Source organism: Podarcis cretensis (assembly GCF_951804945.1).
Source record: "Podarcis cretensis genome assembly, chromosome: 13".
Classification (NCBI taxonomy): Eukaryota; Metazoa; Chordata; class Lepidosauria; order Squamata; family Lacertidae; genus Podarcis; species Podarcis cretensis.
The window spans coordinates 32,100,163-32,155,784 of NC_137182.1; the positions used below are offsets into that span (position 1 = coordinate 32,100,163).

Below are 55,622 nucleotides of genomic sequence, written 5' to 3' on the forward strand. Positions count from 1 at the left end.
ATAGGGCTGTGGAATCATATAAACAAAAAGCAGCTCCTTGGCAGGTTCAAGTATGGGTGACCCAAGTTTTACATTACAACACTAGGTAGTATGATTGTTTTGTTTCAGTTAGCCCTCTGTGAAGTAATCTACCCTACAAACAGTAGGGTGGATTACTTCATCTACACATCTACAAGCAGTCCCCTTGAAATCACCACTGTCCAGACTAACACATTTTGGTGCCTGAGCCTGAAATCTGAAATAGTGAAAATAATATAATAAGGAAGGTAATGAAATACAGAATTAAGTAACTGACAATTTGCTGTCTGTTAACATTGCCCTCTCTCTATCACCTAAGCCAGAAGCCACAGTCTGCTGAGACATAGAAGAACTAATGGTGCATTATTCCATGCCTTTTGATTATGGCCACAACCTTGGAGATTCTTTGAGTAATGACCAACATTCAACTCTGGAACCTATTTTCAACATAAAGGGTTTGGGAACATGAAGCTTTTATGTCAGAGGCAATACGCTTCACAATACCAGTTGCTGAAAACCATATCTCACTTTGAACTAAAATAATACTTAAAAGATGTTGAAATCAATCCTATCTACTGGATCCCCCTAAAACCAAAACTACAGGATGATCATCTTTACATGTTTCTCAGATACCAGATGAATGATCTGAGCATACACAAACCTTGTAACTATGGCAGATATCTGACGGTGCATTTAATTCCTTTCAAGACCAGAAAATACTGCATACAAAGAAAAATAGAAGCTGAACTCAATAAATTGCTAAATATTGTTAAGCATAAAATGAAAACAACTATTTCCCACTTGAAGAAAGGTGGAAGGAGTATAAATAGTCTAAAGTGCATCAGCATTGTTTGGCAATCTACTTAAAGCACTCTTTAAAAATGAATAAGGTGATTGTTTTATGATGTCCTTACTTTGTAGATGGTGTTTTCCTACTGGAATGCATGTTGTGCTTTCTCCCAGTAGTATTTTTTAAAAAAAAAAAAAAAATCTCTATATTTCCATGCAGAGCCACAATTGGCTCATGGGAGCCAATTTATGAAACATCCACCCATTGTGATTCACATAATGGATTTTTCTTTGTCTCTCTTGGCTTGTTATTCTTGTTATTAAGGAAATACTGAGAACCCTAATTCTGTCCAATTTCAGTGCCCAATCATAGTTCTATCCCAACCCATTTTGCTTGGGTATTTTTGAAAGAATGTACAAAAAGTATGTATTTAAATTGTACTCATTTTTCTGAACCTTATACACTCTTTCTGAAGGAAATCAGCCCTGAGTGCTCACTGGAAGGACAGATCCCGAAGCTGAGGTGCCAATACTTTTGCCACTTCATGAGAAGAGAAGACTCCCTTGAAAAGACCCTGTTGTTGGGAAAGACTGAGGGCACAAGGAGTAGGGGACGACAGAGGATGAGATGGTTTGAGAGTGTTCTCAAAGCTACGAACATGAGTTTGAACAAACTGCAGGAGGCAGTGGAAGACAGGAGTGCCTGACATGCTCTGGTCCATGGGGTCACAAAGAGTTGGATACAACTAAACGACTAAACAACAACAACAACACTCTTTTTACATAGAATGCAATTTTCCCCACTGCATTTTGGATTTCACTAAGTTGTGTACTTTGCCTGGTTGATGTAGCTATAATATCAATATAATGTTGATTTATTTTAGCTTACATAAATGAAGTATTCTTTTATTGTGATTCATTATTTCTAGAATCTAGAAATGTCTCATGTTCTTTTGGTGGAATTAGCACACTTTGTTAAAACAAAAGAAGGATTCCCGGGATGGAATAAAATGGTTATGTTTTATTCATTCTTGTAAAATAATAAAATATATTCAAATAAACAACATAATTTTTCAACAATCTATATCATATATATATTTATATGATATTCAAGTATTTAGTTGGTTGCAATAAGAAATGACGGTGTCAGAGCTGCCCAAGGTCCCAGCTCACAAAGGACCAATGCCAGTCCGTTGTTATATACAAAAGTCTTTATTGAAGTGCAGTTTCGATTTGACAGCCGCGGCGCGCAGCTCTACGTCTTAAACTCTAGACCGCTGAAGCTCCGTCTGAATCTCCTCCCCCCAGACACCAGTTTAAGACTCTAGCCTTGCTCCACCTCTTCCTTTGCTCTTTCCTCCTCTGGGTCCGCCTGTCCGCTGGGGTCTTGCCCTTTCTAGACTCTTCTGACGCTGAGTCCCCTGAGTCTTCCCCCTCCCTCCGGCGGGCTTTAGGACCTGGTTCCCAATCCGGGTTTCCTGCTATGCCGTGCGCCTGTACATTTGAACTTGGCGTGCGCGCCTAGCCGGCAACCTTCCTCCTGACCGTTACACTGCTCCTGTCACTGCTTCCCCCTTCGGGGAGGCTAGCTGGACCTGACTTCCCCTCCGTTCCCTCACTCTGCGATGGAGGCGTGGCCAGCCCTGATTCATCTTCTCTCCCTGCTGGAGGAGAAGCTGGTCCTGATACATGGGACTCTCCCCCCCCACTACGCTCTGGTGGAGGAGCTGGTCCTGATCTCTCGCTGCTGCTTTGGGAGTCCCCGCTGACCCCTTGCTTCTGGTGTGTCCCCCCTGGGACCCCCCTTGCCCTGGCCATCGGCGCCCCCCTCTGGGAATCTTCTGATTCGCTGGAGAAGCTCATGGAATCTCTCGGGCCACTTTCATACTCCCCTACGCTGCCCTCAGATTCTTCCCCTTCACTCTCCATTTCCTCTCTCCCCTGTGCCTCTGCTCCTGAGCCCCTGACAGATGGCATTTCAGTAACACATAGTATCTGTATTAGAATTTGTATTTCTGGCATTAAATATAGAAGTTTTTAAAAATTGAGCATACCTTAATAGAATATTCTCTTCTTTACTATTATGCTTTTAAATGCTTCATGGACCTGAGTATTCCTCAAGGTGTAGATGAAAGGGTTCAGAAATGGTGTCACCACACAATAGAAGACAGACACTACTTTGTCTGTATTATGGATATCCCTTGCTGAAGGCCTCACATACATATAGATGACTGAGCCATAATATATTAATACTACACTAAGATGGGCAGTGCAAGTGGAGAAGGCTTTACGCCTCCCCCCACTGGATGGCATCCGCAGTACAGTCACAATGATGTTGATATAAGACACCGTAATCAAGCAAAAGCAACCCAAAACCATTGAAGAAATGGACATGAAAAAGAAAAATTCAATGAATGATTTCCCCCTACACGGAAGAGTCAGCACTGGGGCGAGATCACAGAAGAAATGGTTGATTATATTGGGCCCACAGAAATTCAGCCTGGCAAGAACAATGGTTGGGGGCAAGGGAGCAAGGAAAGCTCCCACCCAACACCCAAGAATCAGAGATTTACAGACTCTATTGTTCATGACTGTGGTATAGTTCATAGGGTTACAGATGGCTAAGAAGCGGTCATAAGCCATAAGCACCAGCAGGAAGTTCTCTGTCAGGCCCAGGAAGAGGTTGAAGTAAAGCTGTGTGAAGCAACCAACCAGGCTGATCACTTTCCTGTCTTTTAAGAAGTCGAACAACATTTTGGGGATAGTGTTTGTCATGTGTCCAATTTCTATCAAAGACAAATGACTTAGGCATAAATACATGGGAGTTTGGAGCTTCTGATGTAACTGAACAATGGTGATAATTGTGATGTTCCCACATATGGTCAAGATGTATGCCAATAGGAAGAGTGCCAGAAGAAAAGTCTGAAGCCTTTGAGGATTAGAGAAACCAAGGAGGATGAATTCATTCACAGAAGTTTGGTTTTCTGAGACCATATTGTATCTGTCAATGACCTTCAAAATAAAAGTAATATAATATACTCTTAATAACAAGTAGCAAAAACCTAGCTTCAGACAGATATTAATAATACATGTTATGGCGTTTACACTCACAGGGCAGCTGTGGATTACATTTGTAATGTAACAGTAAGTTCTTTTTCATCTATTCAGGTTACCATTCTTGTGTCACACCTTAGAGCAGGGGTAGCAAATATATTTCAGGCCAAGGGCTGCACTTCCACTTGGGCAACATTCACACAAAGAGTGTGAACATAGCATGAAAACATAAGAAGAACCTGCTGGATCAAGCCAGTCGTCCAACCGCTTCAGCTTCCTATTCTCACAGTGGCTACACAGATACCCGTGGGAAACCTGCAAGCAGGGTTCAAGCACAAATGTACTCTACCTTTCTGAGCTTGCCAGGAACTAGTATCCAGGAGCATACTGCCTCCTACTTGTAGAGGCGGAGCATAGCCATCACGGTTAGTAGCTATTGATAGCCTTATCCGCATTGAAATTGTCCAATCCTCTTTTAAATCCGTCCAAGTTGGTAGACATCACTGCCTCCCATGGGAACGAGTTCCATAGTTTGGATATGTGTTGCATGAAGAAGTGCTTCCTTTTATCTGTCATGAATCTTCCAACATTCATCTTCACTGGATTTCCATAAATTACAGCCTTATGATAAAGGGAGAAAAATGTCTCTACCCACTTTCTCCATGGCATCCATAATTTTGTAAACTTTTATGTTGTTGGGTCTTTTCTCTAAATTACCTTTTCTCTAAATTAAAAACTCCCAAATGCTGTAACCTTTTCTCATGGTTTAGTCACTCCATCACCTTATTTTATTTGGTTTCCATTTCCAGAACCTATCCCTACTATACTGTATCATTTAGAGGTGATGACCAGAACCTTACACGTTGTTCCAATGCAATCAAACCATATATTTGTAGAGCAGCAGTTTTATTTTCATTTTTAAAAATAATGATCCCTAGCTTGGAATTTGACTTTTTTATATCTTCCACACACTGGGTTGTCAACTTCATTAAGTTATTCAGTTTCACTACAAGGTCTCATTCCTGGTGAGTCACTGCCATTTCAGGCCCCATGAATGCATAAGTGAAATTAAAATTCCTCCCTTCCCTGACATATATCACTTTACTCTTCTTTATGGTGAATTGCATTTGCCATCTTACTGTGTATTTACTCAGTTTGGATAAGTTAGAGCTCTTTGCAGTCCCTTTTTGTTTTAACCATCCTGAAAAATAAAATCTTCATACCCCAGACATAAAGATCCCAGACAAGTCTTCCCTCTTATTTAATTCTAATTAGGTTTGATGTGAATGTCAGTACTTCTTGATATGTAATTGGACTGTAGGTCCATTAGTACTGATTTTAATTGATATGGGCTGCACTCCTGCTCCTTTCATGCCTAGTAAGCAAAATGCAGAAGGACCACAGCTCACCATAGAATACAGAAAAAGCTGCTGATTTACAGCACAATACTATGCACATCTTTGCAGAAATAAGTTCCATTGAGTTCACTGGGGCCTCCTCCCAATTAAATGTGTATAGGATTGCAGTCTCAGTGGGGAAACCTGTTTTTAGGAAAACAAATGAATGACTGAGAGCTGTTTTCTGATGATGCTCAAAGTTATTAACACGCTACCAAATTTATTCCCCATTCCAACTCTTGCTACATCATACTTTTTACCTGGTGTCTTCTGCATGCAAAACATGGGCTCTGGGACTGGGCTATGATTCAGACCTCTCCTTATCAGTTTTTTACTTGAGCAAAACACCAAGAGGCTTTCAAAAAGACATTTCAAGTGACCATTTCAAAACAGAATTCAACTGGAAACAACAAGCAGTGTTTAAATGCCCATGTGCTGAAGACTATGAGAATGTGACCTTTTTATATTCTTCTATTGAAGCAGAAAGATTTGCAAGTACTCTATTCCAGTGTGGACCATTTACACTCCATAGCTTTTGCACACATCTGTTTTGAGATAATCTATTAAGGGTCCTTAGGGTAATGGGCAAGATGGCCCATCGCTATATGCTTCCCCCCCCCCAAAAAAAAATAATAATCTTACCTTTTTTGTCAGTGTGCCAAAGGGATTTTCTTGCCCAAGTTAGTCATTGTCTCCCTCTCAATATGATTTTTTTTAAAACAAATACCCAGAACAATTCTTCCTGCCTTAATTTCTAAAAGAACCATGGGAGGTTCACCTTCCTCAGCTGCCTCCTAGATAATCTGAATGCACACACACCTCATAAGCACTGCAGATATATGAAGGTGCATTTAATTTCTCTCAAGAATAGAAAACTTAGCATGGAAGACAAGTAAGAAGTTTTATTCCAAAAATGATTACACCATGTACCACTGTGAAGCATCAAAAATACAACTATTCTCAATCTAAAGAAAGATGGCAGAAATCCAGGTTGTCTATAGTTAGATCATCCATTAGTATTGCTTGGTGATCTTCTTGAATTCTAAAGCAACATTGTGAGGTAACTATTTATACACTGATTCTAATGCAACAGGGTGAACAACACCATTGATGTTGTTTTCCTATTAATGTATGGCCTGTTATTTCTCAGTAGGACTGGTTAATGTTTTCACTTCCCATAGAGATTCCCCTTTGGCCCATGGGACCCAATTTATGAGATACCAATCTCATAATGATTTCCTTTCCTTAAAATTGTTGTTATAAGAGCTTGGTGCTGGTACATTGGAAATAACTTATTTCAATTATCCCCTCACAATTGACATGCCTCACATCAGAAATGACAGCATATCATTCTCAGTGTTTAGTGACAGTGAGATAGAATAAATAAACATGATCAAGTATCTGGAAATAACATGAAGACTGGAGAAATGTTGATGAACCTCATGACTTTTGGGGTCAGAGTAAAGACCAGAATAAATGGGTGATAGATTGACGTATGTACAATTTAGTTGCCATGTTTATCAGTTTTGACTGATTCATGTTGATGTGTATGCATGGGAGGGGAAAGTGAGTAACTTCACTGTATTTTCCTTCCTTATTTTCAAAATATATTTTCAAATTAACACAAACCTAATCTGAAAACATATAAATACATTTCTAGAACTTGCCTTTTTCATGATACCCTCCCCCCATTTTTGCTTTATGCTTTATTCTGGAAGATGAGCAGATATGCTTTATTCTGGAAGATGAGTTTAGGGTCAAAACAGAGGTTGATTTCTGATGAGAAAATGAAGAAGATGCCACAAAGATGATACTAGTCGGATTTCCTTATGAGATGCCCTTTAGTGTTAAGACTAGGTTTCAAAATGACAATATAACATTTTGGAAAAAAGATACAGCCAAGTAAACCTGCAGCAGAGGCTAAGATGGAGAAGATCTCCACAGCTACCATGTATTTCCCTTTGGCGCTGAGGTAAGTTGGAACAAAGCAGACCCAAACACTGCAAAACACCAACATGCTGAAAGTGATAAATTTAGCTTCATTAAAACTATCTGGTAGGTTCCTTGCAAGGAAAGCTACCAGAAAACTGATAATGGCTAAAAGGCCCATGTAGCTGAGGACACAATAAAACATAGTGACTGATCCTTCATCACACTGAACTATGATCTGTCCACTTTCAGAGTGCATGTCTAAGCTCGGGAAGGGAGGGTTTGCTCCTAACCATACAGTGCAGATTACAAATTGGCCAAGGAAACAGAACAGGACAATGGAGTTGGCTACTCTTTTCCTCAGCCATTTCCTCATATTGCTTCCTGGCTGTGTGGCTTTGAAAGCCAGGACCACAGTGATGGTTTTGGCCAGCAAAGAAGAAACAGCAGCAGAGAAGATGAGCCCAAATGCTGTTTGTCGGAGAAGGCAGGTCACTTTTCTTGGCCTACCAATAAAGAGCAAGGGGCAGAGGAAACAAAACAGGAGAGAGACAAGCAGAATGTAGGTGATATCTCGGTTGTTGGCTTTGACAATTGGAGTGTCTTGATGCTTAATGAATATTTGAAGTATCAGAGCAGTGACTAAAGACAACATGAGGGAACAGGTAGCTGAAGCCATTCCCAAAGGTTCTTCATATGAGAGGAAGTGAATTACTTTTGGAATGCATTGATTCCGTTCTTCGTTGGAGCGTTGCTCATTTAGACATCTGTCACAATGATCTGCATCTTTTAAAAGAGTAGAAACTGTCAGTGATGTAAGATACCAGGTGAAATCAAAGTAGAATCAGGGAACAAGGATTTTGTGGGCAAAGCCCATCAGAAATGTATGTAGAGCAGGGGTAGCCAATATTCTAGATATTGTTAGAATACAGTTCCTGTCATTCCCAGCCAGCATGACCAATGGTCAGGGATGATGGGAGCTGGAGTTCAAGTATATCTTAACTACACCACCTTAAGTAGCCCTGATACAAAGTTTTTAATATTTAGTTGTTTTTAATATTTAGTTGTTTTCTTTTTGTGGGGAGGGGCTTTCAGCTTCACTGCTGCTAGGCTTGCTGAATTTTAACTTTGTTGCTTACCCGGAGGAATTAGTTGGCATTCATGCTCTTCCCTTCTTCAGGCTATAACTTATGGTAGTTTGTATGAAGATTTCTCTTTTTAAAGTCAGATTTACAGTGCTGGGAATGGCAATACATCATCATGCAGTCTCATTCTCAGGGGCATCCCAACCAAATGTTACAGACCCTGGACATTTTCTTTCCATCACTCTAACTCTTGCCCACTTGTTCACACACCTTCGCTTCATGCAAATTGGGTTGCGAAGTGGAGAAAGAAATTTCACCCAGCCCCATACTTAGTACTGAAAGTACTATGGGACTCCAGGACTTTCCTACCTGTCTGGTTAGAAATCATCCCTTCTGGGCATGGAGTGCAATCATAGCAGCAGACTTGTTTACCCTCCTGAACTCTCTGGCTGTATCCAGGATGGCAGCTTTCAGAACACACAGAATGGGGCAGGGCCTAAATAGAAAAATAAGGTGATTAAAGTATTGCTGGTGGAGGATGCTAATCCTTCAGTTGGGGTAGAGAGGTGTAATCCTGTGAATAGTGACATAGGGAACAGCAGAGACTATTGCACTAGTTGTACTACATTCTTACCCCTGACTCAAATAAAGGTCACACTATTTACTGGCATATGACTAAGGAATGACACATCACAATTCTGTTGGGGGCAAATTTATCCATGCTATCCTTCCTTCCTTCTATTATTTTCATATTTAAGTAAGAAAAGGAAGGGGGGAAATCACTGAAAGTGAAGAACGAAAGAAAAATTTTAAAATACTAATAAAAAGACAACAACAACAAAACACTATAGTAACCATCAGACATAGTAACCATCAGAACATGCATCTTAAGTTAAAATTATGAATTCATATAAACCCTCTAGATGTCAAAGTACGTATTGAAGTGAAATTGATGTCTATAGAAAATATGCTCAAATGTGGAAACCAGAGGCTTTCCTCTTGGGCATGGTGGGCCAAGTGGTGCCAAGGAAGGATAGGATTTTCTTTATGTATGCCACTACAGCAGCAAGAATTCTACTGGCAAAGTATTGGAAGACGCAAGAACTACCTACTCTGGAAGAATGGCAAACAAAGGTGATTGACTTTATGGGACTGGCCGAGATGACGGGCAGAATCCGGGACCAGGGGAAAGAGACAGTGGAAGAGGACTGGAAGAAATTCAAAATATATCTTAAAAATAATTGCAAAATTGAGGAATGCTAAGATGTCAGGGGGTAAGAAGTAAAGAATTGCAGCAGTAAACAAAAAAACTTAAGAAATTTTTATGAAAGGGAATTAAGACAATGGACCTAAGGGTTGCTAAAGAATTATTAAACAAGGATGCAGGGATGGGGAGGTATGGGGCAGTCAAAGAAAGAAGGGTATGAACTGATGAGCTTGAAGTTATACTGTTCTATACTGTTCTTATTATCTGTTTGGAAAATTAATAAAAATTATTATAAAAAAAAGAAAAAAGAAAATATGCTCAAATGTGATTCCCTCACACCATTGTATAATAGATGGTGGGCATTCAAGGGCACATTCAAGTGAGGCAAAAACTCTAAAGGAGGGTACAAAGCAGAGGAAATAGGAGTGTGGCTTAGTGAGAGTCCCAAGTGCCAGTTGCAGGGGGTTAGAGGCTCCCCAACGTTTCTAGATATCTGGGGGAACTTCTTACATTGCTGATGTCTCCTCTTGCATGTGGGTGGTGCAGAACTTATGGCTTATGAAGCATGACACAATGACTTTGTTATTTGTGCATACAGTATAATATTAATGACTAAAATAACCCACCTTGTTGAACCAACTGTTCCATGTTATTGCATTATCTTTAATGATAAACTTCTTGTGTACTGATGTATGGGCGTCCATTATTCCAATTTTAGCTCGAATGAGGGATCCATTAGAGAACACATAGCAATTCACAATATCATATCCAGTTGTAGACTCCTGGTGCTCATTAAAAAATATCTCTTCCCCAGCACTATTGTTAAACCTGATGTTTCTTAACATATGGTGTAGCTTTTTAAAAACAAAACAATACAATCACATCATATGGTAGGGATTGTTGGAGAAATCTTAGAGCCTGTAGAATGATCAAGGATGATGGGATTTTCAGTTCAAATTAGGGAGGGCATCAAGTTGGGCAAATTGACTTTGGTCACATCATCACCATCAGGATCAGTATCATCTATCAATAAAAGAATAATAAATATTGAAACATGTTACCTGCTGCTGCACATTCCTCAGTCCGAATCTGCTTCTTTTCCCCAACTTTATGTGCTTGGAGGTGGATAAGTGCATTTCATGTAAAACATGTGCTATGACATGAACAGCATTGTAGGCACTATAGCTGTGACCAGACATGCTCATTTCAAACACAGCTCCTGACAGAGACTCCAGGTGTTCCTCTGTTGAGCATCTTATCTCACTGGTCCTATCAGAGTAGATAACTCCACAGTGAAATACTTTCTTGTAGAATTCTTTCATGAACACGTCTTTTGGATGATATTGCTGAGGATTAAAGGCCTTAAGAAAATCTTGGAAACCTGGCACAACCGTTGTGTGAATTGTGAAAGCCAGAGCACCATGGAAATGTTTTAGAGACCAGTAACTCTGAGAGTCCACTGCAGTAAAGTCCCACTGGGCATTCATGATCCAAACTTTCCCTACAAGAGCCATTTGAGCACTTTGATAATTCACATCTATCCAGAAAGTAAATAGGATTAGGGATTGGGAATCCCCACATACAACAACCACATTGGCTTTGGTTTGAGAGAATGTGTGATACATTTTTGCCTCTTCCTTTTCTATATCTGTGTCACTGGCAGAGGTTATTGCCAAGATACTATGAGTGAAAGCCACGCAAAGATTATGCTGAGTGAGCAATCCCTTCAGAGTCTGAACAAAGGTTTCTCCACTGTGATCATCCGGGGCAATGAGACCAACCCATTTCCATGAGAAATGCAGGAGTAACTGGATTACCCCTTTAATCTACATGACTTCATTTAGTACCATCCGATAGAAGAAAGGGAATCGGGTTTTATCACTTAGCGCTGGATCAAATGAACCATAACTGAGCTGGAGGAGAACACAGGCCACATGTAAGGTGTTGATTTAAAATTCTTTATCTGCAGTCCTTCCATAAACAGTATTTCCCATTCAAATAACTGTAAGGCAAAACTGGATGAGGTGCTCAAGATCTGTATTAGCAGAATGAGGGTTTAAAAGTTGCTGTTAGCATTTATGAAAATATATAGGTTTTCTATTGTGTGTGAAGAGCATCTTTAAGAGTAAGGCGGGAGAGGGCATTAAAAAAGTAGAAGCAGGAAAGGTGCAGTAACTGGGAAGCGCCCAGAAAGACATGTCCTGTGATCTGAATATTTGTCTTGTGCTTTACCATAGTAGAATGGGCTTTAGGACATGTATCCGAGTCTACCATGTGCTCATGGCTTTTTTTTGGGGGGGGGGGCTCTTGCAAAATTAAATGTGATTTCCTTTCAGTTAGATAGAAGCCAACTGATTATTGGTAATGTTAATGACTCACAGAAGCAATCCATAGATGTCCCTGAAGTGCTTTGAGAGTAAGGTAGGCATTAGAAAAGTAGAAGCAGGAAAAGTGCAGTAACTGGGAAGGTGAAACAGCAATTATTTAGGAACCAGTTGATTCATTTTGCCTAGCTCATTTCTGACTTCATTATTGGCTAAAACCCTAAGAGGTAGGAGCAGCCTGGCTGCCTCACAAAAATTGTCTAGAGGGATACTAGAACATTTTGCTTTCAAGGAGGACTAGATACTTACTTCTCCCAGCAAATGGAAGCTCAGAGATCGCTTCTTTGCCACTCGGCCTAATTTTATTTTATACACAAATGCAGTGGCTCAGAAGCATGGGGTACTACAGGTCTATGTAAATGTCAGCATTGGCTACAGTTCAAGATTACTTTTTATATTCTTTTTTGAAATGATAATAATAATAAAATGTTTTCACTTAGACCATGGAACCCTTTGTAATTATGGGCCACACATTCTTTGCCACTCGGTATGATTAGTTATTGACTCAGTAGATCACATAGCTGCATTATATGACAATTGTGTCAGCTAATCTTTTTGAAACCTTTTTTTATTTCACTTATTCCTTTTATATCTGCCTGTCATTATTAAAACCCAACAAAAGTGTTTGAAAAGAAAGAAAGAAAGAAAGAGGCTCAAGGGCATCCATGGGTTGGTGATCCCTGTATTAGACATTACTAGTGAATACCCATAGATGAAGCATACTACATTGGTAGCTTTGGAGGTACTATAGGTTTGTCCACAAGCACTCACTAGTAAAGCCTTACCTGTAACAACAAACAGAGAAAGTTAGCCACATAAACATATTGCTACTGGAACTGGAAATACTAAAGTTAATTAGGTTTGTCCTATATTTAACAAAATCTAATATATAGTATTTAAGTATTTATAAATGTAAAATATGGTTGGCAAAGATTTGCAGGTTCAAAAGGTCTTCCTGAACCATACCATGTGTAGAAGATGCCTGAAAGCAAACTGGGATTATATCTGCCAATCCTCTGTTGCAAAAGAGTTCCACAAGGCCATTTTGATGTGTTTGATGGTACATAGTCACTGAATGTTCAAATGGTACCATCTTCAGTCCTGTGCATCTAAATTTCAAGTGACTGACGACAAACACCTCTTTAAGAATTTGCTGAGCTGCTGCCACTCAGAATAGACACAAAAGATCAATAGCTGGTTCATTATATACACATGGGAATTCACAGGAATTTTGAGCGGGAGGCAAGATTGGGGGAGCAATGCTGGAAAAAAGGATAAAGCTAATTTCTCACACGAAAGGAGAATCATGTCTACATTTCGTTTCACATCTCAGGTTCTAAAAATATTAGAATATCTCTCTCTCTCTCTCTCTCTCTCTCTCTCTCTCTCAACAAAGGGCTCATCAAGAATTGACCTCACCTTACCACTTTCCCCCGGAGAAAACTTGATCTTTATCACTCAACGGGTTTTCTGTGGATTAACATTTGCTCCAATTTGTCTCTAGAGAGTAGGTTTTCCCAGTGAAAGTGGTAAAGCAAGAGCAAAACCACTCACACCTGCGCCTAGAAAGTGTGGGACAAGCAGAAAACTCGAACTTATTATTTCTTGGCACATAACAAAGTGTGGATGAGTGGGAAGCTGGGAATCTGAGGATAATACTTTACCATGGAGGAGGAATTATTCCCTATGGACATTTATGTGCAAAAGAATGACACTTTGCTCATAAATCAAGAAACCATACTCGGGGGGGGGGGGAGTTCTCACCCACAGCTAGCCCTCTGAGTCCAAGTAGGGGCTTAAATTGCAAAACATATAAGACCATGAATCCCAGTGTTAACTTCTGTTGACTGAAAATGGTAAGGAAACAAAAAAATTATGAAACTGGCCCTTTGATCTCTAATGTAATACTGTATGTTGTTAATTTCAAAGAGTTTTGATTTTGTGCAGATCCATGTTTTGCCTTTGACGAAAGTCTAGCTAGCTGTCTACCTATCGCCATGTATCCATCTCTATCCATCTCTATCATTTATCTTTTGGAAGGTCTGCTAAGGTAATTATAAGCATAAGCATATATATAGCTGCAATGAATCAAGTGAGAAGAGCTGAAACATCCAGGATGGGGGAGGAAAATATAGTGAAAATTTTGCAAATGTTCTTGAAAGCTTTGCAGGTTGTTTGCTTACATGAAATTCTGTTTCAGCCAATATAAACAATATAAGCAAAACCATGTGTTTGTGTGTATACATACAATTAGCAGCAACACATATAAAATGTTCACAAAGAAATGAGGGTGAATGCTTATTATCTTGCAATCAGAATGAATGCTCAATTAAGACTGCAAATCTAACCTTTACAGTGCTTTGTCTAAGCAAATCAGGATGAATGTTTAATAAAAGAATCATTTTGATGAATGAATAGTCCTCTGAAAGTATATGACCCCTCTTCCCAATCCAAAAGTCCATACCTGAGCCATTTTGTAGGTGCTCACAATATTTGATATTTCAATGGAGTTTTCAGATGCAAGTCCCCCAACAATGGCCAAGACACTGTTCTTTGTATCACAGTTATAATTATTGGTCCTAACACCTCCTGATGTGAGCAACTGCATTGTTGTGAAATAAGTGAGTCTTCCATCGCACAAGTTGTCAAGTAGACGGAAACCCAGAGTGACATTAGGTAAAAGTTTTGGATTCTTGTTGACTTCAATAATGGCAAACCAAAAAGCCAGGAAATGTTGGATATTCTTAGGTAGCACCCTACAACATGGATTGGACTGATAGTTACAATTTTTTCAGCTGGCAACTACTTAAAGAAAAAACGTGATACATGTCAGTACAGTATTTCTAATACGTGTTTCCAATGAAAGAGGCAAAACTAAAAAGATGAGATTACATTGACCATGCAACCTTAATTGCATTCAAATGTGAACATCTAAGTGTAATGACATTTGCATACGTATATAGTTTTGAGTTATTGAATTGCTAGTATAAGTATTCAATAAACAATGAGCCATACAAAATTATATTTTTCTTATTCATTGCACAAAGTCTCAAAATTTCACCAACCCCCCCTCCAAAGTAAATGCTTTTCTAGGGTTCAGTTTCCTTGGAATGGATGTCAGCAGAGTGTCTTTGGGATATACGCATAACATGCAACATGAACATAGGAGTGAGGGGCTCAATGCATTAACAACCAAAAACATATTGCTTCTTCCATTTGGATCCAGCACAGACAGCAGCATAGCAACCCCTGCTGGTGCCTGGGGTGGAGCTTTTTTTTAAGAGATCAGCCAAAGTTGTTTAGCTTTTTGAAGGATGGTCAGTGGCTCTGCTATTCTCTTTCTGAGAATATTTGCATGTAGATTTTGGCATACTCTCTGAATCAGCCAGCATATTAAAATGATTTCTATTTCATTTTTTTAAAATGAACCAGAGTATTATAGGGCATCTTCATGTGATTAAGCCCTTTGAAAATTAAATAGATAATAAAAAATAGATACCAATTAATTTTTTAAACACATGTGCAAGTGTGGGGTGAGGGGCTTTTTTGTATTTATTCAAATACAAACGGAATGAAAAAACACCACCAATAGTATGACCCCCTCGCTCATATTTCTCAGACATTACCAGATCTCTTTCTGAAGTGTGGCTACATATCATACTTTGCCGAACTGTGTGAGGAGTTAGGAGTAGCAATAGAAGGAGTAGCATAACTGTTTTGTAAACCAGCAAAGCACTTCACCCAACAATGGCCAAAACTGGATAGAAGTCTCTAGCACACAGAATTGCAACCTAAGCTACAGCAGACCTCCCAGAGAGAAGCCTTTTCTCTTTCCAAGCTGAATTTACTCATTTGTTGAAACTGGTGCCTTATTTAGCCTAATGTCATGACCTATGGACTGCACAGCACTTTTTCCTTCAGTGAACTAGCTACAGGAGTGAGGTTAATAGATCATTTAACTGCAGCATAGCACCAAAGTCAAAGCAAGTAATAGTCTACCAATATCTGCAACAGTGTAGTCAAACTGAGATGCACACACACACCTCCACCAAATACTGGTTCTTTAGACCACAAAAATCTTAGATAGACAGTATCAACACTGTCTTTTCCTGCAGTCTTGACAATGTATTTCAAATGCCTTATTTATACAAGTTAATAGTTGGCAGGTATTGCATCAAACACATGCAAAATATTTTGCAAGTAGTATCTGTGTATCCACAGGGCCTCAGAAAGCAGGTGGCGGGGAGAGAAGCAATTATTTCAATAATTGCAGGGGTGGCAATACTCTCCCAACAATTGTGCTTCCAGGTATAGCAATGTAGCTGGAAAACATATCTGCAAAATCTCAGATGTACTGTGCTATACTTTTTTGTTTTGAAAGGGGGAAAAATAGTGTAAGACATAGGACTGGTCTTGTGAAGGGAAGCTGAGAAAGAAACGTCCTGGGATCAGAATATCTGCCTTGTGCTTTACCATATTAGAATGGGCTTTAGGACATGTATCTAAGTCTACCATGTGCTAATGGCTTTTTTTTTTGGGGGGGGGGACCACTTGCAAAATTAAATGTGATTTCCTCTTCAGTTAGAGAGAAGCCAACCGATTACTGGTACTCACAGCAGCAATCCATAGATGTCCCTGAAGTGCTCAGAAGCATTTGTTCATTTGCTTAAAGTATTTATACTCTACCACTGTGCACTATGATAACTTAGATTACTCACTGAAGAAAGCGAACATGCTAATGGAGAGATATTTGATTTCATTGTCATTGTGGGCACCCGTTGTCTAAATCAGCCCATAATATAACTAGCAAAGCTGTGCACCCTTTCCATTCTTGGGTCACATACACAGTTTCACACACCTATAGCATGCCATATAGTACTCTCTAGTACTATACAGAGTAATTAAGAAGTACAGACAGGGATCCCCAACCTCACTCTGCTTTGGAGCAGATATTTATTTTCCATTTATTTTTGTAGTTTGCTTGTTTGGAGGCACCCCACTGCATTTCAAGAATCGCGATCTCCATTCCATCTGTATTTACAGTGGTGTCCAAACTTTTTTCTTTCTTTTTCCCCCAAAATTTTTTTATTAAGTTTTTCACAATTATAACAAATATAACATAGAAAAAAGAAAAGAAAACACACAAAAGAAAACACATTACAATACTAAAAAAGAAAAGCAAAAAAATAAAATAAACACATATCACTTGAAGAACCCAATTTATCTTACATTGTTAATTGACTTCCTCGAATCCCTCCCTTCTGAATTTCATTGTGTCTGCATATAATAGCTCTCCAATATCATTCTTCAACTAAAATATTTCCAACAATTAACTATCTTCTCTTTTCTTACTATTCTAAATCCAATTTACTTACAATTGAATTCTATTTTAATCCCAGGCCTTTTTGGTACTTTCAATTGACTTCTAATTATTGATATTACAATATTTAGTTAAATAGTCCTTAAATTTCTTCCAATCTTCTTGATATTCCTCTTCTTTCTAGTCGTGGATTCTTCCAGTCAGGTTGGCTAGCTCCAAAAAAATCCAACATCTTCATCTGCCATTCTTCCACCACTGGGATTTCTTGGGATTTCCAATTTTTGGCTAACAGCAGTCTTGCCACTGTGGTGGCATACAAAAATAATTTGACATCTTTTTTTGGAAATTCCATTCCTATTATTCCAAGTAGAAAGGCCTCTGGTTTCTTAATAAATGTATTTTTCAACATTTTTTTTCAATTCATTATAAATCTTTTCCTAGAAGTCTTTCACCTTGGGACACGTCCACCACATGTGAAAAAAGTACCTTCTTTTTCTCTACATTTCCAGCATGTATTATCATTCATGTGGTAGATCTTTGCTAACTTTACTGGGATTAAGTACCATCTATACATCATTTTCATGATGTTTTCTTTTAATACAGTACATGCAGTAAACTTAACCCCCTTCTTTCATAACTTTTCCCAATCTTCCAACACAATTACAGCACAAGGTGATAAATATCTTCTGTTGGGAATTTATGGACTAAATGACAGCAAAGAAGAAAGCAGGTTCCCACCACAAGCCCCTATAAAGCCCCTATAAAAAAATCAGCAGTGCCTCCCTTCTTTAACTTTACTTTTACACCTTTAATTCCTCAAATGGATCTCAAAAAAGTGCTTTTCCACTTTGAAATTGTTTCTGGAGGGCAAGAGACACTTTTAGTAATATTTTTCCAGTTCAGGCAGCTGCAGTTACTTTGTTTTCCCCAAAGAGGAGTCTAGCCTTCCGCACCGGGTGATCTGCTTCTGAAAAGAAAAGGGCAATTTTCACCAGTCTATTTCATGCAGGGATTATTTAGATAAAAAGTTTTTCTCCCCCCTTCCTCCTGCTAAAAGGGGGGTTATGAAAGTTTAACTTGAAAGTCTTCTAAAAGTCCTATTTTAATTCGTGGCTTTGGGCTGCAGTAGCTGTTTTCTCTATTGTTCAGTGGGAAGCGACCGACCTCCGTATTTAAGTCCCTTTCCTGTAAAATTTATTGTCTGAATTTATATCCTTTTTACTCACAATTTTCCGAATAAATTATGGAGAAATTGGCCATTCACGATCGCCGGACTCGAAGCTTCATGCAGTGAAGAAAGCGAGTCTATTCCCAAGTGCCCCCGTCTCCAACCCCGCTCGCTCTCAGAGCTCTTTTTAAGAGCCTATCGGGGAGCGGGGGAGTCATTCTGGGCACCCACAGGAACACCAGGTCCTCAGAATGCTCAATCTGAGGTTGTTTTCGGGGTGCCGCGAAGCTCTTGTGGTCTTCCCAGCCTTCAGTGCACTGGGGTTCTTTCAGCCGTAAGAGCTCTCATCCGCCATAACCGGGTGCCCAACCGGAAGTCCAACCTTTTTTTCAAAGAGTGGCAGATTTGATGAAGTGAAGGGTTGTGAGGGCCAACCAAAGTTGTTGAGCTTTTTTTTAGGATTTTACCCCTGGAAATAAACCGACTGGCCTGCCCCCAAAACGAACTTTGGACATGGCTTTGGACATGCATTCACTACTGGGTGATGGTTGGCATGGTTTTTGCTGGGAATTTCTGCAATTTCCTCCTGGGGACATCACAATTACCTCCTGGGACTCAGTTCACTGCCTAACTGTTGTCTGAGAAACCCCTCAAGAATGCTACCCACTATTTCATTTTTCATCAGCTCCATTTCTCCCATACACTGGGCCTAATGTGCCACAAAAGGAGAGTTCAGAAGTTTCCCTGAACCTGTAATCAAGTCATTAAACAACTTGTTCTTGTGCATATATAAACAAAACTACCAGTGGATTTAAAATTCATATCTTACTTTTCTCTCCAGATGCTCTTCTATGTAAATAGCTGGAACAAACTGAAATAAACTGAGTTCTAGTACTAAGTTACCCAAAATAACTATGTAATGAAGTCTACCTCAGATTTTTTGAATTTCATATATAGGCATTTCAAAATATTTGATAGTTGAGTGAATAATGTATCACAGTAAAGGTATATAGCAGCTAGCAGATATACCAAACAATAAATAGTAGTAACTATTGATCACAGAGTTCTAATATTTATTTATTTCATTTATAAAAGCATTTATATACAGCTAAATCACAAAACATATCAAAGTGATTTACAACACGAGAAAGGTAAACAATACAGTACAATAAATGCATTTTTAATTAAAAGAAAATAGAGAGTCATGCAATATCTATAATCTAATCTGAAGTTTCCAGTAGTTTAAATTATGTAGTGCAAGAAGTTCTCCCCCCTCTAAGTGAAGAAGTTACACATCACCCCCTAATTAATATAAACTATACCTGAAAAGTTGAAATCTTGTGGATTATCTAATAACAACAGACAATTGAAAGGAACCCCCCCCCCTTCATTTAATTTCACCTTCATGTTTTCTATTTAAAAACCATTATCCCAACTTTGGGTTATTCTTTGAGTAGACTGCATGCTTAATAAAAAGTGACTTGAGGGCAGCTTTCACCTGCTGATTTCTAAGACTGAAGATGAATGGACTCATCAGGGGTGTCAGCACTGTATTGATCAAAGATACCATCTTATTAATTGATGGGTTGCTGCCTGAGGGCCGTACATACATGAAGATGCAGCTGCCATAGCCAAGACTGACAATAATAAAGTGGGAGGAACAGGTGGAGAATGCCTTGTGGCGCCCAGAGGCAGATGGGATCTTGAGAATGGTTTTTATTATGTAAATGTAGGACACCACTGTGAAAATAAAGGATCCCACCACGGTGACTGAGGATGAGAAGAAACTCAGTAGCTCCACAAAACTAGTGTCAGCACAAGCCAGCTTCATCAAGGCCACACTGTCACAGAAAAAGTGATCAATATTATTGTTGTTACAGAAAGGTAGATTTATAACCAGGATGGTGGGAAAGATAGTAGCCAAAAAGGCAACAGTACAAGATCCGAAGACTAGCCATGGGCAGAGCTGAGTACTCATAATTGATGTGTAGCGCAATGGGTTGCAAATGGCCACATAGCGGTCGTATGACATGACTGCTAATAGGACAAAGTCACTGCTTCCTAAGAAGAAGAAGAAATAGCACTGAGAAAGGCAAGCTGGGTACGAAATTGTTGTGAAGCCTAGCAGAAGACTAGCCAGCACCTTTGGCACTACAGTGGTTGTAATTAAAATCTCTAAGCAGGAAAGATTCCATAAGAAGAAGTACATGGGGGTGTGTAGGTGATGATCATGAATGATGATCATGATGATCATGAGGTTTCCAGATACGGTGAGCAGGTAGCATGCAAGGAGGATGACTCCCATGAGATGTTCCAGCCGATGCAGTTCTGGAAAGTTAAGGAAGATGAAGTCTGTAAAAACAGTTTGATTCTCTGTCATGTTTTCAAGGATTCCTGAGAGAAAGAAGTAGAACTGGTGGGTGGGAGGGGGAATTATTTATTATAAGACCTCACAAAAGTAAAACGATACAAAAATACACATAAAATAAAATACCACGGAGTGAAATACAATAACATATAATAACATAAAATGACAACTTGCAACTTATTTTTTTCAGGCACATAGATAATATAGCAAGGGATTAAAAAAAAGACAAAGAGAGGTAAGCCTGGTGACAGGACACACTCAAGGAAACACAACATAATCGTATGTTCATGTTTATGTTTGTTGTTAAAGAATCATATTTAAAATTAATATTCCTGGAAGGCAAAATGAATATGTATGTTTCTGTGTGCATGTGTGCATGTTTCCTTTTTCTTCCAAGAGGGAAAAAAATGGAGAAGTAAAGCGAGGCAAATGGAGAAACAGAAGGTGAACTGAATAACAAAAAAGGGAAAGGCAGATGAACAGCTGAGAAGCATAAAGTTGCCTGCATGGAAAACAGTGTTGTATTGAACTACGAGGGTAGAGGTACAACTCGGTGGTAGAGCAAATGTTTTGCATGCATTAGGTCCTAGATGCAATCCCTGGAATCTTAAATAGATTTGAAAAGGGATCTGGCTGAAAAGCTGGAGAGACGCTATGTTCCAGTGTAAAGGTTGGTAGTGGGGTTAGTTTTTTTGTTTTTGTAAGAATATGCAAGTTACTGAATCAGTCACTGCGAGTTGATAAGATTTTGCTACCTGTAGTGGCACCCAAAGGCTCTCCTCCTGCTAGCCTTATTTTACCTTTGAGACCTATATCCCTACTGTAGAAGGACGTGTGGCCTCCACAGTCACTGTTAAGACTGTGTCCATGGAAGACAATTTTACTTGGCTACGAGTGATTGCCAAAGAAGGAGGAGGAGGAGGAGGAGAAGACCTTTGAGATATTCATTGATGTCCTTAACTATCCATATTCTTTATTAATGCTGCCCTTATATTCATCCCTGCATTATGTTACTTTATCCTGCTGTATGGAGGCTGCCTATGGGTCTTCCTGCGGGAGGATTAAAAAAAATTCTATTCAGATAAAAAAACCGAACACTCAACACCCAACCCACTTTGCTAAAAAATATTTTAAAAATAAATGTATTTGTAACTGGCATAATATCACAGAAGATTTTAATTTTTATAAGGCATTTTGTGACTCACATAAATCATGCTCCGTGCTTCACAGGTGTTCTTTTACCATTAAACCAAATCTTCAGCAAAAAAAATCAGCTGCATTTCCAGGCGATACATTCTAAAGATGTTTGGGGACACAGAGAGATCAGAGGAATATTCATTTGTGTTCCTGCCATTGCTGTTGTAGAATTGGATTTGATCTTTTTGGAACCTCATGCACTTCAGAGGTACTCCAGAATAAGCTGTTTTAATAGCTTATTCAGTCAATAGAAAACCGCTTGTTCAGATGACCTCCCTGGTGCACATATGATTACTGACCTACAAAGGTTTCATATTCTTTCTAAGAGTAATTTCAGATGGTGCTAAATATTCTCTTGCTTTCACTCAGCTACCACGGCTCACCAAACGATCCTTTAACAACTATACCCTTCCAGCTGATTAAATAAAATTTGTTCATAAAATGATTCTCATGAGACTGTCAGAATCACCACAGGGACTAAATAAAATGTTATGCAATACACTAAGATCTGATGTGCAACATGTTCCATTAAAATTAATAGGATTTTAACAGCATAGCCCTATGTATGTCTAGAGATAAGCCAAAGGAATGTGCATAGCAGGGATAGGGGACATTTTTCAGTGTGAGGGCCACATTATCTTCTGAGCAACTTTCCAGAGGCTACATGCTGAATCAGTTGGTTCTGAATCAGCTGATTTCAGTTCAGGATTTGGGCTTTGGCTGAACCCAGTGCACAACCCTACAATAAACAGGTCATCTGAAAGCAACCTTAGTCCTTTAAAATTCATTTAATTTTGACTTGGGTTTAACATTGCAATCTCACCACATTTTTTCCCTTGTCTTTTTCCTCTCTGGGAGTTTTTAAAATTAATATACTGTATTTAAAGTACTTCTCATATTTCCATTACTGCTAACACAATAAGATCCAACCAAGAATTTATTAATTAATTTATTGTGGCTAAAATATATTGTCTTCAACATTTCTACCCTTATTTTTTATTTTAAACAAAAATACAAGAGATGCTTTACAAATAATAGCATATCATCTTTTTGTTGGATGGTTCCATTATTACAGATTCTACAGAACATCTAAAAACAAATTTGAGAGAATATAGACATACAAATTTAGAACATTTTTAATAATAATTTTAAATATGTTTTGTTTGTCGTAAAGTCTAGGATGCTGTGATGAAGAAGAAACTTGGGTAAAATCCACAATCGGTCATAAAGCACATTGGGCAGCCTCAGGCCATTTACTTTTTCTCAACCTAAACTACACCACAAGGCTACCCGGGTGGGGGGATTAAAGTGAGAACCTTGTATCCTACAATTATCACCATGAAGAAAATTAAGGGGTGTGGGTGGAATAAATGTAAATTTACAGCCCTTTTCAATCTCCTTCTTTTCTTTTCTTTATGTACTTGTTAACTGAGTCCCTAAAAACTTCCTGGACTTTCTGGTTTCTAAATGTAAAGATAATGGGGTTGAGCAAGGGTGTCACTGCAGTTGTGACCAGAGAGGCAATTTTGTTGACGCTCATAGAATTGGCTTGGGACGGCCTAACATAAATGAAGACAGAGGTGCCATAGCCAATTGTAACCACGGTGAAATGGGAGGCACAAGTTGAGAATGCCTTCTGCCTTCCTGTGGCAGAAGGAATCCTGAGAATGGTGTTTATAATATAAAAGTAAGAGATGAGTGTCAGTAAAAGAGAACCCAGAAGAATGGGAAGTGAGACAAGGAAGTCAATAAATTCCACAAGGCTGATGTCAGTACAGGCTAAGTGGAGCAAAGGGGCACTGTCACAGAAAAAGTGATTGATCACATTAGGGCCACAGTAAGGCAAGCCTAACTTCATCACCGTGGGAACAAGTATGGAGAAGAATCCACTCATCCAGGAACCTACAACAAGATTGACACAAACCTTCCCACTCATGATTGTGCTGTAGCGAAGTGGGTAGCATATAGCTGCATATCGATCATAGGACATCATAGCCAGTAGAACATATTCAGAGGTGCCAAATAAGAAATAGAAATATGACTGACCCAGGCACCCATAGAAAGAGATGGATTTCTTTTCCAGTAGGAAGTTCTGCATCATTTTGGGCACCACTGTCAGAGTTGCAAAAATTTCAATGACAGACAAGTTGCAGAGGAAGAAATACATGGGGGAATGTAGGCGGTAATCAATTATTATAAGAGTTATGATTATGGTGTTCCCAATCATTGTTGCCATCAGAATGATGAAGAATATCAGAAAGAGGAGGATCTCTATCTCCCAAGGATTTGGAAAACCAGTTAGGATGAACTCAGTTACATGTGTTGCATTCTTCCTTTCCATGTTTCATCATATTTATCTCTCCACCTAGATAAAGAGAAAGCATCTTGTTACAAATGGTATCGGAACCACAGTGCTACATCTCAGAAGTCTCCAGACTGCCACCATTTTGCAGGACAGCCAGCTGACTGATTTCCTGGACCTGACTTTTACTGGCTTTTTCCTGCTTTGCTGTATGAGAGAAAATAAATAGCTTAAGGATGGAGAACCTCTGGCTTTCCAGAAGTTTCACTCCAACATCCAGTAGCCATGCCCATCATAACCAATAGTCAGGGATAATGGGAACTGTAGTCCAACAACAATGGGGGGGTCAGTTGTTCCCCATCCCTACCTTATCTTATGATTGGTTCCCAGAAGTATATTCCTCAGTTGCTTATAACATTTAGGAATGTCTTGAGTCACTCATAAGAGACATAATGTCACAGAATGATCCTATTATTAAATGTATATTTTGTCTTTTCTCCAAAGAGCTCAAGGTGATGAACATCCCCGCCCCCTTTATCTTCACAGTCACCTTTAGACATAGATTAGGCTGTAAAATGGTTACTTGCCTCAATGCCACACAATAAGCTTTGTGGCTGAACAGGAATTTAAATGCAGATCTCCCTTGTCCAAGTCCAACACTAATCACCAAACTTCCAGATATTATAGTTAGTGTATACATTCAGTTAATAGTCAAAAATACCTTGTTCATACAAACATACACATTGCTTCATTGATCTACATTTAATTGGTGCTTAATTGATGATGAGTAGCTGGAAATGTCATTTGGAAAACATTGCACTGGGGTGATGCTAGGGCATACATTTTTTTTTTCCTGTGGCAATATGTTTAAACATGAAAGTCACTCATTAGAGATGTGAATATTGGGTGAGGAGTTTATATGTGTGCTAGCTGGCCTTAATTGTACATTACTTGTATAAATGTACACGTGCACATTAAATCAAGCTTAATTAGTAAACTAGTCATCAAATTTCTCTGTTTGTGCATTTGATCCTGTGTACTATTATTTCTCTATTTATTGTGATATGGATAATGAAAGGGTCTGGACAACAAGTGCTTAATGCACACAGAGTTCCAGTTTATAATGTTGCTCCAACACTAACTTACCTGCTGCATATGAAACAGTGTAACATAATGTCCTAATATATGTGTATATGCACTAGCAGCATTTGTACATATAAGGTTAGAGAGGGCAAATTTCATATATTTGTGCTATAAGTTTTTAATATCAGGGTTTGCTTGCTGTTAAGTGGGTATAAAATTACACACTAGGACACAGGACACACTAGGATACACACTGCAGAGGCTCCCAAAATTTGAGAAAAGCATTAACTTCCTTTGGAAACCTCTTTACTTTTGCAGTGTGTTCTTCCAATCCAGATATCTCCCTAACCTCAAATAAACAGGCAGTAGTAACATGTGAGTTACATGAAGAAGGATGGGCAGCTACCATTTCGATCAACCAAACCTTTCCTTCTGATATCTATGTTAAGACATCAACCACACACCTCAGGATGCTAGTGCCTCTTACATTTATTTAGTTGGGAGACAGGGAAGCCCAGTAATTTTGATGGGCTTTACCTCCAACTACTTGTCTACATGATGGCAGTCTGCCAGAGAATGAATCTTAGACTATTTATATGGAAATCATGTGGTCTGCCATTGAGCTATATCACCTCATATGCTGGTATGAACATCAGATAGAGAGATAGAGAGATAGAGAGATAGAGATAGATGATAGATTTTTGTAATTACTCACTTTCTTGTTGACTGAGTTATCCATGCTTACATGTCCATCAAAGAAGAAAAATAAAATTGTTTTCAGTATGATGGCTACTGCCAGACCATCATGGACTAGTTCTTGTAAGGAAAATCATACGTGTTAAGTGTTTCCTATAGGTTCTGTAATAACAGATATATGAACAAGTTAAGCACACAGTAAAAAGGACAATAAAATAAGTCTAGAATTTAGCATGTCTGCATTTCTTGTTAAAACATGGACAGTTAAGTGGCATAAATCCATGAGTTCTGTGTGGAAAGGAGCACTAAAGTTCATCTAGATTTAACATACCGTATTTTTTATCCACTAGCAATCTAAAACCCCATGTGTCTAGCGATGAATCCTGCTAAGAGTAAAGTCTGTTCTGACCTCCATAAAGCACTAGAGCACCTTGCTAAAAGACTGGTTCCAACACCAAGTGTTTTGAAAAACTAACCTATTTGACTTTACAATTAGTTCTGCAATCGCAAGGAAAATGGCAACCTCAGCCCTTCTTCCTGTCTCTCTATATGCATCAAAAGATGTCTATTCAACCCCCACACAACCTGAATAAATAAACAAAGTAATTAATAAAAAAAAGTCCTTGGAGGCCCAGTTAGTATAGATATTACTCTTGGGGCGATGCTGGGGGGTACGATGCATACTTCAAAATATTCTAGACTAGAGTTATGAAGTGGGAAGCATAGCAAGGCCATCAATGCTGACCAAGGGTGACCAAGATAGGGAGCTAGTGGCAAGAATGGGGTCTCCTGAGTCTAAGGCATCATCAGCATTCAGAAGGTATCATTGTGTGACCAGGTGCTGCAGCCCCCAGCCCCCAGGGATCATAAGAAAGGAATAAAGACTCTGACATTATGGAATTAAACATCAGGCCACAGCTTTATTAAACTTCCGAATGTAGGAAGACCTTGGCTTAGGCCTTGGGCGTGTATCCCTCCCAGCCCCCCAGCCAGGGGGAACTGGGGCTCATCAGGGTAAATGGGATATGGGCGTGCTCTGTGAGATGTAAGTGTAGCAGGCAGCCAAGCCCATATCCCCGCACGCAGGGTAGTTCACTGACAACCTTTCAGTGTATGGCCAGTGAAACCCATATATATAACCCCTTTAAGAGGGGGGCCCTGGAATCGCCACCACAGGGGGGTGAGTCACCACTTCATCCCCCCACCATTATAGGGAAGAAAAGACTAAGGGAATTCTACCCAAGGCCATAACCACCAAAGTTGTGACGAATTGCTACGGCAAAGACAAAGCCTGCCAATGCAGGAAAATTTCTTCCCAGTCCTTCAACAGCAACCAGTCAAAGACTGTAGCAGCGCCCGCTAAACAGGAATAAAAAGTTAACTTGCAAACAAGAAAACATTAAAAAAAGGGAGGGTAGGGAGGGTGAATCTCCTGAGCCAACTGCCTGGCTACTGTTGGCTCCACCTCCTAATTATAAATGGGACTGGCCCCCACCTCTGAGCAATGAAAAATGACTACTGAGGCTGGGCATGAACCTCCAAATAATAACACTGAGAGACAGGCCAGCTCCCTCTCTACTAGATAGTTACCTGAGAACTGTAGCACCACGCGCGATCCTGTAAAGGGCTCCCACATTATAAAATGTGAATGCTCATTTCATCTGAGTTACACAGACCTCATGATGGAGTTTTAGCTCTTTGCAAGCAGATTCTTTTGCATGCAAGGAAGCTCCTCATGAAGGAGCAGCACCATTTAGAATTGGACAGCTGCTAAGTGATAGAATCAGATCCTGCACAGCGTTGGTAGATTTCCTCCTGGCTTTTTTATATGGTTGTAAAAACAAAACAAAACAAAACAAAACAAAACAAAACAAAACAAAACAAAACAAAACAAAACAAAACAAAAAACAAAACAAAACAAAACAAAACAAAACAAAACAAAACAAAACAAAACAAAACAAAACAAAACAAAAAACAATCCTTTAACGTAACCCAAATGGCTTTGGGGATGGATTTGGGGTGAGGTGGGTGGACTCCAGACTAGACCAAGGCAAATCAGTCTAATCTTGGAGCAGGAAGGGTATAGACAAGAGCTTCAGGGCGGATTGAAATTTTTGTGCACAGCTCTAGCATGCAACACCCATTTGTCTGCAAAATTCCCTGTCCCAACACACAATCAGAAGTCTGTTTCTGCTTGCATGTAGTCCCTAGTTACTGTTAGGATTCTTGCCCCATGTTGCAGTCATGGGATTGTTTTTTTTATCACATGACGGTGTATGTTTTCATTCCACATAGTGGGAAGTGACAGAGACAGGATGTTTATATTGCTGTGTTCCGGAATGTAGGACTATTATCCTTTGTCTCTTTCTCTTTGCTGCCTGATGAGAAAGAGGAAGGAGCTAAGTCAGAATGCTCTGAGTGTATTATATGTAAATGAAGTAGTTTAGCCAATATTGCTGTGCTACTGAGTACAGAGGGCCTTCTCGATAGTGACGCCCACCCTGTGGAATGCCCTCCCATCAGATGTCAAGGAAATAAACAGTTATCTGACTTTTAGAAGACATCTGAAGACAACCCTATTTAGAGATGTTTTTAATGCTTGATATTCTGTCGGGAGCCAACCAGAGTGGCAGGGAAAACCCAGCCAGATGGGTGGAGTTAATAATAATAATAATAATAATAATAATAATAATAATAATAATAATAAAATACATATATTATTAATATTAATGCTTTACTGTCCTATATTTTATATAGAATAAAATCAGCATTGAACAGATTAAGCTGTTCAAAATTATATTTAGAACTGTCCTTTTCTCTATGTCGAAATTATTTTAGAATTATCCCACCCACTATTCCATTCCACTATAGGTTCATGCAGGAAGCATTGTGTCAAAGTACCTTCCAAGTGGATTTATGTAGATTGATACATGAACAAGATACTAAATGGCTGCTTTGGCTAATCAGAAATGTCAACCAGAAAAATTATGTTGCTGATTAGTACAAGTTTACATGTGTAAGTATTAATGCCAAATGCCCTCTATTGTAGAGTAATACTGTTTAATTCCATAGATAAACATTTCTAACAACTTCTAATAACTAATTAGTTGCAAAACTGTATTTCTTTCTTTGCCATCTTACCCAGGAGTGTCAATGCTTTCATTATTCCCAAGATATATTTTCTACCTAATTTCAAAATAATGAAAGGCAAAGAATTGTATCCCCCCAAAAAACTTTAAAAAAAATTCCAAGAAGTGCTTAACCCACATTCCCTGACTCATTAGTTCCCTGTGGAAACACACAACTGGATTCATATTTAAAATGTGGGTCGTATTAATTAGTCTCCTGATAATTAAGTTCTGCTGAAATTCTTATGTTCATGCCTACTGTAATATTTTCTATTAACACAAGAGGTGAATCATTTTTGTGAGGGTGGTGGTGGGAGCAGTGGCAGAGGAAGGGGGCAGTGGGGGCAGTCAGCCCAGGGTGTCACCACTGAGGGGGTGACAAAATGCTGGGCGGCACTTATCACGGGGCCTGCAGCATGCCCAAGCCACGCGTCTTTCCTAGGAGTGACATGGTGGCTTGGGCGCCTGCAGGCTCCACGCTGCCCTAAAGGGCCTGCCTCCTGCCTTCCCCTCAGCTGTAGGGCGGCTGAGTGGGAGGAGGCAGGCCAATTCCTTGGAGGCCCTATGGAGCATTTTGCCCTGGCTTGCCTCCCCCCCCTGCGGGCAGCTGGTCCTGCTCCCATGGGTAGCTGGTCCTGCTCCCATGGGCAGCTGGTCCCGCCCCTGGGTGCAGGGCAAGCACGCCACCCCGGGCACCCAATCGGCTTGCTCCGCTGCTGGGTGGGAGAGCCTGAACCATGTCCTGAGGCTCCTTTAGGCTGTCATGCTCCACATGGCACAAGTAGTGGTCCCTCTCCTTGGAGTATGTCTTGATGCCAAGCAAAGTGTAGTAGGTCCTTTCTGAGTTGTGTGTGACCACTCCACAGAAGGTGCCCTCCTGTCAGATCTCCCCATCCTCCACCCAGTTGGCATCAATCCCCTAGGTGTAGAAGCTGTGGGCTTGGCAAAGGAAGGTCTTCAAACCTTCATAGTTAGCCTTCCTGGTCACCTTCACCTCTGGCTGTCTTGCCATAGTCCATGAGTTTCTTAAATGACTCCATGCATTCCTCCTCTAAGTAGCCTTTCCAGGTCAGCGTGGCATTGCATTCACACTCCCATTCCCCCTTGGGCACCTCGGCTACTGTCAGGTCAGGGTCTTCTTGTCCAGGCTGATGAAGTTCTTCACCTCATAGCCATACTTCATGAACCGTTCTCCAGGCCTATTTCCTCCCAGCTCACAGCCAAATATGCATTGTCAGCTGTGAAGTCCCTCACTCTTGTTAAAGTGATTCTGCAATGTTTGTTCACTTCTTTAAAGAAAACCAAAAGGTTTATTTTTAGTCATGTGATGAAATGTTGTCGGCATCATCTTCTCAAATTTATATTTGTCCTGGGTGCATATATACACAAATATTCTTCCATTCCCCTTTTCCCTGGGGATGTTGTCAGGGGTAGCAAGCAACATTCCCTAAGGAAAAGGTGAAACAGCATAAAGTTTGAAATAACAGAATCCAACAGTACTTATAATAGACTGGGGCAGGAAAACTATTTCATCTTCAGAAGGGCTGTGTTATTCTCTCTCTTTTGTGTAGGGGTCAATTGTTTTGGGGTGTTTTTATTAACAATTTGAATTTGCTTTCATTCTTTAAAATCTGCAGCGGGAAAATTTGTTATTACTTTGGTGTCGACCTTATTTTTGATAAATTTGGAAGTGTAGTTACATTCAGGAACCACATGCAGTTTGCAGTAATAAAAACCAACAACTCTGCAGATGAGAGGCATTATTCTGGACACATTATCTGACGTTGACATACACCTAGAAATCTTACCAGTGATCTTTCCTATGCATATAGAAGAACACTTGAGTGTTTGCAAGGTAAGATAATTGCGATACCTCACTTTGCTCACTCTCACAATATACACATGTACCAACCATTTATCAACTGAATGCTTACAGACATTCTAAACTGGGATATTGTTTTCTAGAAAATGCAGATGATAATGCAGTTAAGATGATTTTGTAGATAGGAGTAAAATGAAATTTGAGGAGCTCAACGTTTTGAAACAAGAATTTTTGTATGATAGCAATAAATTTTGTAAATCACCTTGAGGTTTGTTTGTTTTTACAATCAAGTGATGTATAAATTTTATGAAATAAATAAATTGGATATAAACTAAATTGATTTTCAAAGAAACCTACCTGTTGCCAAACTGATACTTTTCTATCTCTTTTTTTACTCTGATAATTTACTTATTACTAAAATATTGTGCAATAAAAGCTATTACACTATAGTCTGGAATAGAAAACTTAATGTCATATGCATAACAACTTTAGCTATGATTACTTGTAGTACAACCTATTGTGACGCTTACTCATAAGTAAATTTTCATTCACTTGCAACCCAGTATTTTAGACATATTTCAATCCTTTAATAGTATTTATATTCTAGCTTGTTAATATCTTCTACATATATGATACATTGCACACACACACACACACACACACATACACATACACAGACAAAAAAAAATAATACACAAAAACACTTTTGTTATCGGGTAATAAGGAGGGCAAAATATGTTTCATCACTTCAGTCTTTACATTTACATGCTTTGCAGAAACAGAAAACATGATCCCATCCTTACAAAGCAAGATCAAGTAATACATACAATACAACTATCATTTGCTTTTCATTATGCCACTTGTTTATGTAATATAACTCTGTGTGGAATATGGGTCTTCTATTTATTCTTAGCAATTGAGTTTACAATGCTAGTATTGATTATCATCCCTTCCCCTCCTTCCTTCATTCAGGATGCCATAACATGGAAATAGAGAATGTGACAAATGTCAGTGAATTTCTTCTGCTTGGATTTATGTATGAACCAAATGTGGAGATCATCCTCTTCATAGTTTTCCTTCTCATTTACCTGGTGACAGTGCTGGGGAATGCACTCATCATTGTACTCATCTGCACTGATCATCGCCTTCACTCCCCTATGTATTTCTTCCTCAGCAACTTGTCCTTAATTGAGATACTCATGACAACTTGCGTCGTGCCTAAAATGTTAGCCAATCTCCTGGCTGAAAGAAAAACTATTTCGTTTGGTGGTTGCTTTGCTCAGTCATACTTCTACTTCTTCATGGGTTCTACAGAGTTCATCCTTTTTGCTGCTATGTCCTTTGACCGCTACATGGCCATCTGCTACCCGCTTAGGTACCCCACTCTCATGACTGGGAAAGTTTGTGTCAATATGCTGATTGGTTCTTGGATTGGTGGGTTCTTGTCTGTGTTCTTGTCAACAGTGCTGAAAGTGAGGTTGCCTTACTGTGGACCTAATGTCATTAATCACTACTTCTGTGACAGTGCCCCTTTGCTACACCTCGCCTGCATTGACATCAGCTTTATCGAGTTCATAGATTTCATTGGGTCTTTGCTTCTACTGCTTGGCTCTCTCTCATTCACTGCTGTCTCTTATGTCTACATAATCAGTACCATCCTCAAAATTCCTTCTGCAAAGGGAAGGGAGAAGGCCTTTGCCACCTGTGCATCCCACTTCACTGTTGTCTCCATGGGCTATGGAATCTCCATCTTTGTTTATGTCAGGCCATCCCAGAGTGACACCATGAGCATGAACAAAGCATTAGCCATTTTCTCTGGCATCATGACACCTTTATTGAACCCTTTCATCTTTAGTCTAAGGAATGAACAAATGAAAGAGGTGTTAAAAGATGTCCTAAAGAGGCTAACCTCCAGAATAAAATATAACTAATGTACTATATACACCTTCAGAATATACACCTTACATGAAAGTTCACATTTTCAATATAACAGCACAGATTGTATTGTCCATAGTGCATATTGACTGGGTTTTATGACTGTGGAGAATTGCCTTCTCCTACACTAATCTACAGAGAAACCATCTGAGGTTATGCGGGTTGTGAACAGAGAGTGAGAGTCTTTTCAGTTGTAGCACTACGCCCTTATTCATGACCAAGCTCTTCAACCAGCTATGGTCCAGGGGAGACTGATATACTGCCAGGTCCTCCTATTCCTGTTCCTCTGCTCCTTGCAGCTGGATCCTCCCCCTTCTTAAGTAGATCCTTCCCCCCAAGTGCCCCTTTGGTAATAGAGCAAAACAGGCAAACTGTTGTTTGTTAAAGGTGCTGGGAGTTGTAGTTCTGTGAGGAGTGACTTACAGCTCCCAGGATTCTTTGAGGGAAAGCAATTCACTTTAAATGTATGGTGTGAATATGAGGGGAAGGGGGATACTTTGGTTTCACATGTTTTGCCCCACACTCCAAGAGCCTTCATAATGTAACTTCTTCTAGAAGAACTGTGAGGGAAAAGAAACCGTGTTTTTCATCAGTGAATGGCTGTTTCTGCTTGCTTTTCCCCATACTCCAGCCATAAGAGTCTTTATAAGGGATTTCCAGATTAAGTCTGAAGTTACTTTCTGGACTTTGAGGATCAGGCGTAAATAAAAGGTAGGAGGTTACTCGGCACTGATGCCATCAGTTTTGATGGTGCATTTGGATGTGAAACTACTTGACTTGTTGAACTTTGCACTCTTAAATTTTCATGTATGTTAAATGAACTGTTATTTTTATTTAATATTAATTATCATCATCATTATTATTTTGTGTCATGAGGTATTATTATGTTTTGTAAATGTGCTTCTTCCTCTACCCCAGCTACAACGAAACATGTCTCTCCCATATTAGTCTCTACAACATATGTATTTTTACATTGTCTTCCTGAGACAGAAGGATGCCAGCAACAAAATCTGCTCCGATATTTAAATATTTTTGTGAACTGCTTCAAGCACAGATGTATTTGTAGAATATGTGGTTTATAAATAAATCAACTATGACTATATTAATTACATGGAACTCTATGCTCTGGTTTCAGAGCTTTGTTCAGACACAGTAGGGATGTGTAACGAGGGGTGGTTGGATCAGTATATGTCTAGTCTGTATCACCATTGCATATATTAATTCAATTCTGCATTAGAGTGTAATGATGCTTACATATATAAATAAATCTATGTCAAAATATTAAGTTTAGCATTTAACAAATGTATTTTTCTCACAAAATGTATCTTTCTAAAAATAATTTAAAATGAACATTTGATAATGCACTTACACATTTTACATGAGCTGAGAACACTGTCACAAAGTTGGGAGAAGTGCAAAATCCACCTGATTCATTAATTTGGGAAGGGTGAATGGAGTTTTCTCATATTGAAATTCACAAAGTTCAAATTCTTCCAACATTCAGCATTGATCTTTGAGACTGTAAGACTGAATGTTGCCTCTGGGGTGGCCCTGCCTAATGTCAATGCTAGAGGCATGGCCTTCTGTGGTTACTAACTCAACATGACCACACCTGCTGCACTTTGGCACCTAGCATTTCCAGAAAAGATGCAGACCCAGGCCCCACCCTCCAGTTCCAGCAACTCTCTACAGCAGAAAAGGAGAACTATCAGCCTGAGGACCTAATCTGGAAGACTGGGGCTTCCTATTTGTAAGGCCATTTCATTCAAGCCACACCCAGCTGTCCTGCATGTGAAGTCATATGTGACAACAGCTGAGGGGCAGCTATAGGTGGGACTTGGACAAAAAAGGCTTTGCAGGCACTGCTGATCAGTTGGTTGTAGGGCTGCCATATGTCCTGATTTTCCCAGACATCTAGAAATGATTTTTTTTTTTAAAAAAAAAAAAAGTCTGTGTGCCAACCCCTGCTCCAATCTCTGCCAAGTGGTAGCAAGATTCCAGGGGGTTCCATGTGCTCAAACAGGGTTGTATCTGGGAAATCAAGGCATAGTGGAGACTAAAATCTATAAGAAATATGGTTTATTGTAGAAATACTTACACCTGGGTTTGGAGAGAATTTACAACATTTACATTTCAGGTGGAGCCTTTCCTTCACTGTAGCCCAGCATTGGATTCCCAGGCATCTCCATGCCTCTCTCCCAACCTGCCTTCAGCCATCCCACCAAGATGGTTCTTGTCTTCCCAGCAGCTTGTGGGGTCCTCCCTCTTTTTCTCCAACCTCTATTTACTCACCCCACTTATCTAGACCTCTTTTATTTTTCCAGAAGGGCACATTTTTCCTGTGTGGCATCGTGCCTCCTGTAACTGTCCCCTCCCAACTCTTCTATTTAGCCAGAGCTAAGGCAGAAGGTCAATGGATGGTCATTGTCCAGTAATTATAGCTTAATGGCACTTATTCCCATGTGATTTTTTTTTTTTTGTTTAGTCTGGCACCTTCCCTTTCATACTCCAGACATTAACTAAATTCTGCCATATACTAATTTCTAACATTCCCTAACTCTAGCAGTTATGGGATCCTTTGCTCCCCAAGTCTGCTTCTCCAGATCTGTAACAATATAATATGGCCCTAGAAATCTCTTTAAAGGTTGACCATTTTAATGTCCCATAATCCTGTAAAAAAAATAAATTGGGGGGGGGGGTTCATAGTAGAAAGTAAGACGTGCAAAGTTAATTGGAGCCTTGAGATTTTTTAACTGCTAATAAAGCCATCATATAGAAGATAAAAGTAAATATGTAAGTTTTTTTTTAATTATCCTCTTCTGCATTCATGTAGCATGAACTGTATACAAGTTCATACTTATTCATACTTAATCATAGTATTCAGCTTATCTCCTTAAGACCAAACACAATAGGAATTAAACACACTATGAGTTGGTTCCAGAAGAAGGTACTTATGGAATCAATGGCACAACTTATGTCTAATGTATTTCAATGAGACTACCTGTACTGTGCTTGGAGGTAGGTGGAACTGAAGGAATCTTCCTGGCTGGTTACCATTTTTTACAACTATTGAATCTCCAGAAGAGAGGGGAACTGTACTCTGGGAATGTAAATGTCAGACCCTCCATGTGTCCCTATTTTCCAGGGACATCCTTGATTTAGAGAAGCCGCTTCGGTTTCTGATTCAATCCCGGAATGTCCCACTTTTCCTTAGGATGTATCTATTTTCATTGGCGAAATGTTGCAGGGTATGGAGTTATTCAACTCCCAATCCATCTGAAGGTAATCCTTTATAAAAGGTAAAGGTACCCCTGCCCGTACGGGCCAGTCTTGACAGACTCTGGGGTTGTGCGCCCATCTCACTTAAGAGGCCAGGGGCCAGCGCTGTCCGGAGACACTTCCGGGTCACGTGGCCAGCGTGACATCGCTGCTCTGGCAAGCCAGAGCTGCACACGGAAACGCCATTTACCTTCCCGCTGGTAAGCGGTCCCTATTTATCTACTTGCACCCGGAGGTGCTTTCGAACTGCTAGGTTGGCAGGCGCTGGGACCGAGCAGCGGGAGCGCACCCCGCCGCAGGGATTCGAACCGCCGACCTTTCGATCGGCAAGTCCTAGGTGCTGAGGCTTTAACCCACAGCGCCACCTGCGTCCCTTTTAATCCTTTATAGAGAAGTGTATTTAAATGTTTTATTATGTTTTTAAGTCTGATTCAGGAGGGCTCTTTCATTTTTTTATGCTCTTAAAAGACTTTGCTTGTTTGAGAACTCAGTTCTGGTTCATTTCCTACACCCTACTCCTATATTTCATCTCCATTCTTTATTATTAACATCACATCTCAATAGAAAATTTGCATGGCAGTAAGAGTGTCATTTATACACCTTCAAAGTACGGGTCACAATGCTTCCATTTGTCAGTGAATTTAAACACCAGCATTATTGTCAATGTAACATGGGTAATGAGCAATCGATGTACATATTAGGATTAAGGTAGGTTAAGGTATTATAAGGAGAGCGTTTCAATTAGCCTTTTCTCTCTCCTGTCCCCTCCCCTAACTCCTGGAAATTACATTGAAATCCATGGGATTTCTTCTCAATAAAACTCTTAGAATTAAAAAAAAATAACAAAAATTGAGGTTACAAGTGAATGGAGCAAAAGTGGCATGGAGATAATGGAATGTATACTAGAAAGAAAGGAATATTAATATATTGGTATAAGCACATCTCTTTTTGTCTGTGTTGGAGAGGAGCTTGTAGTTTCAAACAAATATGGTAAGCTTTGCTAGGCAAGAGAAACATGTAAACTGTAAGACGAGTGTGGTGGGCAAACATAAGCATCGACTGGCCAGCTTGATGCTGCTTTTACCAGTCATGTTGAATTGTGATAATACTGCAGATTTTTGTAGATTTATTGGACTTCATTGGGTTAGTTATATGTTCATTTTTTATCATTTTATTTTACAGCTCCCAGCCTGTCTGCCCAGTCACCCACCTAACCTAGTCTGCATTGAGTATATGCAAAGAAAACTAGTTTAAGGATATAATCTGATATCTACCTCCATGGGAAGAAACCCCTGCTTCTGTTGACCTCTGTTAACTTCTCTTAATCAAGGAGGGAGGAAGAGAAGAAGGAATCCTATTTATACTCAGATGGGGAAAAGTGAACATAATGAGATTTATTTCTATTGTTATGATTAGGATGCATGCAAGTAAGGAATTGAACAATATTTAAATTATTAAGGCATATAACAAAAAACAATAAATAAGATTAGAAAAACTATTAAAATAAAATTTCTAAATCATAAATGAGTTGCCTTCCAGATATTGTTGGGCTACAGTGCCCACCAATACTGACTATTTGCTGGTGGGAAGTTTAATTCAACAATATCTGAAAGCCAACCTGTACTATCGTTGCTCAAAATAACTTGGTTTTTAAAAATGTAACTTTTTTAATTTGTCTCTATTTCTTCCCAGCTCTGCTCTGCTTTTATATCTGCTAAATTTCTAGTACCTGTATGATCAAAGAACTGTTCCCCCCTATATTATATAGTAATTGTTGCATAGATCACAATTTTATAATTTTTTCATAAAAAAGAAGTTACATCAGGAGGAAAACAACCTTACTGATCTTTTCCAGACATAGAATATGCAAAACAGCATAAAACTGAAAACTAAAACTTGACTTGACAAACTGATGGAGATATGCCTAAAGAAGTTATGCAACAATATTGCATAAAGTTTATATTGCATTTACTGAATGATACTTTAGATGCAGGATTTAGGTTTAGGATATATTATGATACATCTATATTCTCACGTTCTAAAAGGTAGTTTTGTCTGCTCTTCTTCCAGGTTCCCCCCTCCCAATAGTTGGAATTGATGGGGCATTATGAGACCAACAAATGATACAGAAGGTTGGGAAATCATACTTTTGGGTTTTTCTAATCATCCAAAAATGGAACCTTTACTCTTTGCAATCTTCTTCTTTCTATATGCTGCAACCCTTCTTGGGAACATTAGTATAATTTGCTTGGCCACAGCAGATCCCCATCTGCATACTCCCATGTATTTTTTCCTTCAACACTTGGCATTTCTGAACCTTTGCTACACCACTGCTGTAGTCCCCAAAATGTTGGCCAACCTGATATCCACCAAGAAAACAATATTGTATCACTTGTGCATACTGCAAACCCATATTTCCCTCCTTATGGGAGCCGCAGAATGTCTCCTTCTAGCAGTGATGGCATTTGACCGCTATGCAGCAGTGTGTCATCCCTTACGTTACACCACAATAATGAGCTACCGTTTTTGTGTGAAGACTGCAGCAGCATCTTGGACCATCAGTTTTCTAGTCTCTGTGGTTCCACTCTACTTATCTTTGCCCCCTCTTTGTGCACCCTATGTTATTAATCATATTTTCTGTGAGCTCCCCGTTCTGCTGCACATGATCTGTACTGATACCTCTTTAGTGGAACTTCTGATGTTGATAGGGGGTACAGGCACATTAATGCTGCCCTTTATCCTGGTTCTGGTGTCCTACGGCTACATCATTGCTGCTATCATCAGAATAAATACTACTAGTGGTAGACACAAAGCTTTTTCCACATGCTCTTCCCATCTAACAGTAGTGACCATTTATTATGGCACAGGAATTTTCATGTACATGAAGCCAAAATCGTTTTACTCCCCTGAGAATGATAAACTGATTTCTGTATTTTATGCAGTAATCAATCCTTTGCTAAATCCCATTATATATAGTTTCAGGAACAAGGAAGTCAAAGAGGCATTAAAGAGAGCTTTGGGAAGGAATGTATTGACCAAGACATAATAGAAATGTATTGGAACAGTGTTCATCAATGGTACTGTATTTTAAAATATGCATTAAATTTCTTATAGTCCAAACAAGAATTTCATTATAAGGCATCTCGTGCTTTAGAATGTCCAGGGCCTGCAATAATGTAGAAACAATGAAGGATATGCTAAATTAATCAAGGCTAGTGGATTCCTAAATTCCTGGGCTCTGAGGTAGAGGATGGTTCAATGAGCACTAATATTAATTATCTGGTTCAATTATTATGGCTAAAATGTTACTTTAGACACCATTGGCTTCTGAAAATTGTATGCATGCATACAGGAGAAGACTTTTATGAGAATGAGAAGTCTTTTAATAAGTTGAACTTTTATGCATATTTGTCTAAGTGACAATTTAGAGGTAATTGAGAGCATCAATAAAATGTGGACAGGAGTGATATAGTCCGCGTTGCATAGCTAAACATTCAAAGACTCCTGAGAATACTTAGCAGTCATGGGATAAAGAGAGGCTATCTTGAAAGGATGTATGAAGTATGATTTTCCAAGGATCTATACGGGGACATATGCTTTTAAACTTGTTCATTAATAACCTGGAAGGAGGAATGAACAGTGAGGTGGTCATGTTTTCTGATGACATCAAATTATTCAGAATGATAAAAAAGCAAAGAAACACACACACACCCCATCTGTCTAATGCATGTTATATTCAGATCAATTGCCAACCCCACTCTCATGACTGGGAAAGTTTGTGTCAGTATGCAGATTGGCTCTTGGATCGGTGGGTTCTTGTCTTTGTTCTTGTCAACAGTGCTGAAAGTGAGGTTGCCTTACTGTGACAGTGCCCCTTTGCTACACCTCGCGTACATTGACATCAGCTTTATCGAGTTCATGGATTTCATTGGGTCTTTGCTTCTACTGCTTGGCTCTTTCGCTGTACCTACCTTAATCTAAAACCATGTGAGGGAAAAGAAACTGTGTTTTTCATCAGTGAATGGCTGTTTCTGCTTGCCTTTTCCCATACTCTAGCCATAAGAGTCTTTATAAGGGATCCATTTCCAGATTAAGTCTGAAGTTACTTTCTGGACTTTGAGGATCAGGCGTAAATAAAAGGTAGGAGGTTACTCGGCACTGATGCCATCAGTTTTGCATTTGGATGTGAAACTACTTGACTTGTTGAACTTTGCACTCTTAAATTTTCATGTATGTTAAATGAACTGTTATTTTTATTTAATATTAATTATCATCATCATCATTATTTTGTGTCATGAGGTATTATTATGTTTTGTAAATGTGCTCCTTCCTCTACCTCAGCTACAACAAAACATGTCTCTCCCATATTAGTCTCTACAGCATATGTATTTTTCCATTGTCTCCTGAGACAGAAGGATGCCAGCAACAAAATCTGCTCCGATATTTAAATATTTTTGTGAACTGCTTCAAGCACAGATGTATTTGTAGAATATGTGGTTTATAAATAAATCAACTATGACTATATTAATTACATGGAACTCTATGCTCTGGTTTCAGAGCTTTGTTCAGACACAGTAGGGATGTGTAACGAGGGGTGGTTGGATCAGTATATGTCTAGTCTGTATCACCATTGCATATATTAATTCAATTCTGCATTAGAGTGTAATGATGCTTACATATATAAATAAATCTATGTCAAAATATTAAGTTTAGCATTTAACAAATGTATTTTTCTCACAAAATGTATCTTTCTAAAAATAATTTAAAATGAATATTTGATAATGCACTTACACATTTTACATGAGCTGAGAACACTGTCACAAAGTTGGGAGAAGTGCAAAATCCACCTGATTCATTAATTTGGGAAGGGTGAATGGAGTCTTCTCATATTGAAATTCACAAAGTTCAAATTCTTCCAACATTCAGCATTGATCTTTGAGACTATAAAACTGAATGTTGCCTCTGGGGTGGCCCTGGCCAATGTCAATACTAGAGGCATGGCCTTCTGTGGTTACTAACTCAACATGACCACATCTGCTGCAGTTTGGCACCTAGCTTTTCCAGAACAGATGCAGACCTAGGCCCCACTTCCAATTCCAGCAACTCTCTACAGCAGAAAAGGAGAACTATCAGCCTGAGGACCTAATCTGGAAGGCTAGGGCTTCCTATTTGTAAGGCCATTTTTTGGCTATAAATCCTGTCGTCCAGTCAGCGCTTCCGCTGCGCAGCTCTGCTTGGGGCTGACCTGGGCAGGAAAAACAGAGTTGCAGCAGTCCTGCCATCCGTGTGAGATAGAGGGATAAATCAAGTCCAGAGACAGTTCGTTGCTATCTCTAAAAGTGTTTATTTACAAGCCATAAATCAGTCTCATTCCATCGGAGCTTTCCGGCATCTTTCCCGTGCTAAAAGCACACACAGATACAGGACACCAAGGAGTTTTAACCCTGTAAACTCCAAACTCCACACCCCTCTTGTCCTGCATCTGGGGGAAATAAGCAACAATGCTCACCCCAAACACAGACCTTCACAGAACTCCTCATGCTTCTGGAAGGATAATGGCTTCGTGAAACCATCAGCGAGGTTCTTGGTTGAGGGACAGTATTTGAGAGCAACTAGCCCCTCACGAACGCTCTGACACACATTCTGAATACGTATGTCCAAATGTTTGGTCCTGGCCTTGAATTGCGCCGTCTCGGCCAATTTGAGATACGGTTGATTGTCTTCATGCACCACGACCGGAAGACAATCTTCTCCACAGAGTTCCTGGACCAAACACACATAGAACTCCAGCTCTCTGCAAACCTCAGATAGCGCACTGAACTTCAGTAGACGAAAGCGCTATGAGACTTTGCTTCTGGGACCTCCACCCAACTACTGAGTTCCCAAACTTCACCACTAGGTCTGACACTGATTTGCGGTCCTCAAGGTTAGCCCAATCTGAATCCACCAAGGCAGTCAGCTTGACACCACCCTCAGCTGACATCTTGAGGCAAAAATCTTTGGTATCTTGCAGGTAACGTAGCACCCGTTTAATACCATTCCAGGCCTGCACACTAGGACTTGAAGCCTCTCTACTGAGTTGATTGACAGCAAATGCTATGTCTGGTCTGCTCCACTGTGACAGATACAGCAGACTACCCAGAGCTGACTGAAAGAGTTCAGTATTTTCGAACACAATGCGTTCTACTTGCTGACATTCTTTCACGTAACCGGCCTCCATGGGTGTTCTGCAACCTGCACACTCAGACAACATGAACTTCTCAAGCAACTGTTCAATCTTACCTTTCTGGCTTAGCATAAAGCTTCCATCTCTTTCTCTCGTGATCCCTACGCCTAGATACGACTTGACATCTCCAAGCTGCTTGAGCTTGAACCGTTTTCCAAGCTCCTTAGCAAACTCCTCCACTTGTTTACCTGTCTGTGCCATGATCAAGATATCATCAACAAAAATCTGAGCAGCTTGCTGCATCTCACCTGAACCTTTAAGGTAAAGACAGCTGTCCGCAACACTTCTCCTGAAACCTAGCTCTTCTAAGGCTTCATTCAGACACATGTTCCAATTTCTGGCAGATTGGCGTAATCTATAGATGGATTTGTGCAACCGCCACACGGTGCCTGGCACACTGACTCCAAACCCTGGAGGAGGAAGCATGTACAACTCCTCCTGGAGGTCTGAGTTCAGGTAGGCAACATCCACATCAAAATGGTTCACCTTCCAACCTCTCTGTGCAGCAACTGCTAAAAGCGTCCTCAAAGTCTCAGCTCTCGAGGTCGGCGAATAGACCTCCGTGAAGTGGACACCCTTCTTCTGTGTGAATCCTCGGGCTACTAATCTAGCTTTATACTGTGGTTCTCCAGCTTCTGTGGATTTAAGGCAATAAACCCATCTGCAACTCACAGCCTGCTTGCTAGCCGGCAGCTGTGTGAGTGAGAACACACTAAGAGACTCCATTGAGTTCATCTCCTTCTGCATCGCCTCACGCCATTTGCTAGCTTCTTCCTGAGGCAACTTCTGAACATCCTCAAAGGATTCAGGTTCACATCTAGCCACACCTACCCAGACGCTAGTGGCTTCGTACCTTTCTGGTGGCTTTCCCTTGGTTGACCTTGCTGACCTCCTCAGTGTGCACTCTGGAACTGCGCCTGATTCACTCGGGCCAGCTACACCATCCCCTGTGTCTGAAACCTCCCCCTCTGACCTGCTGCGCCTTTTAGGCCTCACAGCTGGGTCTGCTGGCGAGGATGGCTCACTCCTTGGCTCAGACTTGACAGAGACCTGTGGAGGGGTCTTGGGACTCCCCTTTGGAGAGGTTCGGAGCCTTTGCCTTGGAGATCCCGGTTCTGGACTCTGTGGCTGTGGACTGTGCACCTCAGCAACAGGTTCAGCTTCGTCCTCCTCCTCTTCCTCATCTGAGTCAAACAGAACATCCGGGTTCCCGTGAAGACGTTTCCACCCACTCTACTCACAAAACTCAGCACTGCCGCTAATAAGCAGCTTAGACTGGTTGCCAGTAGGGTATGCGAAACGCCACGCCTTTGAGCCCAGCTCATAGCCTACAAAGATCATTTTCCTAGATCTTGGTTCGCCCTTTCTGCGAATGGCCTTTGGAATGAGGACCCAAGCCTCACAGCCAAACACACGCAAGAAATCCACTTTGGGTTTCTTCCCATGCAGCAGAAAGTATGGCGTGTCTCCCACACTTGAATTGAACACCCTGTTCTGAACAAAGCATGCCGTCTTATAACTCTCTGCCCAAAAGCGCTGTGGCAGACCCGAGTCTGCCAGCATAGCATTCGCTGCTTCCTGTAGGGTGCGATGTTTTCTCTCCGCAACCCCATTCTGTTGCGGAGAGTAGGGGGCAGTCAATCAATGACTGAGACCTTTCTGCCTGAAGAAAGATTGCAGCGCAGAACCTGTGAACTCCACCCCCCGATCAGATTGAAAGGAAAGCACCCTGGCGGAGAAACACAGCTCTACCGCTGTTATCCAATCCCTGATCAGTGCAGCCGCCTCCCACTTGTGTTTAAGTGTAAACAGCCAGGTGTGTTTTGAAAAATCATCAATCAGAACCAATACATGTTTCAATCCACTTAACGAAGCTACCTGCATCGGCCCAGATAAATCTGCATGAACCAGCTCAAAGGGTTTGCTGGTCCTCCTTTCTGACCTGGGATATGTGCATGTTGTAATCTTTGATTGCTTACAAGCTTGACAATCTAAGTATTTATCACATGCCTTGAACCCACACCCAATGGTGTTCTCTGCGGCTTTCTTAACATATGACCACCCTGCATGTCCAAACCTGCGATGCCACAAATGTAAACAATCATGGTGTGGTGGTACATTTGCACACTGCACTTGTGCTTCATCAGGGGACTCTGCAACAGTAGCATCAGTGACAGGCATCTGCACCAGAAAGAGCCTGTTCTTCCCCTCAACACTGTGGAGCTTCCTCCCATCCCTGTAGAAATAACACATGTTGTTAGTAAACACCACATCAAACCCATCAGCAATAAGAGCTGATACACTTAAAAGAGAATGAGCAAGCTCGGGGACCACAAAAGCTTGCACCTCATGATCTATAAAGGGACAGTATAAAAAACCAGTGTCAGTTAACAGTCTCTTAGAGCCGTCTGCCATCGTGACAAAATGTCCAGATTTAACTGTCTTGCAATTTCTCAGGAGCCCACCAGATGGCACCAGGCTGTGGGTCGCTCCCGTATCGACAACAAGAGATAATGTGGCTCTCTGGCTGTCTTCCAAGGTTGCCATGGCGACACTCGCACCCCCACCGGGGCCTCTGCCAGTGTCAGTGTCCTTCGTGGTTGTCATGGTTGCAAAGCTCCTGCTGGTGTTCTCACGCTTCGCTGTCTGAGAACCACCGCTTATCTGCCTTCCTAGCAGGTGGCTGACCTTGCATTCCAGAGCCTCTGCAGAACAATGCCCTTCGCTGTTGGACTTCGCCTCAGAGCACAAACAACTCTTGGAGAATTTGGCTTTCTCAGAGCTCTTGGAACGGCCTGCACAGCCTGCACCCCCACTCCTGGGTGCATAGCTTCCTGAGGAACAGCTTGCTACTGCTTTCCTCCTCCCAGCTCTCAGCCTCTCTCCAGCACACAGTCCATCACACAGACGTGCTGAAGCATAGAAACAGCTTCCAGGAACAGTCCCAGCTCCCTCTGGGCTCACTGCTCTCTCTGGGCATCCTCTAGCCCCCTCTGGTCTGGCTCCCACTGTGGCCTGACATGCCGTCTTCAGTGCCTGCCATGCGACCCAGGGCTTCTTCCCTTGGAGCTTTGGCAACAGTCAAGCCTCAACGCTGGCCCTTAAAATGGCTAGCACCCTTTGCTCTCTCTCCAGAGCATCAGCCACGTCTGCTTCACAGGCTTCCACTGTGCCTGCAGACTTCTCAGCCTCTGCAGCTGCAGCACTAGGCTGGGCAAGTACTGGATCAGCCTGCGTGCATTCCCAAAGCTGCTTCCCTTCCAGCCAGTAGTACATGCACTTACTCCAGTCTTCCCAATTGGCCCCATTCAGTCTTTCACCGGGGTAGCTCTCAGGGCCTTGCTGTTGCTGAGCAGCAGCCATCTTCCTCCCCCTGGGGCTTAAGCGTACTCACGTGTTGCCAGCTAGCTGGTCCTCCGAAGCAGCCTCCTCTTGGCTCCGCTTTCCACCAGCGTCTCCCACTGCCCTTCCTGGCAGGAGCTCAAAGCAGCTTAAAGCTGGCAGCCTTCTTCCCTCCTCACACTTGGCAGGAAACACGGAAGAGCCATAACCTTTGGCAATAAATCCTGTCGTCCAGTCAGCGCTTCCACTGCACTGCTCTGCTTGGGGCTGACCTGGGCAGGAAAAACAGAGTTGCAGCAGTCCTGCCGTCCGTGTGAGATAGAGGGATAAATCAAGTCCAGAGACAGTTCGTTGCTATCTCTAAAAGCGTTTATTTACAAGCCATAAATCAGTCTCATTCCATTGGAGCTTTCCGGCATCTTTCCCGTGCTAAAAGCACACACAGCTTCTTTGCTGCATCTCTCAGTCAAAAGTGAAAGCAACTCTCACAGACAAAGCCTGTGACGTACGGCCCTGCGTCAGGCCCCTTCCAGATACAGGACACCAAGGAGTTTTAACCCTGTAAACTGCAAACTCCAAACTCCAAACTTTCATTCATCTTATTCATTCAAGCCATGTCTTGCATGTGAAGTCATATATGACATCAGCTGAGGGGCAGCTATAGGTGGGACTTGGACAAAAATGGCTTTGCAGGCACTGCTGATCGGTTGGTTGTAGGGCTGTCTTTCTGGGTGTCTTGGTTTTTACTTTTTGAAATATGGCAATCCTAGTTGATTTGTGGTGTCTACTAAGGCCTCTTGCACTGTGCTTCCCACATAACTGACACCCAGCTGACTATTGGTGCTTAGGAAGTACTGCACAAGAAGCTTTGCAAGCCTCCTTTGGAAAGAAAAGCATTCCCTGTTTTTAAAAGGTGCATTTTCTTCCCTTTGCATAAGAAGTATTTTCTATTCAAAGTTCTTCCCCCTGCAAATATGTGAATTTTCAAATAAATACTGCATTTTTTTTAAAAAAAAAAAAAAAGAATTGAGAGACTACTGATTGATAGACTTAGTCATGAGCCTGTTTGAGTTTGGCTCATTGGGAGATATCTGATCCTTGTGTCAACCCCATAAGCCTGCCTGTGACACTGTGTTAAAGTTTGTGTGCCACCCCACCCCCAATCTCTGCTAAATGGTAGCAAGATTCTAGGGGGTTCCATGTGCTCACCCAGGGTTGTGTCTGGGAAATCAAGACATAGTAGAGACGAAGGTCTTTAAGAAATATGGTTTATTTTACAAATATTTACACATGGGCTTGGGGAGAATTTACAACATTACATCTCAGGAGGAGGCTTTCCTTCACTGTAGCCCAGAATTGGATTCCCAAGCATCTCCATGCCTCTCTCCCAACCTGCCTTCAGCCAGTTCACCAAGACGGTTCGGTCTTCAAAACAGCTTGTCGAGTCCTCCCTCTTCTCCAACCTCTATTTACTCATCCCACTTATCTAGACCTCTTTTATTTTTCCAAAAGGGCACATTTTTCCTGTGTGACATCATGCCTCCTGTAACTGTCCCCTTCTTCTATTTACCCTGAGCTCAGGCAGAAGGTCAATGGCTGGCCATTGTCCAGTAATTACACCTTGATGGCCCTTCTTCCCAGGCGATTTTTTGGTTTAGTCTGGCACCTTCCCTTTCATACTCCAAACATAATCTAAATTCTGCCATGTAATAATTTCTAACATTTCCTAACTCAGAAACCTAAAACCCATGGGCCAGAAGCAGCCCACAGAGGTCGTTTGACCGGCCCACGAGCCACCCCTGAACTGAGCCGCCTGCTCTCATGCTGTGCTAAACCAGTGCAGCGCGGTGCGGGAACTCACTTCCGTGGTGCCGGAAATTGCATCTGCGCACATGCAGACACCAAAAATCACAGGCGCACACACGCTCGCCATCCAGCCCATGGAGGGATCTCCGCAGGACCGATTAGGCCCAGGCAAGATAAACCTTGTTGACCCCTGCTCCTAGCAGTTATGGGTGCCTTTGCCCACCCAACTCTGTTTCTACAGATCTGTATTATAATATGGCCCTAAAAATCTCTTTAAATGTTGTCCATTTTAACCTTCCATTATCCTGTAAGTTTTTTGTTTTTTTTAAGGGAGTGGTAATTTCTGCTGAGACCATTTCATAGTAAGACGTGCAAAGTTAATTGGAGCTTGGGGATTTTCTAACAACTAATAAAGCCATCATATAGAAGATAGGAGTAAGTATAGAAGTTTTTTTTTTTTATCATTCTCTTCTGCATTCATGTGGTATGAACGGTATACAAGTAGGTCATATTATTCAGTACTTTTCAGCTTATCTGCTTAAGACCAAACACAATAGGAATTAAACACACTATGGGTTGGATCCAGAAGAAGGTAGTTATGGAATCAGTGGGACAACTTAAGTCTAATTTATTTCAATGAGACAACCTGTACTGTGCTTGGATGAAGGTGGAGCTGAAGGATCTTCTTGGCTGGTTCCCATTTTTTACAATTATTGAATCTCCAGAAGAGAGGGGTACTATACCCTGGGAATGTCAATGTCAGACCCTCCAAGTGTCTCTGTTTTCCAGGGACACCCCTGATTTAAAGAAGCCGCTCAGTTTTCTGATTTGATCCCAGAATGTCCCACTTTTCCTTAGGACTTCCATATTTTCATTGGATAAATATTGGGGGGGAGGGTATGGAGTTATTTGATTCCCAAGCCATCTAAAGGCAATTCTGTATAGAGAAGTGTGTTTTTTTAAAAAAAAATGTTTAATGTTTTATTACATTTTTATATATGTTGAGAGTGGCTGGGGCAACCCACTAAGATGTGTGGGGTATAAATAGTAAAATTATCATTATGGAATAATAATTCCATTCTCCTATTTTCATTGGAGAAATGTTGGAGGGCATGCAATGTAGCGTCTCGTGCTGTTATCTTGGGTTTTTTCCCCAGGAACAAATAAACATATTGGATTGTCTCTAATTCTGTCCTTCAACTCACACAATGTTCTTTGATTCAGCAGAGGTTTTTGTGAAGATGGGCAGAGGGAAGGGAACTCTGCAAATCCATCCTTTCTCTGGCAACCTGCCATGATATTTTGTGGAGACTCTGAGCCCTTTGGAGTAGAGGTTGAATGGAACAGGGGCTGCAGAGGCAAAAGAGTGCCAGTGACAATTGCTTTCACCCTTACTATAAATTTCAGCTTGATCAGAGACTTAGGTGAACAAGACAAAACTAGGAACAATCCTTGATTTAAAAGAAAACAAAAAATGAAAGGAATGAAACATATTCTGATATTGCTATTAGTGTGAACTGAGAATGATAACTAGACTCTGCTTTCACAACTGAAGGCAGTGGCTCTCTGAATAACATTTATTGTACTGGTAAAATGGAGTAAATGCTCTTGTATTTAGATTCTGTCTCTGGGGCTGCTTCCTATTTTTATTTAGTTATTATTATTAAAATTACACTTCACCTTCCTTTCCAAAATAGTCCAGATATCAGATAGAACAATGTGTGAATAGAATGCTGGACCAGATCCAGCAGGGCTCTTTCTGTTTTTATGCTCTTAAAAGACTTTACTTCTTTGAGAACTCAGTTCTGGTTCATTTCCTACACCCTACTCCTATATTTCATCTCCATTCTTTATTATTAACACCACATCTCAACAGAAAATCTGCATGGCAGTAAAAGTGTCATTTATGTACCTTCCAAGTATGGGTCACTAATGCTTCCATTTGTCAGTGAATTTAAACACCAGCATTATTGTCAATGTAACATCAAGGCCAAAGAGCAATGAATGTACATATTACGATTAAGGTAGGTTAAGGAACTATAAGGAGAAGGTATCAATTAGACTTTTATCTCCCTCCCTCTCTCCCCCCGGAAATTAAATTGAAATCCATGGGATTTCTTCTCAATAAAACTCTTAGAATTCAAATAAAAATAATTGAGGTGCATGGAGCAAAAGTGTTATGGAGATAATGGAATGTATTCTAGAAAGAAAGGAATATTAATATATTTGTATAAGCACATCTCTTCAAATGCGCTTTTTGTCTGTGTTGGAGGGGAGCTTTTAGTATTAAACAAATATGGTAAGCTTCACTAGGCAAGAGAAATATGTAACCTTTAAGACGAGTGTGGTGGGCAAACATAAGTATAGACTGGCCAGCTTGATGCTGCTATTACCAGTCATGTTGAATTGTGATAATACTGCAGCTTTTTATAGTTTTATTGGACTTCATTGCATTAGTTATATGTTCATGTTTTATCTTTTTATTTTACAGCTCCTAGCCTGTCTGCCCACCTAACCTAGTCTGCATTGAGTATATACATAGAAAGCTAGTTTAACGATATAATCTGATATCTACCTCCATGGGAAGAAACCCCTGCTTCTGTTGACCTCTGTTAACTTCTGTTAATCAAGCAGGAAGGAAGGAAGGGAAGAAGGAATCCTATTTATACTCAGATGGGGAAAAGTGAACATAATGAGATTTATTTCTATTGTTATGATTAGGATGCATGCAAGTAAGGAATTGAACAATATTTAAAATTATTATTAAGGCATATAACAAAAAACAATAAATAAGATTGGAAAAACTATTAAAATAAAATCTCTAAATCATAAATGAGTTGCCTTCCAGATATTGTTGGGCTACAATGCCCACCAATCCTGACTATTTGCTGGTGGGAAGTTTAATCCAACAATACCTGAAAGCCAACCTGTACTATCATTGCTCAAAATAACTTTTTTCATGTAATTTTTTTCATGTAACTTTTTACATTTGTCTCTATTTCTTCATAACTCTGCTCTGCTTTTATATCTATGAAATTTCTAGTGCCTGTATGATCAAAGAACTCTTTTTTCTTTCCTATATTGTTGCATAGTTCACAATTTTATAGTTATTGTTCCATAGATTACAAATTTATAATTTTATCTTAAACAATAAGTTACATCAGGAGGAAAACAATCTTACTGATCTCGTCCAGACTTAGCATATGCAAAAGAGCATAAAACTGAAAACTAAAACTTGACTTGACAAACTGATGGAGATATGCCTAGTGAAGTTATAGAACAACATTGCATTAATTGTATTTTGTGTTTGATGAATGATACTTTAGATGTAGAGTTTAGGTTTAGGATATATGATGATATATCTATATTCTCACATTCTAAAAGGTAGTTTTGTCTGCTCTTCTCCCAGGTTCCCCCCTCCCAATAGTTGGAACCGATGGGGCATTATGAGACCAACAAATGAAACAGAAGTTTGGGAATTCATGCTTTTGGGTTTTTCTAATCATCCAGAAATGGAACCTTTACTCTTTGCAATCTTCTTCTTTCTATATGCTGCAACCCTTCTTGGGAACATTAGTATAATTTGCTTGGCCACAGCAGATCCCCATCTGCATACTCCCATGTATTTTTTCCTTCAACACTTGGCATTTCTGAACCTTTGCTACACCACTGCTGTGGTCCCCAAAATGTTGGCCAACCTGATATCCACCAAGAAAACTATATCATATCATCTGTGCATGCTGCAAACCTATATCTCCCTCTTTATGGGAGCAGCAGAATGCCTCCTTCTAGCAGTGATGGCATTTGACCGCTATGTAGCAGTGTGCCATCCCTTGCGTTACACCACAATAATGAACTACCGTGTTTGTGTGAAGACTGCAGCAGCATCTTGGACCATCAGTTTTCTAGTCTCTGTGGTTCCACTCTACTTATCTTTGCCCCCTCTTTGTGGACCCTATGTTATTAATCATGTTTTCTGTGAGGCTCCCATTCTGCTGCACATGATCTGTACTGATACCACCTTAAATGAACTTCTGATGTTGATAGGGGGTGCAGGCACTTTAATGCTGCCCTTTATCCTAGTTCTGGTGTCCTACGGCTACATCATTGCTGCTATCATCAGAATCCGTACCACTAATGGCAGACACAAAGCTTTTTCCACATGCTCTTCCCATCTAACAGTAGTGACCATCTATTATGGCACAGGAATGTTCATGTACATGAGGCCAAAATCATTTTACTCCCCTGGGAATGATAAAATGATTTCTATATTTTATGCAGTAATCAATCCTATGCTAAATCCCATTATATATAGTTTCAGGAACAAGGAAGTCAAAGAGGCATTAATGAGAGCTTTGGGAAGGAATGTATTGAACAAGACATAATAGCAATATGTATTGTTAACAACGGAAGAGTGTTCATCAATGGTACTGAATTTTAAAATATGCATTAAATTGCTAATAAACCAAATAAGAATTTCATTATAAAGCATCTTGCGTACTGCCATAAAATGATCCAGGGCCAGCAATAATGTAGATATAATGAAGGACATGCTAAATTAAGGAAGACTAATAGATTCTTAAATTCTTGGGCTCTGGGGTGGGGGATGGTGTTAATCTTGTTTTTGGACCTGAAACCACTTATCCACAAAGCTTGTGATCTATCAGTTTTCAGCTTCAATTTATTGGCCCTCAGGAAGCCCATTAGGGCCTTCAGACGCTGTTCTAGCACTTGCAAAGTCTCTTGAATCATATAATATGAAGAGATAGAATTGGGTGTCACCCACACATTAGGAACACTTCATACTAAGTCTCCAGATGATGCCTGGGTTTCATATAGAATAAATAAAAGTAGCATGGGAAATAAAATTGAATGTTTGCTTGACACCACGGCATAAACACAAGAGTCCAAATAAAAGTCTTGCATGCCTATTCATTGGTAGCAGTCCAGCTGGTAGGAGTGGAACCCCTCCAAAAGTGTGTGTCCAACTTCCAACCCTTTGGACTGCATCTAGCCAATACCTGGCTAGAACTGATATGGGCTGGAGTCCAGCAGCCTTTGAAGGTTCACTAGTTCTACGCACTTGTAATACACAGATGTTTCAAAGGATATAACTTTTTATAGTAGGGAGCAGGTGTTACCAACATGGCTTTTTTTTGTTACATAGACATACAGTTCTCACACCAGGAACTGTTCACGAACTCTATAATTAGTAAAATCACTATCATTTCCTCAACCCCCATTTCATGGAGAGACAATAACATCATCAACAAAAATTCAGATAAGAAACACTCCGTCCTGTGCTGTGTCATGAGAACTGGGTGTTGATCAATAAAAGAGATGGGGTAGTTAACCATAATTTGTTATATCTGCTTTGCTATTTAACAGAACAATTTAGATTCTGTGGGTAAGTCTTAGAACAATTATAGTTGGGAGTCTTGTGAAGAATGCCAGTTTGCAGCTTTGGGATAGAGAGAGATGGGTTTTCAATCAAGTGGTTACTCATCCTGTTATTTTTGCTGCTGCTGCTCCCTTCTCTTGTGTCCAAGGATACCAAATGGAAGCCTAGTAATACTATTAGTGTCCAAGACAATTTGTATCAACCAGGAGAAGCCATAATTGGTGGGATATTCTCTTTGGTATATCCCCAGTATCCTGAGAGAAACTGGAATGAACCTCCTCGTAGAAGTCATGAAATATATACGTAAGTTCTTTGTAGCTTATTAGCAGGAAGTGTATCTCAACAGAAGTGAATTCTGCTATCTTTAACTCAATGCCTTAAATGCTGGGGGAGGAGGGGTGAGATCCAGGCCAGTGGCTTCCAGAAGCCCCTGTTTAATGAATATTCATGATTTGTTCATCTTGAGAATCCATACATTCACATTTATTTGTTTGAGGCAAAGAGATGTTATCCTACACTTTTCAGTACATTTTCACATTCACTTCACTTATCACAAAAAGTCTGATCTTTTGGTGAAGTAGATCTGGATTGCAAAAGCTCCAAATTAACTCCAATTGCTCAGGTTTATTTTGCCAGGATGTTATTGAATCTCATCTGATATAGCGACAGTCTGGAAATGTCCTAAATTAGAAAATCTAACATGTCAGTTATTTCAATAGAGTTGGGTTAAGCAATGTTTAATTTTAATTAGTTAGATTTTGAAAATTTTCTTTAATGTCTCTTTCTGAGATCAGGAGGAAGGTGGGATTTATATTACTTCTGGAGTCTACCCATTCTGACCAATTTCAAACCACTGATGTTTGATGGGCAGTGGTACATCTTTTGAATTCACAGACATATGATATAAGTTAACCAGTGCTGGTTGACTCACAATTTATGTCACAGATCTTGTACTGTCAGAGGCCGCTTTTCTTTTTCCTAGTTCATATTTCCCTGAGGCATTTCACCCCCCTTTCTCAATCCAGAAATGAATGTGCAGGAAACATATATTTGATAAAAGTAAGCTTGACTCTCTGTCAATCTCATTGTAGTTCAGTGCTGAATAATTACCAGCATGCTCTCGGTTTGTTGTTTGCCGTTCATGAGATCAATAAGAACCCAAAGCTTTTGCCCAATATTACTCTGGGTTCCCATATGTATGACAACCTTTATGATGAAAAGATGACATATGATATCATGCTTGACCTACTATTCACACAACAAGAAAGTGTGCAAAAGAATGGACCTAATAGGAAATATATGAATGAGGATGTGTTTGCTGTCATTGCTGGTCTCAATGCAAAAAATGCCTACGAGGTGGCAACAGTCTCAAGTGTCTTCAAAATTCCACAGGTATGTGTGTATTTTTCTTTGTGTGGCACCCATTTCTTTTTGGTTATCCACTGAGCTAATTGAATTCACCTCTGTAATCTCAGAACATGGAAATTTAATATAAAGAATTATTGAACATAGAACAAGTGTCTCATGCTCTATTGACTGAGCTATCACAACATGTAATTAAAATAAATTAAGGCTATACACTTTGTCTTGGGTTGGGAGGAGAAAGCTGAAATTACCCACCTACCCTCGATCCTGAAATGCAAACCCATGTCTTTATAGAAGCAAGTCTTATTGAGTTCAAGGGGGCTAACTCCCCAGTGAGTATGTGTGGGATTCCACACTTAATCCATTCATTTTGTCTAAAGCATTGAAACTTTTTAAAAAATTTTTGCAGAAATTTAAGTTTGCACCACTTCATGATTATGCTGGCTGGGAAGTATTATGCCAACATTACTTGCTAATATTAGTTATGCAGTGGGGGGAAATTATGCATTTCATATATTGAAAGTTAATAGTATAATTGGATTCTAGGAGCTCCCAACAACAGCTCAGACATGTGCTATTTCTTTGCTCTCATCAGCACTGTTTTTTCTCCATCAGTTTAACTATGGTGCGTATGAGTCTACACTTAGAGGTACAACAAATTTCCCATTTTTGTATCGAATGTCACCAAGAGAAACTCTTCAACCCATTGGAATTACTCAGCTACTTTTGCATTTCAGATGGACATGGGTTGGGCTCATTGTTTCAAATGATGATGATGGAGAAAGCTTTGGTCAGATCCTGACATCTCTGCTTCTGCAGTATGGAATTTGTGTTGCCCGCCAGTATAAAGTAGGAGAATCAAAATATGTGTGGCATGAAACTTATCGCAACTATATGTCAAAGTTATATACAGAACTTTTCTTAAGTGAGATAAATGTGGTAATAGTCAGTGGAGACTATAATTCGATGAGTGGATTACAAAACCTCATGGGACAAAATTGGAAGATCAATCCTGGGAAAGTTTGGATCATAACTGCTCGGTGGGATTTCAAACAGCATATTGGTTTATTTGTAACACCTCCAGAAACGTACAATGGTGCCTTTTCTTTTTCAGTCCACAAAAAGCCTGTGCCAGGTTTCCATGAGTTTCTCGGAAGCTTTATGTCTGATAAGCCAGTGATTCGCTTTTTCATGGATTTCTGGTCAACTGCTTTCGTTTGTTATTTTTATGAAGACAGCTTTTCACGTTGTTCACAAAGCAATATGTGCACAGGCAAAGAGAAACTAGAATATCTGTCTAAGTATACATTTGAAATGGATA

General features: G+C 40.2%; 7 protein-coding genes across 7 annotated transcripts; 3 read left to right on the top strand and 4 right to left on the bottom strand.

The window, feature by feature from the left end:
• Positions 1–2,862: 2,862 nt before the first annotated feature.
• On the bottom strand, positions 2,863–3,801 carry LOC307201535 (olfactory receptor 6C4-like; the record flags this gene model as incomplete). Its single annotated transcript, XM_079950808.1, has 1 exon — positions 2,863–3,801. One exon carries the CDS (start codon positions 3,799–3,801, stop codon positions 2,863–2,865), a length of 939 nt encoding a protein of 312 aa, XP_079806934.1.
• Positions 3,802–7,071: 3,270 nt separating this feature from the next.
• Positions 7,072–14,471, bottom strand: LOC307201536 (vomeronasal type-2 receptor 26-like; the record flags this gene model as incomplete). Its single annotated transcript, XM_079950809.1, has 6 exons — positions 7,072–7,973; positions 8,642–8,768; positions 10,106–10,333; positions 10,541–11,159; positions 12,635–12,648; positions 14,328–14,471. 6 exons carry the CDS (start codon positions 14,469–14,471, stop codon positions 7,072–7,074), a joined length of 2,034 nt encoding a protein of 677 aa, XP_079806935.1.
• A 5,306-nt stretch (positions 14,472–19,777) lies between these two features.
• LOC307201537 (olfactory receptor 6C75-like) lies at positions 19,778–20,673 on the bottom strand (the record flags this gene model as incomplete). Its single annotated transcript, XM_079950810.1, has 1 exon — positions 19,778–20,673. Exon 1 carries the CDS (start codon positions 20,654–20,656, stop codon positions 19,778–19,780), a length of 879 nt encoding a protein of 292 aa, XP_079806936.1. The 5' UTR covers positions 20,657–20,673.
• Positions 20,674–23,306: 2,633 nt separating this feature from the next.
• Positions 23,307–26,075, bottom strand: LOC307200163 (olfactory receptor 6M1-like; the record flags this gene model as incomplete). The annotated part of the gene is made up of 2 exons (XM_079948577.1): positions 26,017–26,075; positions 23,307–24,281 (listed from the first exon to the last, which is right to left on the bottom strand). The coding sequence occupies exon 2, from the start codon at positions 24,255–24,257 to the stop codon at positions 23,307–23,309; it is 951 nt and encodes a 316-aa protein (XP_079804703.1). The 5' UTR covers positions 24,258–24,281; positions 26,017–26,075.
• Positions 26,076–31,930: 5,855 nt separating this feature from the next.
• Positions 31,931–32,878, top strand: LOC307201538 (olfactory receptor 6M1-like; the record flags this gene model as incomplete). The annotated part of the gene is made up of 1 exon (XM_079950811.1): positions 31,931–32,878. One exon carries the CDS (start codon positions 31,931–31,933, stop codon positions 32,876–32,878), a length of 948 nt encoding a protein of 315 aa, XP_079806937.1.
• Positions 32,879–38,268: 5,390 nt separating this feature from the next.
• LOC307200185 (olfactory receptor 2G3-like) lies at positions 38,269–39,207 on the top strand (the record flags this gene model as incomplete). Its single annotated transcript, XM_079948603.1, has 1 exon — positions 38,269–39,207. One exon carries the CDS (start codon positions 38,269–38,271, stop codon positions 39,205–39,207), a length of 939 nt encoding a protein of 312 aa, XP_079804729.1.
• An 11,774-nt stretch (positions 39,208–50,981) lies between these two features.
• Positions 50,982–51,920, top strand: LOC307200183 (olfactory receptor 2G3-like; the record flags this gene model as incomplete). The annotated part of the gene is made up of 1 exon (XM_079948601.1): positions 50,982–51,920. The coding sequence occupies one exon, from the start codon at positions 50,982–50,984 to the stop codon at positions 51,918–51,920; it is 939 nt and encodes a 312-aa protein (XP_079804727.1).
• Between the last annotated feature and the right edge of the window lie 3,702 nt (positions 51,921–55,622).